Source organism: Harmonia axyridis, chromosome 7 (genome assembly GCF_914767665.1).
Source record: "Harmonia axyridis chromosome 7, icHarAxyr1.1, whole genome shotgun sequence".
Taxonomy (NCBI): domain Eukaryota; kingdom Metazoa; phylum Arthropoda; class Insecta; order Coleoptera; family Coccinellidae; genus Harmonia; species Harmonia axyridis.
Genome location: NC_059507.1, coordinates 8,512,005 through 8,584,093, shown reverse-complemented (window position 1 = coordinate 8,584,093; position 72,089 = coordinate 8,512,005). Strand labels below are relative to the sequence as shown.

Genomic DNA, 72,089 nt, shown 5'->3' with positions numbered 1-72,089 from the left:
TTGCCGGCGATGCTCAACCGTCAGAGGAACACAAGATGTGGTCGATGATGCTGCAGTCCAAAAGACCTTATCCGGCGGTAAACCGTCCGGACAGTTACAGGATGGCCTTGTTCTCCTAACCACTCATCGGCCAAAGATCGAGTTGTCGCGAATCGGTCTCTAATGGCCATAAGTCTTAGATGTCGAACTTTATTTGTGCCCCTTCGACGTCCGGTGCCTACTCTTCTTCGATTTTTTTCTCCAAATTTCAATAATTTACTCCTTACTATAATATCCTTGTTTAAAAAAAAAATAAAAAAAATAAATTTCAACAGCTCCTTCTGGGTGTTTCTTTGTCAGTTAGTATTTAAAAGGATAATAAATCAAAGGAACGTTTGAGATTGCTTCACTCATCCTTAAAAGTGGTGGGATATCAAAAACGCGATGGTAAAGGAGTAGTTAAACTTTGGCAGAACACGAGAATGCCGCATGGTATAAACCCCTCTTAAGATCTCTCCGAGCGTAGAGGATAATACATGTTCCACAATCCTCCCGACTTATTAATTCATAACAAATTAAATAAGCTTATACTTTCAGAGCTTTTTTTACAGATGAACAAACTGAATGAGTCATCAATGATCAGAAGGAAAATTTAGTTGAATTATTTGTTAAGCACGGTCTCAAAGAGGTACAAAAATATTCATTCAAGTATGAGTTTTACACAAGTTCCTCTGACGTTGTCTGCTCATTATCGAAATTTTAAAATTCCCCCACAACTTTTCGTCGAACTGTTGAAGTTCATTCGTTCCAATTAGGAACACCCTTCCATCATATTTTTTTTTATATCTAGTGCTCATTACGAACTCGCTGCTTTCTGCGGTTTTTCCAAGGAAGAAATTGAAAACGATTGTCACATTTCCTGGAATTAATTAGTTTCATCAAAGGGGGAATGCCCATTTTTTCCAGTCATTTCGTTTGAATGTTGGTTAACTATCTCAGTTAATTATTCTTTGAGTGTTGAACATATAAAATACTTCAGAGAAAAATTTCATGATGAATATTATATCAGCGTTATGTGAGTGTGGGTTATTGGGTATGAATTTTATTATGTACAGGGTGGGCAAATAAGCGAGGTAAGCGGCTATATCTCAGGATCCGCTCATCGTAGAGACTTGCGGTCAAAAATTTTACCACTAAAGTGTACAAGAGAACACACTGGAAATTGTTTTGAAGTCTATACCTCTACCGCTAGGGGGCGTAATAGCTACCGTCGAGTAGAAAAATGGATTTTACTCGAAAATGTTTCATATGAAGTTGAAGAAAAAATATCATCACTGTAATCCTTGGAAAATTCTCTATCTTTTTGTATTGTCACTTTCGATTTTACGACATCAAATAAGGGTAGGTGAAAGGGAGAAATCTGACTGATTGAAACGCCTGTAACTTCAGTTTGGCTCAACATTTTTGAGCAAATTGGATCTCGTCTGAAAGATAATATCTTGTTGATTGAGGACAAAATATACTCATGATAAATTTGTTTTTGCTGATTTCGATAGGGGGCGCTAAGTCAGAAGTTCATTGTTTTGTTCATTTCACTTCGAAATTTCAAATGTAATGATAGGATTTTCTTAACAGAAACAAATATTTCATTGAATCTGCATGAAAAAACCTGAAGGTCGCAAAGCGATAATTTCAGGCGTTCTGAAGTAAAATTCATTTTTCTTCTCGACGGTAGCTATTACGCCCCCTATCGGTAGAGGTATGAACTTCAAAACAATTTCCAGTGTGTTACACTTTAGTGGTAAAATTTTTTACCGCAAGTATCTACGATGAGTGGATCCTGAGATATAGCCGCTTACCTCGCTTATTTGCCCACCCTGTACAAGTACAAGTTTTTAATTTTATGGTAGGTAGTCAGTATGCTGTGAAGCATAAGAAAAATGACGTTTTCGAGCGCTCCTACTCTGAATTGCTCTACAAGAAGAGTCTTTGTCTTCTACATACATTTCAACTGAAGATTCCTGAGGTCAAAAGAAAAACTTTGTAACATTACTATTTTTTCCGAACTTTGCTTCTGCAATAGATGGCTGTAGCGGTAATTGGTAGTCGCAATAAATAGATAGCTTAGGTATTTGTAAGCATAACGCCATCGAAGTAGTAGTCGATTCGTATCTGCATCATAAAGTTAATCTCGATTGAACATATCAGCTTACGAGCCACATGCTCGTCATTTGCGGGAGGTTTCAATTTTCTGACTTAATATGGAAAATCTGCGGCTGAGGCTCATCGAATGCTCTCAAATGGCTATGGTGAGTCCGCTGTTAGTGTGAGAACATGCCGAGAGTGGTTTCAACGCTTAAAAAACGGGACTTTGACATCGAAGACCAGCAACTCAGCAAAAATTGGCAGGATCATTGTGAGTGAAGCAACAAGCCATTTCAAAACACCCGAAAGTCATGGAAATGATTCAGAAACAAGGAAATTGACTGCCGTACGAATTGGTGCCGAGAGATGTTGAACGGCGTTTGTTTGCTTGTGAACAGCAGTTTGCAAGGCAAAGACGGAAAGGACTTATGCATTGCATTGTGACTGGGACGAAAAATGGGTTCATAACGATAATCCCAAGCGCAGAAAATTGTGGGAGTATCTCGGCCATGCTTCCACGTCAACGGCCAAACCGAATATTCACGGTTCCAAGGTGGTGCTCAGTATTTGGTGGAACCAGCTCGGCGTAGTGTATTATAAGTTTTTAAAACCGACTGAAACAATCACAGGCGATCGTTATCCAACGCAATTAATGCGTTTGAGCCGAGCATTGAAGGACAAACGGCCAAAACAACGAGATATGATAAAGTGATTTTACAGCATGACAATGCTCGATCCCATTTTGCGAAATTGGTCAAGATATTTTCGGAAACATTGAAATGGGAAGTCCTACCCCACCCGCCGTATTCTCCAGACGCTGCCTCGGACTATCACTTGTTTCGATCAATGGCAAAACCCTGGCTGACCAGCACTTCAGGTCTTATGAAGAAGTAAAAAATTAGATCGATTTGTGGATCGCCTCAGAAGAATGAACAGTTTTTTCAACGCGGGATTCGTTCACTTCCCCAAAGATGGGAGAAAGTAGTGGCAATACTTTGAATCATAAATATGTAACCAGTTTTTTACAATGAAGCCTCGAATTTCGAAAAAAAAAGGCGGAAGCAAAGTAGTACGCCTATGTATTTCATACTAATGTCTTCTCTTATCTTGATAACACAGAATAAGAGTTTTCGGGGGCCTCTAGCGTCAAAACTAGCCTATAGAAAAAGGTGCTAATTGAACTGTTTGTTCAGAATGACTTGGACTATCACATTATTGAATAGTTGTGACAAGTGGATGGGGGATATTGACAGTGGTAAGATGATATTGGTAGTGTTTTTGGACTTTCAAAGAGCATTTGAGACAATTGATAGGAAATTACTGTTACTTAAAATAAAAAAACTAGGGTTATCTGGGAAAGTTTTTCAGTGGTTTGAGTCATATTTGACAGGAAGGACGCAAAAAGTAAAATTCGGAAATTTTGTGTCATCAATTGGGAAAAATGAATTTGGGGTACCTCAGGGTACAAATTTGGGAACAATTTTATTTCTATTGTATATAAATGATGTAGTGAAATATGTATGTAATTGTAAGATAACTTTGTTTGCGGATGATACTATGATGTATGTTTCTGGATATGATGTTGAAATTTTGTTCAAATTAGTTAACGAGGATTTAGATAGGTTGTTCATTTGGCTTTGCGACAATAACTTGAAAGTCAATATAAAAAAAATCGAAGTATATGTTAATAGGTAGTGAATATAGGACACGTAGTACCGACATAAGTAATTTCAGAATTAATATTGACAAAGATGAAATAGAGAGGGTTACTAAAATGGAATACTTAGGATTGATTTTAGACGAGAATTTAAAGTTTCAGTTTCACGCGGATTATATCGCAAATAAAATGTCCAAAAAGGTTGGTTTCATATCTAGAATAAGGGGTAAAATTGGTATGAATACGTCACTGATGTTGTTTAGATCATTGGTACTTCCTCATGTGGATTATTGCTCGTCAGTTATGTTTAATTTAAATAAAGGTAGCATAGATAGGTTACAAAAAGTGCAAAATAGAGGTATGAGAATTATTTTGAAATGTAATAAAAGAACTCCCATAAGAAATATGTTAAATTGTTTGAAATTGATGAGTGTCAATCAAAGGATTATTTATAGAACATTAGATTTAATATTCAAAGCAAGGAATAAAATATTACCTGAATATTTGAGTGAAAACCTAAAATTTCCTAATGAGATACATAATTATAATACACGACGTCAAGATGATTTTTACATAGAAAAAGTTAATACTACATTAATGAATAAATCCACATTTAGCAGGGGATTAGTTATCTTCAATAATCTACCTGAAAAGATCAAATATTGTAATAATTATAGAGAATTCAAAAAATGTTGAATGAGTTATATTTATGAAGAATTTAATTAAGTTAGTGGATTATATTTGTATTGTTTTCAATAGCCGAGTGCTATATAAAGTTCATTATTTTTATATATTATTATTATTATTATATCAAAAAATTCAGCCAATTTGACTGGGGGCCATTTTGTCTAATTAACAATTGAGTGTACGGTATCATTTATAAAAAAAAAATTGCAATCGTTCCATAACAGTAGTTCCTTCTACTTTTTCTACCCTTGAAATTATCGAGAGCATGAATACGATTTCACAAAGTAACCCCCATATATCAAACGAAGGAACAGATACTTCCACTCATCACCTTTAACAGCCGTATTCAAATCTTCAACATTCATAATGGGGCTTGTTTATGATGCAAAAAACGATCCCATTTCGGATTTTATGTTCCCGAATTCCGGTTTTCTATAACAGGGAACGCGATTTTATTCTCCTATTTTCCATTCCGATATGAGGACCACGTATCACATGGTTGGAATACTTTCCATATTTATTGCTTTTTTAAACGATTTGTGATGAGAGCGTCCCTCACATATCGAACAAAACGATACAGCAGATATCGATGCGGCCGAACTGCATACCGAATCTCCCTTAAATAAAATTCCGGCACCGTGATTCCCCAAAACTTCCCGATATATCAATCCATTGGGGATTTGTGACGTCAGTCTGCCCGGCCTTTTATCGTAGATGAATTATCGCTGGCTCTGACACCAACCGATATTATGAACAACGCTCTGTCCGGTGCCAAATTTCCAATTCGACCAGTTATAATTCAATGATATTTCGAGTTTTTGTCAATCTGGTTTCCATCGTTCAACACTTGAGGCTTATTATTTTTTTTTCTACATTCATGCAAAAAGCAAAACTTTATTGAACTATATTTAGTGGAAAAAGAAGTTCTTTATTGCACTAGTGCAATAAAGTTTTTATTGCACTCATCTGTCATTCTACTTCAACGTGCTGTTATCATGACAAACAAATATTTCAGCCTGAAGGAAATAACGATGTACAGTTACCAAGTACTAGTACGTTTACAGCAATAACAAATCAAGAAGTGGATTTAAAAAGTACTTCACTACGAAATATTCATATTGAAAATTGCACCAATTGTTCATTCACTTTCAACATTGAGGGTAAAAATAAAGTTTGAGTTAAATTGTTCGTAACGTATTAGTTCCTGTTTCAATGCAAATCGATATTAATAATAAAGTATTCAAGTTGCGCTTTTCATTTTCCTACACCTAGTGCCACACCTCAATAAATCATTTTTTGCTTTTTGCATGAACGTAGAAAAAATGTTGTATGCAACTCGTGCAAAAATTGTTTATTGCACTCGATGTGTCGTCGAGTGCAATAAACATTCACTTTTTGCACTTGTTGCATAAATAACTATTTTATTTTAGTTTTTTTACCTTAGTGAATCACTATCTAGTCATTATCCAATTTGTATAACTCTGTCAATTTGACAAACCTCCATCAGACATATACAACATCCATGATCTAACCAGGATTCGAACCCGGTACCTTCAGCACGACAAGTCGACTGTTAACCCAATGCGCTACCGAGGTAGTCAACACTTGAAGCTGAATGCACTAATTTTCATTTTTTCCGTAGTTTCTTTTATGATAATGGAGATTGTTAGCACTTGATTTGAAAATTAGTAGAAGCCAACACCAGAAAATGTACCACAAACCTTTAGATGCTCTTTTCTCTGCTTGGGTATCTCTTCTTATCTGATACCTCATCTCGTTAACATGTAGCGTTTTTAACTAGAAATCTAAATGAACACAGTCAACAGCATCATAGATTTTAAGACAGAAACATACTTAAACCAGAAATATACAAATTTACAATAAAGCCTCGAATTTCGGAAAAAAAAAACGGCGGAAGCTAAGTTGTACCCCTAAACTTAGCTTCCGCCGTTTTTTTTTCTGAAAATCGAGGCTTTATTGTAAAAAACCGGTTATACATTTATGATTCAAAGTATTGTCCATCGCGTTGAAAAAACTGGCCATCTTTTGAAGCGATCTACGAATCGATCCAAGTTTTTACTTTTTCATAAGACCGGAAGTGCTGCTCAGCAAGGCCTTGAACGAAACAAGTGATAGTCCGAGGGAGCAACGTCTGGAGAATACAGCGGGTGAGGTAGGATTTCCGATTTCAACGTTTCCAAGTATGTCTTGACCATTTTCGCAATATAGGGTCGAGCATTGTCATGCTGTAAAATCACTTCATCATATCTCTCGTTGTATTACGGCCGTTTGTCTCTTAATGCTTGGCTCAAACGCATTTATTGCGTTCCATAACGATCGCTTGTGATTGTTCCAGTCGGTTTTAACAACACATAATACACTACGCCGAGCTGATCCCACCAAATACTGAGCATGACGTTGGAACTGTGAATATTCGGTTTGTCCGTCGACGTGGAAGCATGGCCGGGATATCGCCATGATTTTCTGAGCTTGGGATTATCGTGATGAATCCATTGCTTGTCTTCAGTCCCAATGCGATGCTGAAATCGCTTCCGTCTACGCCTTGCAAGCAGCTGTTCACATGACTCATGACTTTCAGGCGTTGTTACCAGATTCAAAGAAAATTTTTATTCAGAGGTGATTACTATATTATGATTTATATGACATTTCGTTTTTGTCACATCATCAGAATCATAAAAAATTCAAGCAGAATTCATGTTTTCAACAATGTAATTCGGTATTGAAACGTTTAATAGAATAGTTAAAGTGAGCACGTGAAATCCGCCTCAAAGTAAAACATAAGTTCACAAACTGTCTGGGTTCATTTTATGGTTTTATTGGAGGAGTTTCCCAGCTAGCACACAACGTTTTTTTGACGACAATTTAAAGTCATTTCTCGTCTCAGACGTCAGATGACCTGTTTTGTACGTACTATTGACGTTATGATTTAGGACGTTGTTATGACGTGAAACTTTGATGTGATAATGACGTCTTTTTGAAGTCGTAAAAACTGCATAATATTTATAGAAATGTTATTAATATTTACAAATGTAAAAAAACCAGAAAGTTCATAGCGATGTTCTCATTCTGTAATACATATAATTCACGTTATTCGAAATATTCATTCATAAACACCCCCTTATAAATCTATTCGACTTTTTATTACACATCACGGAGGTTAGGAATGCTTTTTCTGATGGAATAATGCGATGTGTTACATGTTATTAAAAGTGCGATATGTTATTATTATATATATGGAGCTCTTGAAAAATTGCTAATATTTTATGTAAATTTAAAACTCGCGCCAACAAATTGCTTGCAGCGCAGGCGTTAACTCTCGACTAAGCCCGGGACCCGAAATCGTCACGTCCGCGTCGTACCCAGAGACTCTCTCTGTCCGTAGTGTCGTACCATTCGTAGATTCGTACGTGGTGATACGTTAAAATACGTTAAAAATGGCGTTCTGTATCGTGGAATTTCGTGATAATGAAAATGACGCCAATTCAGTGGCGGCAATACATAGTTCGTGGCTTACACCACTGAAAAGAGAAGCTTTCTGGCCGCCTTTGCTCATATAAAGACTTTGTAATTTGTACTAATTTCAATTCTGCTTCAAACTCATATTGTTTAACAAATCAAGGCAAAGTACTACAAGTGCAGAACATTATTTGTGTTGATAGTAAGACGTATCTTGTTGTCAAATACTTCCAGTCATATGATTCACTTTATAAATATCCTTTGGATTCTAAAGACTTGAAAATTTTTGTCCTAGCTAATTTGAATCCTAAACTTGAATTATGCCCTATGAATGAAGTAGCTTCCAAATGCATAGTATTGTTTTCAAAAGATCAAAATAACAAGTGTGCAATATCATTCCCAATTATACATACCTGCGAAGAAATTTGAGCTAACTGCAAAAAATTTATGTATAATACTTAGTTTTTCTTGAGTATATAAAGATTGTATTTTCAGTGTGCAGAGATTTTAATTGTTTTATATGTATTTTTAAATTACGATGTATTTGTTCTATTTTTAAAAATTACATCAAATATTTCACAAAACAAAATAAAATATATAAAAACATTAGGTTGCTTTCCGAAGAAAATAAAATTATATTTAAAAAACAAATAGCAGAACAAGATTGGTCCAACATATATAACATCGCTGCAAATGAAGTAGATGAACAATGGAATCTTTTTGTGAATACCTTCATAATGCATTTTGATGAATGCTTTCCACTCAAAAAAAAGTGTGTCACCGGAAAATCATTAAAATTTAAACCCGATCAGGAAATACTGGATTTTAAAAATAGATTGAGTATATTAGGTGTCATTATGCATTATCATCCTGAACTAAAATCACTATATAATAATACCAAGAAAAACTATCAGAAATTACTGGCAAAGAAGAGAACTGAAAAATATGAAATCAGTATATCCAATTCTGATAATAAAATGAAAACAATGTGGAATATTTTCAATGAAATTACAGGTAGAGATAAAGTAAATGACACTTTCATCAGTGGAAATCCTGAAAGAGTAGCTAACATGTTCAATGAATACCTAACAACAAATGTACCGATTTTGCCCGTAAACATATTATCATGTGATATCCCAAGAGCTTCACGATCAATATTTTTGACACCTGTTACACCTAGAGAAATAGAAGAACTGAATAAACAAATTAAAAATAAACATTCTAGTGGAGATGATGATATACCTATCAGCTTGATAAAATTTTGTATACAAAATTTAGCAGAAGTACTATGCTACATAATTAACAATTCCCTCACATATGGTATTTTCCCTAGTCAATTGAAGATATCTGTAATTACACCAATTTATAAAAAAGGTGATCGCGAGTCGCTTGGAAACTACAGACCCATCAGTGTACTACCAAGTTTCTCAAAATTTTTTGAAATGGCAATGTGTAATCGTCTAGTTAACTTTCTATTAGTGAACAATATACTGAATGATAACCAACATGCATATATAAAAGGAAGATCGATAATGACAGCTACTATTCAATTCACTGAAAATATAATAAAATCGTTCGAAAATAATGATATACTTCTAGGAATATTTTTAGATCTATCAAAAGCGTTTGACTGCCTGAATCGACCACTTTTGTTGGAAAAAATCGAAGCTTATGGAATAAGGGGAACTGCTTTGAGATGGTTTGAATCATATCTGGATAATAGAAAGCAGAGGGTTAAAGTTATGAAAAACGGAAAAACTACAAAATCTGACATAAAAACCAATTATACCGGTGTACCTCAAGGAAGCATATTAGGCCCTATTTTGTTCATTTTGTTCACAAATGATATGGAACGAGCACTGATGTCTGATTCGAGTCTTCTCACCAATTATGCAGATGATACAAATTTGTTGGTTGCTGGATCTACCTACCCAAACTTGATAAATGAGGCCAGCACTTCGTATAAGAAAATCGAAAACTGGATTGAAAGGAATGGTCTTATTTTGAGTCAGGAGAAAACTACCACTGTTCTCTTTAGAACCAAACAACAAAAGATCACAACACCATCTCAGATACAACTGTCAAATTTGAGCATCACACCTGAACATTGTACTAAATTTCTTGGAATGCAAATTGATGAACATCTAAACTGGAACAACCATATTATAAGTATAGGAAAAAAACTAAATTCAGTCAGCTATAGTATAAGAATAATTAGTAAATATTTAAATGAAAATTGCTTGAAAATTTTTTATTTCACTAATTTTGAAAGTTTAATGAGGTTCGGATTGATTTTCTACGGATCTGATTCAGGGGTGTTGGAGATTTTCCGTATACAAAAGAGAGTCATAAGAACTATATTTGGACTCAAACACAGAGAATCATGTAGAGGAATATTCAGGAAAAATCAGATTATGACAGTATTTGCATTGTATATATATGAATGTTTGGTTTATTTATTCAAGAATAGAAATAAGTTTGTATACAGTAGTTCCGTCCATGATTATAGTACTAGACATGTAAATATTCTTTATCCTGAACATAGATTGGTCAAATATGAGAAACATCCAACATATGCCGCAATAAAATTTTTCAACCAATTACCAGATGATATAAAAAAAAGTACAACACTCAATAAGTTTAAAAATGATGTGAAAATTAAACTCATTAATATGGAACCTTATTCCATTCATGAATACAACATTCAAGAAGTGAGGATTTAATAATTCTGTTAGTTGACACTATTCCATCTAATGTACTGTATTGTATGTAATGTATTATATTGGACATTCTTTCGGAATAAAGATCATTATTATTATTATTATTATTATTATTATTAAATAGTTACATTATTTTTTTTTTTTGTTATTTATCAAGAGTAATTTATTATTTTCAAAGGAATACATAACTCAATGAATATCAAAAATAAATTTTTTTTTACAAATTTTTAGTGATGTTATTTATTTTCCTACTTGCTAATTTTTTTGTGTGTGTCGTAATACAGATATTTTATTTTAATAATCAATAGATTCAATGAAAATGTCTTTGTGACGGTAAGGCAGGCCGCACAGCGGACATACAATTTCATCAAAGAAACATCTCAGTGCTTTGCTATGTATACGCACACCAAACAACATTAATGCATCTTTGGTGTACGTATAAATAGTAAAGCATTGAAATGTGTCTTTGATACAAATGTATGTGCGGTGTACGCCGTGGCTTACTATTCAATGAATCACAGTTTCTTTCATATATGTATTATAGGTAGTGTCATAACCATGTCAACTTAAGACGTCATTTCGCCTATTAGTTGTGTCGTCTTTAAAACGTCATTTTTATCGTCCAAGTAACGTCACTTTTTATATGAAACAAGACGTCATTTTGCCTGTGACAATAGGTCGTCAATTTAGGGTTAATTTGTCGTCATTCTGAGCGTCCCTGAGACGTAATTGGTCAAAAAGTTGAACGTTATAGTGACGTTAATTTCACGACAGTGTGCTACCTGGGTTTGCTCTATAAGCTGAAAAGTTTTGTTAGCATGGAACTTAATCGCTACCTGAATTGAATTATTCGAGTATAGAGTGAGGCTTCCACGATTTCTGTTTAGTTATTTACATTGACATACATTTAAAATAGCCAGAAAAGATATGAGTGAGATTTTCTCACGTAAGATGTTTATTTTATCTTACATTGTAGAAATTTGATCTCAGCAAAAATAGTTATATATGCAACAAGTGCAAAAAGTGAATGTTTATTGCACTCGACGTGAAATTGTCCGACGAGGCCGTTAGGCCGAGTTGGACAACACGTCGAGTGCAATAAACAATTTTTGCACGAGTTGCATACAACATTTTTTCTACGTTCATGCAAAAAGCAAAAAATGATTTATTGAGGTGCGGCACTAGGTGTAGGAAAATGAAAAGCGCAACTTGAATACTTTATTATTGATATCGATTTGCATTGAAAAAGGAACTAACCGAACTAATACGTTACGAACAATTTAACTCCATCTTTATTTTTACCCTCAATGTTGAAAGTGAATGAACAATTGGTGACAGCACGTTGAAGTAGAATGACAGATGAGTGCAATAAAAACTTTATTGCACTAGTGCAATAAAGAACTTCTTTTTCCACTAAATATAGTTCAATAAAGTTTTGCTTTTTGCATGAATGTAGAGAAAATAACATTTATCCATTTATTTCCATATGGGAAACTCCTCGCCACCACTGTATTTTCCGCCCCTGATCATTCTTGGAATGTTTCTTCAATACTTTCTTATTACAGAGTTCGCAAATAATTCAAAGTTCATTTTGATATTCTGTGCTTTCCGAGATATAAAAACAACAATTTTTCAGCAAACTTCAACTTTTTGTTCCTATTTGGGTAGAGAAACATTTGCGGACTTACTTTTTTCTTAAAACAGTATCAGTAATAACCCTTTGAAAATTTTCAATTCAATTCAGATACCTCAAAATCAACAAAACCATAAGTACTGTGTGTCAAAAATGGAGCAAAGCATCAGGCCCGGTCTGGCTCCACTGGGGGCCCTCGGCTAGATGCTGATTTGGGGCCCCCCTTCAGGAAATAAAACGAGAACCTATCACGGCAGCCAAAACGTGCTCCTGAATAATTTTAAATTATGGTTGTTGAGGTTTGAATGAATCTCAAAGTATTCTGCCTCCAGCAGCAAATTTAGATTAATTTATTGTTGTATCTCTAATTGAAAGAACAAGATTATGCATTCAGTACTCCTTGAAAGTGGTTATAATTGAAGTAGAATGAGAGTTCAATGAGAGACCAATGACGTAACTACGAACATAAAAATGAAAAACACAGACAAAAAAAAAGTACAATTATAAACTGAACTTTAAGGTAACAACTAGGTATATTGATACTAAAAAGTAAAATAGGGCCTGTTGTGTACGTAGTAATAAATTGCGGTGGAACTGCTTAAATTCTTTATTGAAAGAAATATGAAAATGTATATCACTGAACATATGCGTTCTATCTTCATACGAGAATTGAATTGATCAAGACGGAAATCTCCCAGACCACACATAACTTGCGCACTAACAACATATGCGCCTAAGAAAACCCCGGGAAATACAAACAATTTAAATACACGATACAACATTCCTCCCTCTGTAGGAGTTAAGTACAATTTTCAATTCCCAATCGTGAGCTCAGGGTACAAGCGTCATCTGGAATTTCTGGTTTTAGTGGTACACCATCTGGTTTAATTTCTTTATTTTGGACAACATTTCCGTCCAAAGTATTTTGCTTTTCAGCAACATAATCATTGTCATTATTTTTCGCTGAAGGCAATATCGTAGGAAGCTCAATAAATGTGTTAGATGGTGTGTTGCTAATTTTCAAAGGTGTGTCCTCACCCATGGAACGCATTTGATCGACATGGCGCTTCCAAACTCGAGAATCATCCAATTCGATTAAATAAATTAAACTTCCCAACTTCTTTCTCACAGTACCAAACTGCCATTTATCGAACCCCAGGTATTCCCTAACCATGACTCTTTCCCCCTCTCTGAAAACTCTAAAATCAGTATTTTTAGAAATATTTAGTTCGTATTTTTTTGGAGACAAAATTAAATCAAGTCTTGTTCGAATATCCCTACCAAACATAAGATAAGAAGGACTCACTCCGGTAATGGTGTGAGGCATTTTTCGGTAATTAATAAGAAATTTAGACAAATTCAATTCGATGTCTCTCTCATTTTGTCCCAGAGTTTTTAAAACACCCTTGAAAGACTGAACATATCGTTCTGCTAATCCATTTGTAGCAGGATGATATGGAGGTGAGAACTTGTGAAAAATTCCATTCTCTCTCAAAAAATTCTTGAATTCAAAGGACGTAAAAGTGGGTCCATTATCGCTAACTAAGACAGCTGGTAGACCAAAAGTACTGAAAATTTTTCGAAGTAGAGGTATTGTAGTATGAACTGTCATATTTTTGACAACATGTATTTCCGGCCAACGAGTATATGAATCAACTAAAATAAAAAAGTAACGATTCATGAAAGGTCCGGCAAAGTCAATATGTACTCTTTCGAATGGTTTACTTGTCTTTTCCCATGGATGAAATGGAAATTTAGCGGGATTATTTTTAAATTTATTACATTCAGAACAGTTTTTAATCTTATTTTCAATATCGACTGATATTCCAGGCCACCAACAGTAACCTCTAGCCAATTGTTTCGTCTTAATTATACCAGAATGTGTTGAGTGAAGCTCATTCAAAATTTTTGGACGTAAAGATTGTGGTATAACAACTGTTTGTCCACGGAACAAGCAGCCTTGCTGTAAGGAAAACTCAGATTGTTCGACATTGAAGCGATCCTTTTTGGATACTTGTTTACCTAGGCGTAAAGATTTTATTAATTTGGAAAAACTGCGCTCTTTCGAAGACTCAATTCGTAATTCTTCGAAAGTGACAGGTAAATTTTGTATTTGATATATTTCAAATGCATCAGATTCATCGTACATATTAATTCGCTTCGAGTTTGTAGGTAATCTGGACATAGCGTCCGCATTTGAATGTTCTTTTGAATTTTTGTATTTAATATCGTACTGAAATGTTTGCAAAAATAATGCATAATGTTGCATTCTTGTGGTAGACAAAGTTGGAAGATGTTTTGATGGTGAAAAAATTTGGATAAGAGGCTTATGATCTGTATACAGGGTGAAACGTCTACCATAAAGGTAATAAAAGAATTTCTTGACACCAAAAATAATGCTATATGCTTCTTTATCAATTTGTGAATATTTTTGTTGAACTGTCGATAAAACTTGTGAAGCGAATTGAATAGGTCTTTCAGTACCATCTGGATAAACATGTGAAAGTACTGCGCCAACCGCATAGGGACTGGCATCAGTAGCCAAAATTAATGTTAACTGAGGATCGAAATGAGCCAATACTCGATCGGGACTAATTTCTTTCTTGACAGTATCGAATGCTCTTTGGCATTTAATGTCCCATTTGAAATCTACACCTTCTTTTAATAAATTGTATATAGGGTATAATTTTGAACTAAGATTTTCTAAAAATCTTCCGTAATAATTGATTAAACCTGTAAAAGCCCTGACTTCAGTTTTATTAGTAGGTATTTTTGCGTTTTGGATTGCATCCATTTTCTTTTTCGCTTTATGTATGCCCGACCTATCTATAACATAGCCGCAATATTCTATTTTATCTTTCATAAATTCGCATTTTTCGTAATTAATTCTTATATTATGATCTGAAAGTCTGCATAAAACTTTTTCCAGTCTCTCTAAATGTGTATTATCATCAGGGGCTGTTATCTTGATGTCATCTAAAAATACTGAGACACCGGGTATATCTTTCAGCAAATTTTCTATCAGGCGTTGCCAAATAGCAGGCGCACTAGCAACCCCATACATTAATCGAGTACATTGAAAAAGTCCTTTAGGTGTACTTAATGTTAAAAATTTTTGATTATCCGGGTGTACTTCTAATTGTAAATAGGCCTGTTGTAAATCTAATTTCGTGAACTTATCTCCCCCAGCCATAGTGGAAAATAAATTTTCGATGGAAGGTAGAGGATACTCATCTATAATGAGGTTTGGATTTAAGGTTATTTTGAAATCACCACAAATGCGAATTTTCCCATTAGCTTTTACAACCGGTACAATGGGTGTAGCCCACTCAGAACGCATGACTTTTACTAAAATTCCTTCCTTTTCTAAATTCAACAATTCTTCTTCCACTTTGGATTGTAAAGCGAATGGAATCTTTCTAGCTCTGATGAAAACAGGTGTTGCATTATTTTTCAATTTAAGACGAGCTTGAATATTAAGAATTTTACCCATTGATTTTTCCAAAACTATTGGGTATTTTTGTAAAATATTTTCAGGTGTGTTCATAACGGAAATTTGATTAATATTTTGTAATTTAATGTTCAATTGACGTATCCACTCACGGCCTAAAATAGGTTTTCGATCGGTATTAACAATGTATAAATTCAAAATGTGAGTTTCAGTTTCATAAATGCAACCCACCCTTGAATAGCCCACAACATCTAACACTTTCTTGCAGTAAGTGACCAGTTTTAAATCAGTTTTTTTAATTTGTAAAGTAGGAAAGAAATTTTTGAACATAGAATAACTCATTATACTTACAGCAGCTCCACTGTCTACTTCAAAAATTAAAATTTTACCTTCAATTTAAATTTTGACCATAAATTTTTCCCTGTAATCGATATGTTCGGATTCAATAGAAAATAGTTCTTCAATTTGATTTGTACTTTCTGTATTTTTACTTTTGAAACAAACCTTTCCCAGATGACCCTTGACCTTGCATTTGGAGCAAATAGTGGTAATGTGCTTGCATTTATTTGCAAAATGTGTGGGAGATCCGCACCTGTAACAATAATTTTTAAAATTAACATTTTTGGAATTATTTGATGAAGACTTTGCAAAAGCCCTTTTAGATGAAAATCGGTCATTATTGCCTTTTTCACACTTAACACTGTTTACACTTGCACTTGCCACATTGCTTCTGTGTAGTTGTGCCGCATCTCTTGCTGATGTTTCCATACTGATAGCTACTTCTAGAGCCCTCTCTATAGTCAGGTCCTTCATTTCCAACAAACGACTTTGAATATTTTGTGTTCTCAGGCCAAACACGAATTGATTTCTCAATGCTTTCTTAAGATAATCACCAAATTTGCAGGTCGTAGCTAAACGTTGCAAAGTAGTTAAGTATTGTTGAACACTTTCCCCTTCATTCTGTTTCCTTTGTAAGAATCGAAAGTTTTCTGCAATTTCTAATGGTTCAGGATTGTAATGTTGTTTCATTTCCTTAATTAGGTCATTGTATTCCATATTATTTGGATTTTCAGGTGATACTTTGTCGCAGAGAACATCGTAGGCATCAGGTCCCATGTAATGTAATAAGTATGCAGCCTTTTTCTCATTAGGAACCAGGAAAACTTCGAAGGCACTTTCCAAGCGCATTAACCAACGGTCGAATTTCTTTGAAACATCGTATGTTTCGATTGAAAACACTGTATGTATTGAATGTGTAGGAGCAGACATCTTGTTTGAACGTAATTGATGATTCTTATACGTGTCGGTGGTATTCTCTGTATTGTCCGTTGTTATTTACCGTAGATTCGTAGATCCTCGTCGCCAACTGTTGTGTACGTAGTAATAAATTGCGGTGGAACTGCTTAAATTCTTTATTGAAAGAAATATGAAAATGTATATCACTGAACATATGCGTTCTATCTTCATACGAGAATTGAATTGATCAAGACGGAAATCTCCCAGACCACACATAACTTGCGCACTAACAACATATGCGCCTAAGAAAACCCCGGGAAATACAAACAATTTAAATACACGATACAACAGGGCCTAAAATAATAATGAAAAAAAAGTATAAAATAAATCATTATATGAAGTAGGTCAAAATGAATACTGTTGTTAACAATAAAAATAAAAAAAAAATTCTTAGCACAGTGCTAGTTGAGTAATTAATGATTTTACTAACTATCCTTTCAGTCTTTGGTAAGTTCTTCACAACTCCTGCCCATGACATTAATTGTGTCATCTTTGTCCAAGTCAGAAAATAAATCTCTTTCCATATTCATAAGAACTAGGATAGAAATAAGGATTTGGCTTGAACTAAACCTAAGACGATTCTTTTTTATTTTTAACACAAAAAACACTCTTTCACAGGTAACCTGTATACAAAATATCGTATTTATAAGATACAAACAAGTGAGTGAATAAGCCCGATCCAGAGAAATCAAAAAGAACTAAAAATACGCATGACGAACACTTGACAATTGCTTTACTGTCATTACGAAGACCACGAAAAGTTGCTTCTTCTGATTTAGGTTCTGAATCAATTTGACAGTAATCTAAATTTCCTTCTGCTTTGTTTAACATTTCGCCTGGGATTTGTTCATCTTGAGTATTTTCGATTTTCATGAAACTTTTGAACTGATTGCAAATTATTTATGGTAATAATCAACTTCTTCAAACTTTGCAGGTTTGAAATACAAGAGGGGACTACAGTTGGAATATCTTCAAGCTTATTTCATTGAACTTTCTTGGGTGTAACCAAGACAGGTCCTCTAAAATTTCTCTATTTGGACAAAAACTTTCTTCAATGCTGGTTCTAACACGTCGAAAAATACTGACTTGTAATTATTTTTGTTGAGATTTTAGGAGAATCATCTTTTGATTTTTCCCAGACATCCGTTTTTTCTTTGAAATTTTTCTTTCCGTGAAATGCAATTTCATTTCCACATCAATATTCCGATTCTTCCGATTTACAATTAATAGCAGACTCTTGGCGCATACTCTTTTATTTTCGTGTATACAACTTCAAAATGTTTATCATTTCTTTTTTCATTAATTAGTTTGAGCAGTGATTGAAATGAATTCCAAGCAACAGCGTAGTTCAATGTTTTAGTTTGCAAATATTTTGAACTAGGAGTTATAACAAGAACCAAATGTAAAACGAATGAAATAAATGAGTTTCTATTTTTTGATCATTGATTTGCCAAATTTCTGGCCATATGTCTGGATTTACAATCAAATTGACCATCATGTTTTTTTAAAACGGTTTACTGACGTCAATTATTTATCTTTGGCAGTTTTCTTCAACACACTTTCATCAATTATCGTAAGTAATTGTGTGCAATTACTTACGATGCATCAAAATTACCGATAATTTTGCATGACAGCGTGTTGTCATAAAAACTGCATGAGTTCATTTTTCATTTCTCCAAAAATGAAAATGACCGAATGCAGTTTTTCAAAGAAAACACGCTGGAATGCGAAATTATCCGGTCATTTTGATGCACGAGTGTAATTCGGGGGAATATTTCCCGAATAAACTGTTACATTACTTGTCAAACTGATTTAGAATGGAATTGCCATAGATTCGAACTGAGTAAGATGCATAGAAACTGAGCATCTATGAACAGAACAATTATCGCAGTGCAGTTTCGCTTCCTACAATGCAATTATCGTAGGTAATTGCTCAAGTGCATCAAAATTACCGATAATTTTGCATGACAGCGTGTTGTCATAAAAACTGCATGAGTTCATTTTCATTTTTGGAGAAAGAGCCCGACACCGAAGGTGGAGGGCTCTTTCTCCAAAAATGAAAATGACCGAATGCAGTTTTTCAAAGAAAACACGCTGGAATGCGAAATTATCCGGTCATTTTGATGCACGAGTGTAATTCGGGGGAATATTTCCCGAATAAACTGTTACATTACTTGTCAAACTGATTTAGAATGGAATTGCCATAGATTCGAACTGAGTAAGATGCATAGAAACTGAGCATCTATGAACAGAACAATTATCGCAGTGCAGTTTCGCTTCCTACAATGCAATTATCGTAGGTAATTGCACAAGTGCATCAAAATTACCGATAATTTTGCATGACAGCGTGTTGTCATAAAAACTGCATGAGTTCATTTTCATTTTTGGAGAAAGAGCCCGACACCGAAGGTGGAGGGCTCTTTCTCCAAAAATGAAAATGACCGAATGCAGTTTTTCAAAGAAAACACGCTGGAATGCGAAATTATCCGGTCATTTTGATGCATGAGTGTAATTCGGGGGAATATTTCCCGAATAAACTGTTACATCACTTGTCAAACTGATGTAGAATGGAATTGCCATAGATTCGAACTGTGTAAGATGCATAGAAACTATGCATCTATGAACAGAACAATTATCGCAGTGCAGTTTCGCTTCCTACAATGCAATTATCGCTGTAATTTTCGATAATTGTTCTCCATATACATAGAATTTTTGACAGGAGGGAAATATTCGTAAGTAATATCATAACGGCATCTAATTTTTCCGAAAAGAATCGAAAAAACACGTTGCTAAGTAATATTTTGACAAGAAGCATGAGTGCTGGTGGCAACAAAAATCCGAGTCGAAGACGAGGATTTTTGCACCTGCACGAATGCTTTTTGTCAAAAAATATTACTTTGCAATGTGTTTTTTCGAGTTTTTTCACCGAAAAAATAAAAAATTTTTGGTGACAACAACTGTCAAGTTTTGCCGCGGGTAAACGCGAATAAACTGCTGACAGGTCCTGCCAAACAGTTTTTCCACCTAGAAACCATTTGTAATTCAAAATTGCGCGTTTCTGATTGGTGCAAATTACGACGAGGGAAATAGTCGCTGTAATTTTCGATAATTGTTGTCCAGATACATAGACTTTTTGACAGGAGGGAAATATTCGAAAATAGTGCCTTAGAGACTTTTGCAGTCCATAAAGTTTGTATGTTGTTTTTTGTTTCTTTCTACCATACTGCCATTCGCTTGTAAGATGAACTCAGAAAAACTGCAGATTCTTCCACCAATCCAAACAAGTTTTCTGTCTCTAGTAACTTTACTGCTAAATCAGCTACTAGGTTCAAGACATGATAGATACGTCATATTGTCATTCAGCTTTTTAAGGTGAGCCTGTAAACCGTTATAATACTCTTTCATGTTATTTTTCCATCGAATGAACATGAAACGATATTTGATTCCAGAATTGGGTACTTGGTTAATTCTGGAGTTACACGTTTTTACAATGCAGGACCACTCGAGTCTTCAACTACAGTAATTTCTAGAAGCCTTTCATAATCTTTTCATCGAATGACATATCGTACGAAAATAGCCAATTGGTATATAAGTGCTTCATGTATCTTGGGTAGAGTCTACCATAACGTTATGAATAATGCTATCGTGGAATCCTTTCAAAATTATATTGCGTTTTATCGAAGCAATTGTTTTTATCAACTTGTTCAAATAAAAGATTTTGACAAAAATATCAATACAGAACCTTGCCCATAATGTCTATTCGTTGTTCATTTTAAAACGTTTAAATGAAATAAAATTGTCAAAAAAACAAATTTTCAAAAATTTGTTTAGTTTAGTTTGGTTCAGCTGGGGGCCCCCTTGGGCCGGGGCCCTCGGCGATCGCCGACCTGCCGACCTGGCCAGACCGGGCCTGCAAAGCATTTCCATTCAATAATCCAATAACGATTATAATTCATAGTGTGATTTCAATCAGCAAAATTCATCATATTTATTAAAATGGAACTTCTGATTGAAAATAAACAGAATAATCAAGCACAAATTGCATCAATCAGAGCTTATTAATCTATAATCAATGTCAATCAGTATTCAGTATTTAGAATGCATTTCGAATCATTTTGCGCACCTATGCTTCTCCTCTTGAAACATATTTGGCAATCAATATCCAACCGACTCCGTGGCGCAACGGTAGCGCGTCTGACTCCAGATCAGAAGGTTGCGTGTTCAAATCACGTCGGGGTCAAAGTATTTTTTTGCTGTTTTGTACTTCATCACAATTTTTTTCACTGAGTCAGTCATCGCTTTTCTGGACTCATAAATTATTACTCCTAAAAAGAATTATTCTTGATTTTTGACTTTTGACATAGCCTCTTACTCGGACCTCCTGGGTTTGTATACGACGTAAACGTTTTTTATTAATCATTTTGTTTAATTCATTTTACAATGATTTGACATAATTTATAAGAAAATAATAAACCATATCGTACATTTTGCATGAAAAACTTCAAATTCAACACTATGTGAGGCTCGTGAAAATTCCATTTTCGTTAGGGAAAACTCCCTATATATAATCCTAACCAAGATCGATACCCTTAATGGCTTCTTCATGCGTCCAAGATAGCAAATGGCTATTTCTTTTCTCTCCGAACATCCCTAAGGTATCCAAGTTCGAGTATAAAATATGGAAATATCATCTGGTTGGTTGACCACATAGATGTGCTAGAAAGTTTTTAATGAAGTGTTCTTCAGTCGCCGTTTTTGTGCTCTTATTTTGAAGGAAAAACTGGTTATCATTTGGCAATTTTAAGACGAGTAGGTACTTTTTGCATTGTAAATTTTATTGACGTCAAGTTTTTAGTTGAGTGGAAAGATCATCAACCTTGAAGGTTGATTTTTTTCAAACGTATTTTGACATCGATATATTTTGACTGACAACATCATCGAAAAGTTCTAGTCTTTTGATGTCAAGTTTCTCTTTGGTGGAAAGATCTCAGAGTAATAAACCTAGATAGAGGGAGCATATATCATTTTCAGTACCTAAGCAAATTTTGTCCCCAACATGAACTGTTAAATTTGACATGAAGCGAGCGGAATGGAAAATATATCAGTGATATTTCACTCAATTCACGAGTTTCTCCACAAAGAACGCACTTCGTATGCACCATAGTGAATCAACGGTTCATATTAACTCAAAATATATTGAAATAAATACCTAAATATCAGAAATTCTGAAAACTATTATACTTCATGACTGTCAAAATTGATTCAGCGTGCCAACCATTACTAGACAAATTTTCCATTGATGAATCAATTATAACGATCGTTAATATAGATCTTATTTAAACGTAGATCTCCAGAATTTTATGAATTTCAAAAAAAATTAAAAATATTTCGCCTTCAATTACCCGCCTCACTACGTTATGTCAATAATTCGACAACATGAAATATGCTAAAGAGATTACACCGACAATTCTTCAAGTAGATAATTTTTCATGAATGAGACCTTGTACAGGTACATACAGAAAATTTGTAACAACGTTTTTATGTTGTGCAATTAATTGAATTGGAGCCTTTATGTACCTTCTAATATCGATTTTAATCGAACTTTCAGAATACAAATCCCTATTATGGTCTGTTTATTCAGGAAGAGATACTTATCTACTATTCTTGAAAGTTCCAATTAGTAACAGGTAACAGTAGCTTGTGTTTATTCAGTAGATTGAATTTAATGTGTTATCATAACGATGTTATCCCAAAATCAACGAGTCCCAGAAATTCAGGCCACGAATGATCAATAACTCATTTATAATAAAAGTAAATAATTCGATTCGGACAAAACTCGAAAATTACTCAAAATATCAGGATGAAAATCAATACTTACACTTGAATCAGATAATCCTTTCTAATAATACATTTTCGAATAGAATGAATGTTTCCAAATATTCTGATAGTTGAATAATATTACTCATATTATACTATCCAACAGGCAAAAAAATTCAGGGCATACCATTTGAAAAAATGGACTTATTGACATTTATTAAAGTTCATTTACAAAAAATTGAAGTGTTCTCTAGACCACCTGTTGATTGATCCACAAATTTGCAGAAGACTTGAATACTTTTCGGAATACAATATTAAATGAATGGTAAAATTATCTCGAACAGTTTTCAGGCAATGTTTAAACTTAATAAACCATGAAACATTCTCTGATATGTGCTGAAGATCATTCATTCTTATAAATTTTATTAATCGGAATTAAATAACATTTCTTCTATTTCCACCTTTTTATTATATAAATAATAATTGTTTCGTCACGCAATAACTTCTTGAGAAGTTTTTAATAACTAAAAAGTGGAAAAAGAAGAAATGAATTTCCATCAAGTTATGACCGAGTCAATCCAAGACTTTCATAAAGATATTATAATTACGGTTGCTAAGAGCAGGAAATTATAATTAATGCATGAAACATTAGGTTGAAGCTGCCACCAGGGGCGCACTCAAGCTGGGAAGCCGGCTACCTAGAAAAAAATTTCATCACTTACTCGCTATATTGAAATTATAAAGGGTGTTTTTTTTTAGAGCTATAGAACTTTAAATTGCAATAAAACAACGATGGATTATTCGATTGACATGAATTTTATTTATCCGGAAGATAAACGTGTGGCATTACATTTTAAATATGATTTTTGGCATATGACCGATACGGCTGGCTCGGATGTAGTCCAATCTGGACGTCCAATTTTCGATTACTTTTTCCAACATTTGTGGCCGTAAACCGGTAATAACACGGCGAATGTTATCTTCCAAATAGTCAAGGGTTTGTGGCTTATCCGCATAGACTAATGACTTTACATAGCCCCACAGAAAGTACTCTAGCAGTGTGAAATCACAAGATCTTGGAGGACAATTCACAGGTCCAAAACGTGAAATTAGGCGGTCACTTAACGTGTCTTTCAAAAAATCGATTATGGCACGAGCTGTGTGACATGTTGCGCCGTCTTGTTGGAACCACAGCTCCTGGACATCATGGTTGTTCAATTCAGGTATGAAAAAGTTAGTAATCATGGCTCTATACCGATCACCATTGACTGTAACGTTCTGGCCATCATCGTTTTTGAAGAAGTACGGACCAATGATTCCACCAGCCCATAAAGCGCACCAAACAGTCAGTTTTGCTGGATGTAACGGTGTTTCGACATACACTTGAGGATTAGCTTCACTCCAAATGCGGCAGTTTTGTTTGTTGACGTAGCCATTCAACCAGAAGTGCGCTTCATCGCTAAACAAAATAAAATGGACGTAGTGCGCGATACGTATTCCGCACAGAACCATTATTTTCGAAATAAAATTACACTATTTGCAAGCGTTGTTCAGGCGTGAGTCTATTCATGATGAATTGCCAAACCAAACTGAGAATAAATCACTTGACAGCTGTTAAATCGCCATCTTGAACAGTAATGCCAACTTAAAGTTATATACCTCAAAAAAAAACACCCGTTATTAAACATTATATTTAGCATCATCATTATTAATGTAAGCTCATTTTTCATCAGTCTCCATACTTAACATTATTCACTTATCACTACCTAAGTATTAACATCACCGCCAATGGTTGTCACTTCATTATGCGGTTAAAGTGTCGCATTGGTTGATTTATCAAATCATTAACCTCATTTATAATTCAGCTGAATGATGTAACTAATGCATGGAAAGAGCTATATTTCGTGGAAAATAAATAGACACCAAAGCGGTTCTGAAATTGATTCCTACCTATATCAACTCACACAGAAACTTATCATCGAAAATGATCTCAATGGTTTTGATTGAAAATGTATGAATCAAACACAAAATAAGCATTACTTATTCAAATGCATTGTATTTACCCTTCCAAAATGAAACACTTATTTCAACAAATAATAATCAGAATATATTTCAAACACATTTTAGCAAATCGATTTTAGCCACGAAAATGTTTGTAACTTCTGTCTGTATTAATAATTCATTTTCATAGGCCTTCAAAGGGACTCCTCAATCTGAAGTATGATTGTTAATCATACTACATAAGATTTTTGAGACCTTTTTATAGTGCTTCTATTGGTTGATGGATATTTGATCTTATTTATTATATCCTCTCTGGATATTCCTTGTTTTTCATTAGTTTTTTTTCTTACTTTCTTAGACTTCACAAGAATCTGGCCATTTAGAAGAAAACATATCATCGTAATATGAACCTCAATAAATGCGAGTTTTCGCTGTGATATAATGAGTTATCTGAAGGAAAAAAACAAATAGAAAGTAAAACTAGTTATGAACAACTTTGTATCATACGAAAATATCACATAAAACTTGTAGGTTAGCTGAATTTTTGCTTTTTGTTCAGTTGCACTTCATGTATACTCACTTTGAAAACTTTCAACTTCCGAACTTACTCATCCGTTAATATTATTATTAAATTCCTCTAAGCGAACTTTTGAAAAGATAAAATACCTCCCTCGACAAACAAAGCAAGACAAGGTTCTGATGCTTTCACAATTACAAGAGGGTTGGTTCACTAGAGGGGTTGCTACTCATTATGAACTGGATATAAGAGACACTGTGATGGAAAGGCTTTGATCATGATGTGTCAATGACATCTTAAATTTTATCTCATAATTACCAATATCCGCTGAGCTGAATTTTTGCAAAATCGTAGTTACAGAATATGCGAACAAACTTTAGATACACACTCCAAATTTCTTCCAATTCTGACAAATAATTTTAGAACTCTCGCCACTGGATTCTACGTAAAAAAGTGCCCGTATAATGTTTTAATTTCAGAGTTTTATTACCATTATTAATGGAGACATACAAATTTTTTCATATCGCCATTTTCCAATTTTAGCTTATAACTCAAAAACAAAAGAAGGTGGTCAAAAATGAATACGCATTTATTTTCTCAGATTCGAGGCTGTCAATTCTCCTTTAGGCAAGATACGGACTTGAAACCTCAATATGTTTTAGATCTTATCTCGATCTATAAAAAACATATTTGTTTGAGGGGGCTATGACCAATATTTGTGGAGATATTACGGCTTTTGTATATAATAGTTATTTATAATACAAGTGCAGAAGGCATTGATATTCTTCCACGAGTTCAAAATTCAAAAACGAGCCACGAAGTGGCGAGTTTTGGAATGAACGAGTGGTAGAATGAGCCTTCTGTACGGGTATTATACATTATTTTCTCTAATTCATTGCATTTTTATTGAAATTAATGAAATATTTCCATAAATATAATTTAGTGATTTTTGCATTGAAAAATGTTGATTGGCAGAACTGATTTCTTTGAGGCAATTTGATGAATTGACAGATAAAGCCGTAGCGGAAAGTTCGGAGTGCCAACATAGAATAATAAAATATAACCATGAAAACTGTGTGTTTCTGATATATTCTCGCACGATTTTGTTCTACAAGATGTGGAAGAATGAACGGAATAACCACAGAATTAGAGAAATTCAATTTCTACGGTTTTTTTTCCAAATTTCGAGTTCAAAATCCTCATAAACTGTGAGCTCTACGGGGAATCGGTGAGCTGTGTTAGAATGAACGATCTCCAATTATCCGAATTTTGTAGTCAACCGAAAATTTTTTGTTCGAAAAATTTCACTAAAATTTTCAATACCTAACCCTTAAAAAAAAACCAAAAATTAAAAGTTCTTACATAGGGAGTTTATAGCAGTTAATCGATTAGTCCATTATTCCAGGATTTATAGGCTGTAAACTGAAATTTTCAAAGAAAATTTTAATAATATTCTCGAGGGCCAGAACGAGAATGAGGTATCAGATTTTGTCTATCTCCTCTGGTTTAAAAGTTGTAGTGCTCTAACATCGAAATTGGCCCTCCTTGTACAGTTATTCATAAAGCGCCCTGTATAAATTCTAATGCCATGATTTCCAAGCGTTTCCCTACGAAATGATTTCCTTCAGCCTACCCAAAGATATGGAAATTCTTTCTTCACGCATATTCAAATTGCATCAGCTTCGGCAACGAACTCACTCAGATAAAGAGGACGTTTTACTTCCTTAGTCTTATATGTTAGGCTCTTGAACAGCATAAATCTTCTCTTCCACATTTGGGACCATACAACTTCTTGACTTCTCTTATGTATGGACCCCTGTGAGAATATCTAATGCGAGACTTTCGGAATCTTTAGATTTCGTGACTTGCGTGGTTCCGACAGAATATCTTCATGTCTACTTATTTTCTGCGCGTACTGAATTGATGAGGTTAGAAATCTTTCTATTCGGCCTCAGTTGATGTTTCAACTGTTAGAAGATAGGGAGATTCTTTTGATAACGTTTATGTCAAAGAAGTCATCGATTCTTCTGTAGATGATTAGAGGATTATAATGATGCATGCACTGCTTACTTCACTAGTATACAGGGTGGCCACTTTTTCAATGGGATTGTATTGGTAACTTTTAAACCATAAGAGTAAGAAGATCGGTCAAATGGAGAAAAAGTTGCATGCATAGAAGCATTATCAAGCAGTCCAAAAAAATCGAGATTATCAGGGCCGGTTATTGAGATATCATAAGAAAAGTAAATTCTGTCATTTTGATATGTCTTTTTTTCCCACTTTTCAATTTCAAATATTATCAAAAAATGTTACAGGAATTTTTTATTCGACAGTAAATTGTTCTAAATTTGACGTAATCAGATTTCGTATCCAACGTTTCGTGCTCTCTGGGGAACCCTCAACCTCATTTTTTTCAATACGGACATTTTATGACACTTTTCGAAATAACTTTTAACGCTGAATTCAACGATATTTCATACAATGTCATTCAAAGTTGATTTTCAGGTGATTTTGACCCTTATCCAATTTTCTTTGGGTCGGATCTGTAGTGAATGCAATTTATCAAAAACTGCTGTTAATAAAATAGTCAAGAGATGCGAATACAATGATTTTAAATTTGAATACCAAGCCTTGCAAAACTTATATCGTAATATCAAAATAAAGTTCGATTCTGTAATTTGTTTCAACGGAACAAATGACAAATCCAACAATAGTGATTTCTCGCGAGAAGATTGAGAATGTATTGGAAGGTATTCAAGAAGACGAAATAAGCAAATGTATAAGAAGTATGGGTTCCAGAACCGTTAAGTGCATTTTACAAAATGGTGGACATTTCGAACACTTACTTCATTCATTTTCATTTACTTTCGAATAATCATTCGATTTTTTTTTCAATAAATGATAATTCGTTTAATTAATATGAATTGAAATATGTAAATAATTATTACTTGTTTCTTGATTTGATTCTGATATGTTCCATTTAGTTCAAGATGAGTAAGTTGATTTTCTCATCGAAATGTATTGCATGTTGTTAATTAAACTAAAGGTACCCAAATGTGATACAGATCCGACCCAAAGAAATTTGGATAAGGGACAAAATCACCTGAAAATCAATTTTGAATGACAATGTATGATATATCGTTGAATTCAGCGTTAAAATTTATTTCGAAAAGTGTCATAAAATATACAGGTCCGTATTGAAAAAAATGAGGTTGAGGGTGGCCCAGAGAGCACGAAACGTTGGATACGAAATCTGATTACGTCAAATTTAGAACAATTTACTGTCGAATAAAAAATTCCTGTAACATTTTTTGATAATATTTGAAATAAAGTGGGAAAAAAAGAAAAATCAAAATGACAGAATTTACTTTTCTTATGATATCTCAATAACCGGCCCTGATAATCTCGATTTGTTTGAACTGCTTGATAATGCTTCTATGCATGCAACTTTTTCTCCATTTGACCGACCTTCTAACTCTTATGGTTTAAAAGTTACCAATACAATCCCATTGAAAAAGTGGCCACCCTGTAGGCTACCAAAAAAAGCTGTTATCCTCCAATTTCTTTCAATGATTATTAGCTGATAAGAGACATTACTTGACTTGTTGAGACTGAAATACGAAATTTTTTCTTCCCGAAAATTATATGTTATGGGTCTAGTGCGCTGGAAGCATTCACTCTCAAGTTTTGCTCGCAAGTCAACCGATAGTAGAGTTACCTTTCTTGATTCAGGATGGAAGGCTAATTTTGACGAAATTCAGTATGAATATTCGGGTTGACACATATGTGGTTTTGAAGGAATTTTAGCTCCGTCGAATAAACGATGCATGCTGCATATTTGCAAGTTTATAAATTAAATTAGACCTTTATGCAGATGATAGTGTTAAAAGACTGGAAATAGCGTACTAGAGAGGGTTGATTTTAGGAGCGAGGGACGAGAAATCATGGCGCCACACCCTATGGAGGTATATTTACTGCTTTTTTAGACGTTATATCACTTTTCAGGTGTAAATTCCTATATTCATTTGAATAATCCAGAAAAATATAGAAAATTGAGTGTAACTTTCAATGATCGCCTTTGAATCATAATTAAACTCCTTAATATTTTGGAAGCTTGAATCTTCTTCGAATTTCTAGATCTACTCGGAAAATTTAAGTATGAAATTAAAGATTTTTTGTTCTCTACCCTACTCATTCATGGAAACCCAATGAGGTCGTCAATGACGTTGATAATAGATAAAACTGACAACCTCTTTATGGGGCCTTGGCTGTTACCTCTCGCGTATCCAGGACCGGCTTCCCCATATGAGTGGTTCTTAGGCCAGTCAGCTCTGGACACTTGCATACCATGTATTCAGCTATTTCTGCTTGTGTTCCACAGAGCCTGTAAATCTCATCTGCTGATTTTGCCTCTTCAGTAGTCCACCATCACCCGAAGCTCAGCTCATGTCGGCTTCAAGAGCTTTCTGTCATAGGTAGGTGACATCATCACGAATTACTTGGCCTAAGTGAGTCCAGGAGTGTTGGTCCAGTGAGTTATCCTGTTATTCAACTCCCATTGCTGGACCGCTGCCTTATTTTGGTCTTTTTCTAACCCACATGAAGGCTCAGGTTTAACAGGGGTTAATATTGATGCACTTTTTGCATGTTCATCAGTTTTTTCGTTTCCTCCAACACCACAGTGTCCTGGTACCTATAGTAGAGTCACTTTATTGCTTCTGGCCAGTTGCTTTATGGTTCTACCCGAACTTATTTTCAATGGAATCTTACCTCCCAGATATTAGAACTGACAGATTGAAGTCTCGTGTACCTTTATGGATTAAAATACTTTTCTCCAATTCTGTGGTTATTCCGTTCATTCTTCCACATCTTGTAGAACAAAATCGTGCGAGAATATATCAGAAACGCACAGTTTTCATGGTTATATTTTATTATTCTATGTTGGTACTCCGAACTTTCCGCCACGGCTTTATCTGTCAATTCATCAATTTGCCTTAAAGAAATCAGTTCTGCCAACCAACATTTTTCAATGCAAAAATCACTAAATTATATTTATGGAAATATTTCATTAATTTCAATGAAAATGCAATGAATTAGAGAAAATAATGTATAATACTCGTACAGAAGGCTCATTCTACCACTCGTTCATTCCAAAACTCGCCACTTCGTGGCTCGTTTTTGAATTTTGAACTCGTGGAAGAATACCAATGCCTTCTGCACTTGTATTATAAATAACTATTCTTTAGTCTAATGAAAGTGACAAGGGAAATTGACGGTTGTTGATCCTTCAGAGAAACTTCCAGGTTTCAACCTCAGGACTAGTCATAGTCTTTTTAACAATATGCTCTTCAAATGCCATTCTATTGAAGGTCCACTATGTGAGAATGGAGTAGAAGAAACCATTGACCACTTGGTGAATAGTTGTCTAATTTATAAATTTCATGGTGGTTTCCAAGCTAACCAGTCAGTTTCAGATTCTTTTTCAGCATAGGTCCCTAACTTTGAATCAATATAATGGAAACCATAACATTTATTACTCTTTTCTGGTTTTCGTTTTTGTTTTCATAATTTCATTTTTTTTTGTATTGGTCTGTCTCTATCTCATTCGAGTACCTTTTTTGGCTAGAAAATTCATGCATTTTAATCACGAATTCAATGATATTTGTCGAAAAGCGCTAATAATTTCCGAGAAAATCTCTGGACACCTGACGAATTTTTTTATTCGAATTTTGGATTCTATCAATTCCAAAACTGAAAATTTCAGAGTAAGGTTGAAAATTGTTTTTTGGTCGCACGATACCATTGTAAATTCCAGAAGAGGTTCCACAGAATCCATTTACTCATCGGGTTATTTCGAACAATGAAACAAATCATGATTAGGGCCCGAAACGAGATTTGGGTCAGAAATATAATAAAGATAAATGCACTCCGAAACGATTTATAGCATTAATACAGTCCGAGATAGGTAGATAGGTTCACATGATTATAAACGATGGCCAAAATTCTAACCTAATGGGGTTGCGGGTCTGACTTGAGTCAGGGGAGGTCACTTTCTAACATCTCGAGCACGGTTATCGGCTGCATTCAACCCTATCGTTGCCCCGTTTTGGAGGACATTGTTGGCTGAATTCTCTGATGAGATTTGCTCTCATTACTATATATTTAATTTTATCGCAGTCAGATTCGGTTGAATCCCTTGGGTGGAATATCTAATGTTCGATGTTATACGGACAGTTTAGTTCGACTATCGTTTTTCGGAGAAGTTGGAATTTTTCTCGTTTTAAAATACGAATATTGCAATTTTTATACAATAGTTTATCATTTACTTTAACGTACGAAATTAGAGACTTTATTGTGAAAAATTGTTTATACATTTATGATTCGAAGTATTGTCCATCACTGGCCACTACTTTCTCCCATCTTTCGAGCAGAGTACGAATGCCGCGTTTAAAAAACGTCATCTTTTGAAGCGATCCACGAATCAAATCCAATTTTTCACTTCTTCATAAGACCGATTGTGCTGGTCAGCCGAAGAATACGGCGTGTGGGGTAGGACTTCCCATTTCAACGTTTCCAAGTATGTGTTGACTACTTTCGCAACGTTGAGTCGAGCATTGAAATGCAATGCAGTAAAATCACTTTATCATGTCTCTCGTTGTATTGCGGCGGTTTGTCTCTTAATGTTCTGCTCAAACGCATTATTTGCGTTCGATAACGATCGCTTGTGATTGTTTCAGTCGGTTTTAACAACTCATTATACACTACGCCGAGCTGATGCAACCAAATACGGAGCATAACCTTGGAACAGTGAATATTCGGTTTGGCCGTCGACGTGGAAGCATGGATGGGATATCCACATGATTTTCTGCGTTTGGGATTATCGTAATTAACCCATTTTTCGTCTCCAGTAACAATGCGATGCAGAAATCCCTTCCGTTTTTCCCTTGCAAGCAGCTGTTCACAAGCAAACAAACGCCTTTCAACATCTCTCCGCTTCAACTCATACGGCACCCAATTTCTTTGTTTCTGAATCATTTCCATGACTTTCAGGCGTTTTGAAATGGCTTGTTGCGTCACTCCCAACGATCCTGCCAATTCTTGTTGCGTTTGACACGAGTCTTGATCGAATAGTACCTCCAATTCGGCATCATCGAAAACCTTTTCTCTTCCAATGGTCTCCGACGTCAAAATCACCGTTCTTGAAGCGTTAACACCACTCTCGGCAAGTTATTTCACTGATAGTGGCCTCATCTTAGGTATTTGAAAGCATTCGATGAGCCTTAGGCGCAGATTTTTTCATATTGAAGCAGAAAATTAAAACCTTCCACATATTACGAGAATTCGGCTCGTAAGCTGAGTTGTTTAATCGAGAATATCTTTATCTTATGATATGATATGATCGAATAATATTTCTCGTTCAAGACTACATACTGCATACCCTATATTCTTAAATTCTGTACAATGAATCAGTATAATGCGAAATATTTAGGTCCTGGGAGTTTCATGAACATTCGAAATAGCTTAAATTTCCATGGAATCCTCTACTGAACATTCATAAATATTCATCAGAAACCGACGAGCAAAACGTGAGATATGAAACACCAGGAATTTCACGTAGCTAACTCCGAAAAAACTTAAATTTGTATGGAATCATTTCAGACCCAATCCACACAGTAACAACAAATTTCATCGAACAAGAAGAAAAGGGATATATCGGGTGCCCCAAACTCGATTGCCTATTAGACGTTTCTGGAAAACTAATCATAATTTTGAGCTGAAAATTTGCATATTGGGGTTTGAGACAATGATCTTTCTCCCTAAAATCATTAGATAGCTTTTTATGGCAATTTCGGCAATATGCCATACCTTGGGTAAAAATTCAACGGTTCATGAGTTATTGGGATTCTTATGAAAAAAAAGGTGGCGATGAGGACTCACATCTTTTTGAATATTTCAGCAGAAAAAGCCTTTTTCGGAAAAAAATTTGTTATGTTTCGTTTACGCAAATACGTAGTATTATAAGACTGTTTTCGGCTTGGATCAAAAATGTACAGGGTGTTTATAAGAGGATCATGAACTTGGACAACTCAAATTCATCAAAACTCAAGATTTTCAAATTAGAACCTATATTTTTTATTATTTCAGTCGATTCTACGTACAAAAATAGTGGGGGTTACTTCAGCAACCCCTATACCTAAAATGAATACTTCAAGAGTTATCGGGGAAGAACTTCAAATGAGGAAAAACCGCTATTTATAACTGTGGGAATAACTGTCTGTTACTTCCGTAAAACATAGAAAGAAAATAAAATTCGATGTTTCCAGAACTAAATCTGACATATCAAGAATTGTAATGAATTATTCGTAATTGAAAATTGTATTGGTTTATGGATTTCTCAACAATACCAACGAAAAATTAATTAAAATTCATGAAATGTAAAATTTAGTTATCCAAATATCGAATTTAATTTCTTTCTGTGTTTTACGGAAGTAACAGACAGTTATTCCCACAGTTATAAATAGCGGTTTTTCCTCATTTGAAGTTCTTCCCCGATAACTCTTGAAGTATTCATTTTAGGTATAGGGTTTGCTGAAGTAACCCCCACTATTTTTGTACTTAGAATCGACTGAAATAATAAAAAATATAGGTTCTAATTTGAAAATCTTGAGTTTTGATGAATTTGAGTTGTCCAAGTTCATGATCCTCTTATAAACACCTGTACATTTTTGGTCCAAGCCGAAAACAGTCTTATAATACTACGTATTTGCGTAAACGAAACATAACAAATTTTTTCCGAAAAAGGCTTTTTCTGCTGAAATATTCAAAAAGATGTGAGTCCTCATCGCCACCTTTTTTTTCATAAGAATCCCAATAACTCATGAACCGTTGAATTTTTACCCAAGGTATGGCATATTGCCGAAATTGCCATAAAAAAAGCTATCTATGATGCAATAATATACTGGGTGTGCCATTTGAAATAAGGTAGTAGTAGTCTGTTTCCGGTATAACCGGAAGTTGTAGAGATCTGAAAATATTTTAGGGAGAAAAATCATTGTCTCAAACCCCAATATGCAAATTTTCAGCTCAAAATTATGATTGGTTTTCCAGAAACGTCTAATAGGTCATCGAGTTTGGGACACCCGATATAGAAATAGCGGGAATTTCACATTTCACGTGCTCAATGCGTTAACCATTTGCGGAAAAGCTGGAATTCCCATGGAATCATTGTAACGACGATCACTCTATTCATTTGTTTGTTCATGCCGACGATACGCCTCTGAATACTCAGTTTAATTCCGTTTGCATCGATATGGGTTGATATAGAGATGAAATTCACAGAAAAGCAGAAAACTCATTTGATATTTATTTCTTGGAATCGGATACCTATCTACTTCGAATCGGATATTTTGACGTTGTTACTCGGTGATGAAGAAGAGTGTAATTTTTCTGTTGGATGATCAGTAAATATACTAACTGACAAAGAAACTGCAGCACCAAGAAGGAGCTGTGAAAATTTAATTTTTTTTTTTGTAGAACATTGATACTATAGCAAGGAGTAAATGATTGAATTTGAAGAAAAAATCGATTTTAAATAATTTTTGTTCGTTGGAATTTTCCTAGTCCGCATCTGATTTACTCGATTTCAGAAATGTTGCTGAAAGGCGATAGTAAAGGGCGACAAAACTTGAAAAATTGAAATTATTCGGTGGATTTGTTGAAGAGTTATTGAACTAAAAAAATTTCACTCATAAGGGAATGTTTATTGATCACCCTGTATGACCGTGCCAAGCAGAGATTTAGAATTTTTATAATGAATTGATTCTTTGTGGTTCCGAAAATGGAAAAAAATCATAATGTTCACGTACAGGGTGATCTAATATTCACGAAAATAGGAAAAGTCTGAAATTTTCTTAGTCCGGATCTGATTTACTCGAATTCAGAAATATTGAAGGAAGGCGATAGGAAAGGGTGACAAAACTTCAAAATTTGAAATTATTCAGTCGATTAGTTAAAGAGTTATCGAACTTTAAAATTTCACTCATACATCACCCTGTATATCCCCAACGGAGGCACTCAGGCGATTGAAACATCTTGATACGGTTCCTCCATGATGACCTCAATTTATGGTATTCGTTTATCGCATTCTTCCCGGGACACCCTGTATAACGAATTTTTTTTATTTATTTCTCGAATTTCGTTTCTCTTACTTGAAAATTATAAAAAAAACGGGAGATACGAAATACTAGCAGTTGCTTGGACATTGTTTCTTGATTTCTTTATACAACGTACCTAATAACAATAGTCATTAATGACTTAATTCGTCGAATGTAGTTCATCAATTTTCCATTAACAGAATTGTATTTTAATCTATTTTCGATTCAGAACAATTTGAATAAATTAATGGATTTCAATTACTTCATGTGTGGTGGACATTTTCATATTCAGAACTTGGACAATTATATCTATATTTATGTAATATCACGTGAAATGATTATATTAGTCATTCTCAGAACTAGCTGAGTTTTGATTGAAGAGAGACGAAAAACTTTGCTGTTTCCATTTAATGAAGGAATAGTAATTAACGTAACAAGTCCGGAAAATAGGGTTTTTTTGGACGAATAGACGAAATTCCAGGACGTGAGTCCAAAAAAACCATTTTCCGGCGTGTTGCGTACAATATTTTTTCGGCAACTGTGTAGAATAACACTATCGCTGCTGCTTTCCATATTATATTGCGATTGCGATCAAAAAACATACAAATTTTTGACAACTAATTTCATATGAACTGTCAGCCGTTATCTCGATTGCTATGGATTCTATGATTCTTTTCCGGACTAGTCCGGGAAGTACGTACTTTCCGGACTAGGCCGGGAAATGCTACTTTCTCAGAGAAAAAGTGTCCGGGAAGTGAGCACTTCCCGGACGGTTGCCGAAAAAAAAAATATTTTTCTTTCACATTCAAATTTTTATAAAAGTAGAGGGAATAAAGGTTGAGTTTACTAAGTACTATACTAAGATCTTGAAATCTTAGCTTGACAAGACAAATGTATTATTCACTCAACCAAATTTCTATTACCGTAATATAACTGCAGGGTCGTCGCGAGCAATTTTGGTGCCTGAAGCAAAGAATTTTTTGGTGCCTGCTCTCCTTTCTAAAGTCGTTTCCACTGAGTTTTTTTTTTTCGGACATTTTTACCTACAATAAATTCTTGGATCATGAACAATGCGTAAGCAATATATCTGATTCTCACATTCACAATCGATCACATACGATCGATGAAAGATGACCTATCACACCACAAGATACAAAGGGGCGGTAAGGCATGCAAAGTTTCGAAAACTAAATGGGATTAAAAACATATGTTCCGCTGAAAACATTTAGGCCCAGTTTCACCAAACAGCACTTGATCCCAGGTTGATTAAGCTCCGCTTGTTACTAAAGCAGGCTTAACAGTGTTTTCTGTGTCACCATGCATCAACCCGTCCGAAGATGATCGCGATTAACCAAATCGCGATTAAATAGTCAAACCATTTGGCAACGTTGTGAACAGAAAGTTATATAGTGTTCTGTATCGTATTAGAAGTGATGACCACCATTGGCGCTAGGTGTCAGGTGTCATTTATTCATAACTCATAACATTTCAAATCATTTGTCATCTTGTAAACAAAAAACAAAGTTAATTTTTGCCGAAAATGTCGAGTGATGTGCTTCGAAATGTCGGAAACTTGCAGAAGTTAAAAAGAAATTATCCCATTTCACAAAACCACACATTCTGGAAAAAAACTATATAAGTAATTTTATTAACTTATTTTATTTATTAATAATATCAAATAATATTTCAATCAAACATATTAATAAATTATTCTTTGCAATAAATTTCATAAAACACAAAAACAAAGTTTACGTGTATTTTAAATGGGAAATATTGAGCCTATACATATAGTCATATTTTGATAAAATTGACCCAAAAATTAGAAATTTCCGGAAAAATAATTACATAGACAAGAGTTCCATACTGATAAATAATTATTAATCTCAACTTGAGAGGTTATAATCCTCCAAAAATGGCCGATTAGTGCTAAACCGCGATTGGTCGATTAAATGGCGCTTTGGAGTGTGGTGAAACGCTACATTACATTAATCGTGATCTAAGGCCTCACTTAAGAGCCAAGTCAAGATTAAAGCATTTGGTGAAACTGGGCCTTAGCATTTATCAGTAACTAGTTCCGAATTCAGAATCGTAGGAATTTTCCACATGTTGAATGTGTAAACAACTCCCACGTAATTCGAAGTGTTATGTTTCGTCTTTGTGAAATACATTCCATCCTTCATTAAATTAGGGTAATAGGCAATGCTGCTTATATTGGTTGGGTTGCCATGTGTTCTTTATTGAACAGGCGGCTTAGTGAAGACGGTTTGGAGATTTTTATTGCAGGGAATGTTGATAAACGCAGCAAAGTGGACCAACCTCATGTTCTTTTTAAGAATCAGGGCTATATTCTTTCAGAAATATGAAAGGGCGGCCACAAACTGGGCTAAATTGCCGCCCATCGAAAAGAGGCGCCTGAAACAGTCCCTTCACCCCAAACGCCGGCCCTGTATAACTGCCCAACCTAACCAAATCTAATCTGATGATCGTGAAACTTGAATCGAAATCCTGGAATATTAATTTGGAGAGGGAGTAATGTCACCCCCAATTCCTTTAATATTTCAGTGTACTCCTCTGAACTGGGAACAAATCTTAATTATACAATTTTTATGGAATACTTGGCGGGATGAACAGGTCATAAAATTAGAATAATTTTCACTTATCTCCGGAATGGCTGAGATTTTCGAGTTCAACTCCTGGAAAATTATACGTCCCTACATCAATTTTCACTTTGAGGGAGGCTAGACGTTCCATTTTGGAGTTGCTGAATCAGTGGAGTAGCATGATTAGGGTGAATATTATTATATTGCTGGCAGTTCCCCGCTATCTGCAGATTTTGCTGGCTCCAAGAAATGAGAAGCAATTTGAAAATCTTTCAGCTGAATTTCTCACTGCAATACTTCCAACCAATCTGAAAGAAAGTATATCACCAGTAATTTAGATTTCTCTGTGGAATTTATACTTATCCTTGAATAGATATTTTTCAAGCTTCCTGATATTTTTTGATGAGAAATATTATTTGATTTCTTTAACTGACCATCCAATGAATTCTAGGGGAGATAAATGTTCTTTCTGTTCAATTGAATGCCACATGAAAGCATTATAAAAACTACGCCAATTTTTGAGCTTCCATTCATCACTAATGGGTAAATTTGAAAATGTATTTTTGGAGATTTTTGTGGATAGTGTTCATTGCTTTGTACTCAATCTTCTCGAAAACGATACATTCTAAGAAAAAAATTCAATCCTGTATATCTTTATAATATAACCTGAAATAATTTTTAATGGTAAGAGTGAGAATATTTGGAAAAGATTACGATTTCAAATTCATTAGACAAAAGAACAATATATTTATCCATTTTTACAGTTTTCACTTTACACGATCTTGTTATAAACTGAATAGACGATAGATTAGTTGTACTAAATTCAACTCGAATTAAAAAATTATTTTATATAAAATTCTTTGGTGCACACGTTCTTCACAGACATAAGCTATTCTTATTAGAATTTATAAGATTGTGAAACCAATGATTTATGTCGATCTTCTTGCCAAAAGGTTAGGTTAATTTTCTTCCCTTCATTCCAACATTAATTGCTCCAAAAACATTCTGGAGGGGTTAGAACAATAAACTGAATATAAAGCCCATTGAAACAATACTGTATTCATCCGAATTCAAACATTAAACATAATTTACAATTAGCGAAAATTTTATACATCAAAAATACATTCATTCTCCCCCTCAATAAGAAAAGAATGAAATATTATTTCGGTCAATATGATTTGTATTCGAGGTAAACACGGCCGATGTATTCAGTATCCTCCCTTATAACATATCATGAATGCGGACGCAACAGAATTGATGTGAAAGTCAAATCATAACCGAAGCAACATGTGGGAAATTTAATAAAGATGAAAATGTATTACATTATATTTCAGCATCTGGAACCCGGGCGCCGCAAGGATTTGCGTTTGTAAGTGTTCAAAATCGGCTGCGTATATATCCAAACTCATTTCGGCTCCTCGGAACTGGAGCTTCGTCTTTCATTTCAAAAGTAATATCCTGTAACAACAAATTTGGATCCTTACGAGACGTTAACGAGAAAATAAAAAATGCTTGGTTGGCGAAGTAATGATTCCGTCGAAAATTTATTGACTTTATCATTATACTGTTGCGGCACTACATTGGGGATTATACAGGGTGACCCAAAGGAAATCTCACCCCGCCAGCACTCAGAAACGAAGAATTTTTGTTGAATTGTTTGTTTTAAAAAAACAGGTCATCTTCTGTTTCGAGAGCCCCTATCAAAGCTGTTTCCAGAGTTCTAATGAAATCCAGCATATGGGATGGCTTCTAGAAGTGTCTTGTACAACGCATTTTTTGCATTGGCTAGCGATGGAGAGGCATTCCGTCACCAGGTGATCTGGAGTTCCTTCCTCCTGCTCGCAGAATCTACGTTTTCTACTATACTCATTCCCATGAGTTTCTTTTGGGAGGTGGCAATGCCTGTAAGGAATCCAGTGAGCATATTCTAGCTAAGATCCACAAACTTCGTAGATCTAGCTTTATAAAAGTTTTGAAGAATCCTTTTGGAATGGTTCAACCCAGAAAGATACCGCCAGAGAGTTTCTGGATTTTCCTCCTGAAACTCTTTTATGTAGCTTTATATTTTTCTATAGCGCAGAAAGGTTCTGGGCCAATGAAAGGAATTTGTGCTCCTTTTCTGGCAAAAGTGTTGACCTCTTCATGCCCTTTAATTCCCTAGTGACCAAGAATACAGATTAAGCAGACCTTGTTATACTTGCCTGTTTCATTGAATTTCCTTTGGCACTCCAATACCATCTTAGATTCGATGATATGTGAGCTCAATGATTTGATTGCAGCTTGACCCTCAGAATGTATCACTATATCACATTCCTAATATTTTTACACTAGGTAACTCTACCGAAAGACACTTGGAGAGTCTAATGATAGTATTTGGTGCCAGTTCCTGTCGTGGTTTTGGAATCATTTGTGTACCCTTTGGTGGTTTTTTTTTTTTTAGCTGGAATTGTGGACTCCCTTTTTCAATCTTATTTTCCACTTAGTGAAGGTTTGCTCGTTAGTTAGAAGGCACGCCGATAGTATGTATTCGGCTCTGTGATTCCTAATTTCCTCCTTGCCGATACCTTCCCTGAATGATCTTAGTGAACTCATGGGCTAATCTATCTATCACAAGATGAAAAGGTGAGATGTCTGTAATTATCTCCAATACTCTAGTAGGGCACGTTCTTCTAGCTCCAGTAATAAAAACACAGGTAAACATTTCGAGGGCTCCACTAATGCTGTTCTGACTTGCTTTGGTATCGCAGACTATTGTCCCATGACATCTTATCGTTCTCACAATCATGACCCACATCCATGGCGGTATTTTTGGATTACATCTCCAATTCTTACCAGCCAGAATTCTTCATGCCATCATGTTGCTTTGTTAGCAGTTACCTCAATATGTTAGTGTCACAAAAGCTCACTATCTAGAAACTAGAAACTTCAGATTTCAGAAAGACCAAATTTAAGGCACCCATCGGGCAGACCACCAAGGAGATGGTATGAGAGTTGGACCTCTATATCTAAGGATGCTGGATGAATGAAAAATAACAAGACATTAGTCTTAAGAGGAGGAAGAAGAAGTACAACATTTCCTTACTATGATGTCTCCATTTAGACAGAGAGATTTCACAGATGACAGTTTATTTTTCCGAGTAAATGAGATTATTGTGGTCTTGGCTGAGTCGAGTTTGATAGCAAACTTGATTGCGATACAGATTTTATCCGAAATACGAAAAAAGACCAGGATAACTGACATCATGAGTAGAATAGCGAAGCTTAGGTGGCAGTGGGTGACACATGTTACAAGGCAGAGTGTGGAGAGATGGTCACACAAAGTGACGTTTTGGAGACCTCGAGGGACAAAAAAAGGGGAGAAGGAAGATGGATAGATGACATAGTCGCTGTAGCCGGTAAGCAATGGATGAGAACAGCAAAAGACAGAGAAGCATGGAAAAAACTGGAAGAGGCCTATATCCGACACTGGATGAAAGAGGGCTGAAGAAGGAGAAGAAGATATTCGAAGGAGTGAAGGAGAAGATTCCTAGATGAAGAATTTAACTAGGTTTTCCAAGTATTCTCAGAAATAATATCTGAAGTGTTGAAATCAAGGTTATTGTAACAAAATTTGATTATAATCTAAACCAACAAACATTCTATCCGTACAACAGCAGCCACCACATTCAGCAACAACAAATTGTGTTCGCTGAAATGATTGTACAACATACAATGATGAAAATTCAATTTGAATGTCTCGTATCCATTGTCGATGCGGGGAGCAGGCCTGGTTATGGCTAACGGAGGCATTAAAGGAAACTGTAGAAGCAACCGTTACCGCAGTCATAAAATGCCCAATATAACAATGGAAAGATTATATAGGCTCGCCTATGTATATTTATGGATCCCGAAATATGGAATTCCTGAATGCGGATAACACTTGGAATAGCTCTCCCCTGATTTACGGGATTAGGAGGCTTAGTTGGAAAAGCCGAATATTTTCATTCTCTCCTGCCTCTCACATAATGAGACTACCTGAAGCGTTTGGTTTCGGCTGGCCGTTTCCCAATATTATTGTGCTAAATGTAGACTTTTTTGAACAGAGGCGGCGCAAGGCGTTGATTTCGCTCCCTGAAGAGTATATCGGAGTTATAACATGAAAAATGAATCCTATGAAAACTTCTTCTTCTTCAGGTGCCGTCTTCGTTCCGAAGTTTGGCTATCATCAAAGCTATAACTATTCTCGATACTGCAGATCTGAACTATTGGCAGTTGTTTCAATTGTACAATTCTCTCAAGTTCTTCAACCTTGTTTCTTCTTCTTCCTATTGATCTTTGGCCCATTATATTTCACTGGACAATAAGCTGCAGCAACTGGTAGATACCAGTTGCTGCAGCTTATTGTCCAGGGGAGATAGATATCTCCCCTCATAATATGCCCCAGGTATCAAGCACCCAATCGGCTTATTCTACGCAATCCATGATCAGTTTGCTTTAGTTTTTGTGTCAACCGAACCTTATTAAATAAAATAATAAATAAAATTTCAAAGTTCGTGCTGTCAATTCTTTCCGCAGTGCGTATTTATTTAATTCGGAATAAAAATTACAGGTTCTATTTGTTTTCGATTTAATTTTCATCAGCTATACTTATAGTTTCAAACAAAAAGAATCTGATTGAATCATAATAAAGCTTCCAGTATACAATGAAATATGTTCGGAATAAAATCTCTAAATTTGTTTTGTAAGCTGCAAAAGGATTGTATTCACAGTCTGGTATCTAACGGGGGTTTTTTTTCGAGGTATATAACTTTAAGTTGGCTTTACTGTTCAAGATGGAGACCGATTTAACAGCTGTCAAGTGATTTATTCTCAGTTTGGTTTGGCAATTCATCATGAATAGACTCACGTCTGAACAACGTTTGCAAATAGTGCAATTTTATTTCGAAAATAATGGTTCTGTGCGGAATACGTATCGCGCACTACGTCCATTTTATTTTATTTAGCGATGAAGCGCACTTCTGATTGAATGGCTACGTCAACAAACAAAACTGCCGGATTTGGAGTGAAGCTAATCCTCAAGTGTATGTCGAAACACCGTTACATCCAGAAAAAAAGACTGTTTGGTGCGCTTTATGGGCTGGTGGAATCATTGGTCCATACTTCTTCAAAAACGATGATGGTCAGAACGTTACAGTCAATGGTGATCGGTATAGAGCCATGGTTACAATCTTCTTCATTCCTGAATTGAACAACCATGATGTCCAGGAGCTGTGGTTCCAACAAGACGGCGTAACATGTCACACAGCTCGTGCCACAATCGAATTATTGAAAGACACGTTTGGTGACCGCCTAATTTCATGTTTTGGACCTGTGAATTGGCCTCCAAAATCTTGTGATTTAACACCACTAGACTACTTTCTGTGGGGCTATGTAAAGTCATTGGTCTATGCGGATAAGCCACAAACCCTTGACCATTTGGAGGACAACATTCGCCGTGTTATTGCCGATATACGGCCACAAATGTTGGAAAAAGTCATCGAAAATTGGACTTCCAGATTGGACTACATCCGAGCCAGCCGTGGCGGTCATAAGCCAGAAATCATATTTAAAATGTAATGCCACAAGATTATCTTGCGGATAAATGAAATTCATGTCAATCGAATAATCTATCGTTGTTTTATTGCAATTTAAAGTTCTATAGCTCTAAAAAAAACACCCTTTATTTATAGTCTCGCAACTTCATCTTCCTCTGATTGCTGACGCCATGCAATTGCTAAAATAAAAGTTTCCTGAGATTCTATACTCGAATATTTCGAATACACCTCAAATATGTTTGGCATTCAAAACAAATTTCCCTGTGATTTCAGTCAACCTAGTTGCTAGGGGAATCTCGCAGTTTCAACGTTGAATTCAAATTGCTGGAACAAAATCTCGACCGAGATCCTCTCATTCGAACACTTCTGTACCTGTATGCGATTTGAGGAAATGACACTGCATTTTACCATTGCTGTTGCGCTGAGAAAACGTATTTTACTCCGTATTCGAGATGGGCATTGTAATGCTAGATCTCTGAGACGCTGAATAGCTATTGAGAGTGGCAATCCGTTCTTTGTCGAGTGATTCCTTCCTTATATACTCATTCTGGATTTCTAGTTGCTAGGAATTTTAAATGGAGGAATCGTTGTTCAGAACATTTTCCTTTTGAATGAAATTTACAAGCTTATGGACAAATATACTAACTGACAAAGAAACTGCAACACCTGGAAGCAGCTGTTTAAATACCAATTTTTTTTTTTTTGGTGAAACATAGATAGTATAGCGGGGGGTAAATGATTGAAAGTTGAAGAAAAAACGGAGAGTTTAGAATTTTTTTTAATGAATTTGTTGATAATGTGTTTGTCCACCGCGATTATCTATACACTCCTCAACACGTCACGGCATTGATGCAATAAGATGGTCTATTTCTTCTTGAGGGATACTATCCCAAGCTACCTGTATTTATGTCTCACAGCCGCCAAAGTCCGAGGGGGCTGGAGTAAATTTCCAAGCCTTCTATTCATGATGTCCCAAACATGCTCTATGTGCGAAAGTACGGGGGATCTGGACGGCATGGCAAAATATTCCAATGGGTCGCTTCAAAAAAGTTTAAACTAATTCTGGCAAATTGAGATCGGACATTAAGCTGAAATATTGAATTCTCGAGCCGGTTGAGGTAAGGAAGAACATATGGCTCCACTATTTCTTGAAGGTAACGCAGTGCTCTCATGTTACCTCGAATAAAGACTAAAGGTGACCTACTTGCATGTGAAATAGACCCCATATCATAACACCTACTGTCCGGTGTACATGACACTCAACATCAAACTGAGGTTCGCGTCTTTCTCGCCGACCTCGTCTAACCCTTCTTCATCCAAGGAGAATCGAGATTCATCAGAAAAGACGACCTGATGCCATTCCACATTCCAATGTTGACGTTTTCCGCACCACTGTAATCGTTGCCGGCGATGCTCAACTGTCAGAGGTAATACACGATGAAGTCTATAATGCTGCAGTCCAAAAGACCTTATCCGACGGTAAACCATTTGGACAATTAGAACATGACCTTGTTCTCCTAACCACTCATCTGCCAAATATCGAGTTGTCGCATCCATTCGGTCTTTAATGGCCATAAGTCTTAGACGTCGATCTTGACCTTCATTTGTGCCTCTTCGATATCCGGTGCCTGCTCTTCTTCGATTTTGGGCATTATCAAACCACACTTGACAACATCCTATAACAGTTAAAACTCAGATAAAATTTAAACAGCTCCTTCTAGCTGTAGCAGTTTCTTTGTCAGTTAGTGTATATTGTAATCCTATAAAATGCGGAAGCCGGAAACGTCGTAAACATAATATTTCGCATGTTCATAAAAATCAGATGAAAAACCGAGTGAAAAAATATTAGGAAAGCATTGTAACAAAGTCAAAAGCGCTTGTAATTCATTCGCCAATTAAGCCCTTGTAGATCTCAGAATATATACACTCGATACACCCATGTGCTCAATTGGCGCTTGTAAAAACGTGTGCTGAAAAACTCCTGACTTGATTGCTTTCCTCGTTTTTTAGATATTCTGCTTGAATTTTCGATGATTTTGTCAAAAAAATGTTGAACCAAGCTTGAAATTTTCGTTCTATTTCACTATACTGTTCACACGTAAAATCTCAATTCTAATGAATCAAATAAAACTAAGTATTCTGCACTAATCTTTCAATATTTACCACAATTATTTCTCCAACTCTGTGGCTTCTTCAGGTTACCTACATTTCGTTTTTCAGATCACTCTGTGTATCTAATGTAAATTCTTGAAAAGATTATCTTGGAGGAGGTAGGTATATTTCCTGAAGCTGACGTAGTCATAGTTGAGAAGGGTTCATGGGAGCGATGAGTCTCTTCAGAGCAATTTGAATTTTGTAATTACTTTCCGACCTAGATGCCTCAAAGCTGACATTTCGTATATGTAAACTCCTTGATGGAAAGACAGCGCATAAGTTTGTTGATCTCCGCTAATGTAGCATCCGAGTTTTCAAAATGTATGCATTTTAATGAATTGTAAGTGGTTAAAAATAAATACTTCTTTGGTAAAAAATTTGGAGATGCTCTGATGTGAAGGCAGGGCCAGGATCACAGATAGATTTTGTTCTCAGTTATAATATCACAAGAGCATAGACAATATTCGATTATACACTGATTCAAGAGACGTAGTTCGCGAAACATCTCGAGAGCGCAGCTCGAGTGTTGATTCGCGAACTATGTCAAGTGAAGAGGTTCGTATGATCGAAATATATTGTCTATGCTCGAGTTGGTATTCGTTACGATTATATAATGAATAATTTCAATAACTATAACCAAAGCACTGCATTTTGTTCATTCAATGACAACGTCCAAGAATGTTACCATGAATATTTCCCTCCTGTCAAAAATTCTATGTATCTGGAGAACAATTATCGAAAATTACAGCGATAATTGCATTGTAGGAAGCGAAACTGCACTGCGATAATTGATCTGTTCATAGATGCATAGTTTCTATGCATCTTACACAGTTCGAATCTATGGCAATTCCATTCTACATCAGTTTGACAAGTGATGTAACAGTTTATTCGGGAAATATTCCCCCGAATTACACTCGTGCATCAAAATGACCGGATAATTTCGCATTCCAGCGTGTTTTCCTTGAAAAACTGCATTCGGTCATTTTCATTTTTGGAGAAAGAGCCCTCCACCTTCGGTGTCGGGCTCTTTCTCCAAAAATGAAAATGAACTCATGCAGTTTTTATGACAACACGCTGTCATGCAAAATTATCGGTAATTTTGATGCACTTGTGCAATTACTTACGAAAATGATCACAATATGGCAGGAGGTGAAATATCAAAACAATTATACCACGTCGTCAAGGGTATATCTACTTATCAATACGCCGTAACTATGGGAAATTTACGGATTCTATTGGTTCATCTAAACATGAGTTGATAATCTATGTTATCGAAATAATTTCTCAATATTCATTACATGTGATGGAATGAAATTGAGTCAAAATGCTCACGAAACTACATTTTGCACAATTATTTCCACATATCCAGGGATGGAATTATAACATACTGTGATCAAATTCGAAATGAGAAGAGCTGTATTGTATACCAGTCGTGGAGAAAAATAATACTCTCCTCTTATCCCCCATGCATTAAATATTAATTTGAAGTAATCCTGAGAACATACTAACGGATAACATGCTTCCCTCATCGACAGATTAAGGATCTTGATAAAAGCAATATTTAATTCATTTTCCATTGACTTTAAGAAACAGATTTTCTGAATGTTTACTTCCATTCACTCCTATTTAAGTGCTCAGTCGTTGAAAGGTAGGATGTTTTTCAGGGCAGAATTTAGACGTCTAATCTTTCTACAGACTGAATGGTATTCTGAGAATTAATTGAATCGTTACTTTTCTGAGAACTGTACTCATGTTCTATTAGGAACATCAATAAAGAAGTACATGGTTAGTTCGATATTCTATTAAATTAGATAAGACTCATTGAAGTGAGCAGAGATAGCATCTTTTCAGCTGAATGAGTATTCCCTTATTGATCGAAGCTGATCGAAGAGTATCCGATTAAACTATTAGGTTAATTGATGCAAAATATATAATGTTCGATGTTCGACCAGTCGTTTCCTGAACAGATCGCTCAATCATTTCTTCAAGATGGCAGTAACGATGAAAGACCTAAAAAATAAAATTTTGGATTTTTTTTAATTTTCTCGGGTTTTGAATACTCGATCGGAATTAAATTTTGCATGAAGCTTGGGATTGTTAATTTAGCTGAGTCTATGAGTTCTTCACATACGCATCTGAATGTAGAGCGAATGGATGAAGGACTCAACAAAACATATCGTCCTATTTTCGAAGATACCTATATGAGGATCAGAACTGATATCGGAACTTTCTATGAAGAATCAGATATAATCGGAAAACTATGAGAGGAAGGTTTGGGTGGGTGGTAGGGATATTTGCTTAGGATAGATATCGATTCGAAGACTATAGGAAGGCCATGGGGCCATGGACAAGATGAAAAGACAAAGTAAACAATATGACGCATGAAATCACTGATGAAGATCCAGCGAAGAGAATTATATAGAAACAGGCTCTTGAAGAGGTGAATAACAGGCCAATTGAAAACTCCCCGGTCTACCATAGTAGGTAAAACACATTTGATTTTATTATTCAACATATAGTTGCCTTCGAGGGCGATACAGCGATTATTGCGATCTTCCAACTTTTCTATACCATTTTTGTAGTACGATTTGTCTTTCGCTTCAAATTAGGCCTCAGTTTCGGTGATTACTTCTTCATTGGAGCTAAATTTCTTTCCAGCAATCATTTTTTTGAGGTCTGAGAACAGGAAAAAGTCGCTGGGGGCCAGATCTGGTGTATACGGTGGATACAGAAGCAATTCGAAGCCCAATTCAGGTAATTTTGTCATTGTTTTCATTTATTTGTGACACGGCGTATTGTCTTGATGAAACAGCACCTTTTTTTTCTTCAAATGGGGCCGTTTTTTTATGATTTCATCCTTTAAACGATCCAATAACGCTATATAATAATTGTTGTTGATTGTCTGGCCCTTTTGGAGGTAATCAATGAATATTATACCTTGCGCATCCCAGAATACTCATGCTTTTACCTTGCCAGCTGATTGTTGTGTTTTTCCTCGCTTTGGATTTGGTTCATCGTGTGTAGTCCACTCAGCTGACTGTCGATTGGACTCCGGAGTGAAATGATCGAGCCATGTTTCATCTATTGTCACATATTGACGCAAAAATTCAGGTTTATTGCACTTGAACAGTTTCAAACACTGCTCATAATCATTAACACGTTCTTACTTTTGATCGATTGTGAGCTCACGCAGCACTTAATTTTCACACAGCTTTCTCATGTACAGATATTCGTGAATGATATGATGTACACGTTCAGATTATATCTTCACAATGTCTGCTTTCTCGATCCACTTCACTTTACGGTCATTCAAAGTTATTTTGTGAACTTTTTTGTCCCTGAGATATTTTCCTTGAGAAATCGATTTTATTCATCAACATCACTGTCAAAGAGTGATACATTTTTCATACTCCAACGCTTCTCTATCTTTTCAATACCTTTTCTGAAGGAAAATTCGCCTCTGCTCTCGGAATAGGCTACAATCTAGGCAGTTACTTCTTCATTAGAGCTAATTTTTTTACCTTGAGGTTCGAAAAATTCCAAAAATTATTGATTGCCATTTTTGAGAATTAGCTGAGTGATCAAGCAGTTGAAAGTGCAATTCATAATATTTGTGATGTACTGAGTCTTTTATCCAAGAAAATATTTATGTCTCATTTTCAGTTGGAAGGAACCTTCCTGGAATAATAATAAATTTTATTAGATCATGATCTTGTTCAGATTGATCTCATTACATTTTGATCTAATCAAATAATTACGACTGTTTCTGCTTATCGTATCTACAAAAGTTATTTAATATGATTTGGTTCCATATTCTCGAACGAAGTTTATTTTCTTTTGTCAAATCCAGAATTCAATTAAAATCATTTTATCCGAATGAAACCTTCGTCTTAGATGCTTTGTATAAGAAAATTTGATTGAAATTCAGAACAGTCATCTCTTCCTACGAATATTGAGGTAGAGTATCTCAAACAGAACAAGGTTGGAATTCATTCTTTCTGAGTAAATAAATCCAATCGATTCATCTTAAAGTTTGTAGCGATGGAAATTCAAATGTTTCGCTCGGTTTCCGCTGTGTTTAAGAGATCGACCCTTTTGGAATATTAATTTCTTCTTTCAAGCTTGACTGTTAAAAGTTGAAAATTCCCACTGTCGTCACAAACGCATGTTGATCCAGAAGTCTTGTCACGATTTCTCGAAAACGGTTCGCCAATTGGTTCATTATTTTCGATGATAATCCATTGGAATTATCGGGAAGAAATAATGCAGTTTTGTGGTTAGAATTAAATTATATATTTCGCAGAAACTGCTGGGGCATGACGATAGGAAACCGAAAACATTCCATGGTTTTTATAAATCCAAAATAATTAGGATTCATAACCCGTCAAAATTGCTACTTTTTTATTGATAACACTTCACTGTTTAAGTCTCACTAAGTTTAAGCACAGCTAGGGGGGGTCTTTGGGCTGCAGTCCCCCTCCTCCCAAAATACCAAGAATTCTGTGAGAGTTTCTCAATGGAAAGAACATTATTTCTCTATTAGATTATTATTTATAATCAAGCTTCGATCAGCAATTTTAATATAGAAAGAATTTCTTGGGGGTTGCTCCTCAAAGATACCATAAAATTCGAATTTCATTGCCTCCAGGTAGTAGATGAGTAATTTAACACCATGATACAAAGAAATATTAACAATCTCCCCTTCTATACAGGGTGTGAGGCGGTGGTTGAAACTTAGTACTACTAGATGCGTCTTTTACAAGTAGGTAAACAACTTTTGTCTCTGCAATCTGCAGTCTTCTAGTAAAAACAAAATTCCAAGTTATATGAATCACCCGGTATATGGTCAAGACCAGGAGTAATTCTGACTTTCCCTGGTTCCCTTTCACTGGTCTACACCATGTATTACATGCATCTAGATTGGGAGTGAGCTATCTAATACAAGTATTGTATTTATGCATATCGTATTGAAAACAATCTTGATCACTTTGCAGATCATGTGCATCGTATCTAAGCTATTAGGTGTACAACTTTGCTTCCGCTGTTTTGCAAAAAAAAGGCTCTAGCGGTAGTCGAAATAAATAGATCCTACAATAAGCTAAGGTAATGTAAACATAACGCCATCGAAAGTCGATTTGTGTCTGCATCATAAAGTTATTCTAGATTTAACATGTCAGCTTACAAGCCAAATTCTCATAATTTGCAGGAGGTTTTAATTTTCTGCTTTAATATGGAGAAATCAGCAGCTGAGGCTCATCGAATGTTCTATAATACCTATGGTAAGGCCGCTATTAGTGAAAGAACGTGCTGAGAGTGGTTTCAAAGCTTCAAGAACGAAGATTTTGACGTTGTAGACCAGCTTGGCGGTGGAAGAGAGAAGTTTTTCGAAGATGCAGAAGTGGATGCATTACTTGATTAAGACTCGTACCAATGCAACAAGAAGTAGCAGGATCATTGAGAGTAACGCAACAAGCCATTTCAAAACGCCCTGAAAGTAATGGTAATGATTCAGAAACAAGGAAATTGGGTACCGTAAGAGTTGAAGCCGAGAGATGTTGAACGGCATTTGCTTGCTTGTGAACAGCCGCTTGCAAGGCGAAGACGAAATGGATTTCTGCATCGCATTGTAACTGGATACGAAAAATGGGTAAATTATGATAATCCCAAGCGCAGAAAATCATCAGGATATTCAAGCCATGCTTCCACGTCGACGGCCAAACCGTCACATCCACGATTCCAAGGTCATGCTCAGTGGTGTGACTAGCTCGACATAGTGTATTATGCGTGGTTAAAACCGAGTGAAACAATCACAGGCGATCGTTATCAAACGCATTTAATGCATTTGAGCATTGGAAGATAAACAGCCGCAATACAACGAGAGACATAATAAAGTGATTTAACGGCAAATTTAATGCTCGACCCCATATTGCGAAAGTGATCAAGATATACTTGATAAGTGGATCACTTTAAAAGATGATCTTTTTATTCAACACGGGATTCGTACGCTGCTCGAAAGATGGGAGTTAGTACTGTCCAGCGATGGACAATACTTTGAATCATATATCTATAACTTGATTTTCAAAATAAAGCCGCGAATTTCGGAAAAAACGGCGTAAGCAAAAGTTGTACGCCAAAATATTACTGACGAACTGACTGAAATAAATTCAACACAGAATAGAATAGGCAAACAGATTCCGAACTTATCCCTCGAAAGAAAGCACTGCCTATCACGCGCCACATCGCGCATGAAACATGAACCTGTACGACTTCAGGAATATGATATCGTCGGTGAGAAGACGCGGCGAAGACCAAATAGAGCAAAATTGGCTGAAGCGTTCATCCCAGCGCATTTATAACACTCCACGTAAGGCATTGTCATCCAAGCCCCATAAAACGAACAGATGAAAAGGTGTTGGCGAATGAGAGAGCACAGTGGACGCCTCCTCTCTCATCTACTGTTGATATCAATTACCATCAAGTTGAGACACAGAGTTGACGCAACATCTCTTATGGCGTAAGGTGAATAACGAGCCAAAATAGAACCTTATCTCGTAACGCATGAACGGAGCTGGGACAAGACGGATCTGGATAGACAAGGACCCGAAATCAGATAGCACAAGTGGGGACGTCACGCAACGCCCTCTCTACGTAATTACTGAGTATTCGTGTCATCCACATGCTGCTCCTGGCGGCTGGGATGATGAACAGTTTATTAATTGTCGTCTTGCAAGCGGGTTCCACCCGCCTATTAAAATTATGAAAAATATATCAAGTCAGTCTTGACGCCAATTTGGCTTGATGAATACTTTGGGCCATTGGTGTAGCCAGCATTTTCTGTTGGCAGAGAGGGTTTGACAAGGAAGTCTGGAGAAAGAAAAGAAAAAAATTTAATAGATATTCCGTTATCGCATAACAAGCATAAATATTATGTTTCTTTTATTACATGTTCATAATAAATTAATTGATAAAATAAAAAAGGGACTTCAACAATATAAGGTGTCTCAAATTGAGAATGGAAGAAAACGGGTAAATTGGTATGTTCGTGAAGTTCCCGACCTCTCCAGTCGGAAGCATGCAAGTGCTTCAAATTTGTTGCCTAAACTACAGAACTTTCCTGGCTGTAACCTAAAAACATGGTTCCAGCAGGATGGATCAAGTACTCATATGACTCAACCACCTTATTAGGTTAAGCCAATGTTAATGTTAATGTTAAGCCAATTATATATTATTACACCTTATTAGGGTTGAGTTAAATCTTTATAAATTTATTCTGCACAATTTGTAGATGTCCCTGAACATATTATTCATCAGGAGCCAATTATTGAGCTTTTTGGAGACAGTCCACTGATTCTAATAGTTTACCTTTCTCTACATTTACTGAACACAGGTTGTGAAGAATATTTTCAGGGTTGATTTCTAGCTAAGCAATAAAGGTAAACTTGTTTGTGGATTTATTCATAATCGCCTGGAGACCTGAGGTCTTGATTTTCACCTGACGTCAAGCTGGCCACATCGTAAAATTGTTCAAGAACTGGAAGATTATTCAAATATTAATAGTATTTAATTGCCTATTGCTGATGGTTGAGGAATATAAAATATAATGTAATATAAAATATAAAAATATAGAAGAGAAACCATTTTAACAAAAATAACTGAATTCATAGAATTACAATGTCAAGGATAGTACCTAAAAACAGAATATTCTTAATAAATCTGATCTAGCAAGTACAACAACTAACTATTTGACAATTCACTGAACACAATACTCGGAAAACTATTTCGTTCGAATGTGTATGTACAAATTGGAACTCAATTAATGCACAGACAGATAATTAAATTCGAAGGCAAATGACATTTGATCGAACAAAATTAGTTTCAGTTAATTCAAATTATGTTTTCATTACAATGTAGTTGAAACGAAATATATAGAGATATATTGAGCTAATGGAACTGATGAAATCAAAATTGTGTCAAAGATGCCTGCATGATACGATGTATGATAAGATATATCAATTTTGATTGTTTTATTTATCATTATTTATCTGGGGCAATAGATTCAACATCTGGTATTTCACAAGTTCTTGAATTCAGGGATTTGTTTTGTTTTCAACAGGCCAATTGAAAAGTCCCCGGACTACCATAGTAGAACACATATTTTTTTGGCAAAATTCGATTTTATTTTTCAACATAGTTGCCTTCGAGGGCTATACAGCATTTATAGCGATCTTTCAACTTTTCGTTACCATTTTTGTAGTATAATTTGTCTTTCGCTTCAAACAAGGCCTCAGTTACGGCGATAACTTCTTCATTGGCACAAAATTTCTTTCCAGTGAGGTCTGAGAACAGGAAAAAGTCGCTGGGGGCCAGATCTGGCGAATACGGTGGATGCAGAAGCAATACGAAGCCAATTCATGAAATTTTGCTATTGTTTTCATTGATTTGTGACACAGCGCATTGTCTTGATGAAACAGCACCTTTTTTTCTTCAAATGGTTGATTTTCCTGGTGCAGACAACTCCGGAAACTCTTCATCAATCCAAGATTTTGCTTCAACTGTATTTTTTCCCTTCAAAAAGGAATATTTTATCAGTACACGAAATTCAATTGGCCTAATATACTTGATATTAAGTAACTTCTTCTGAAAAAATCATACAGTCTTAATGAGAAGGAGAGAAATATTTCAAGAGTTATCAGATCATTTCCTTCAGTTTGAGCTTGTTCGGATGAAAATTGATCTCGTTTATTCAAATTTAATTGCAAATCTTCGAATCTGATATAAGGGAGACTTACTGAGCTTTCTGAGGGGGATTGTCTACGCCAATGCCGAAGGCAAATGCGAATTCTACGTGGTTTCTTGATGAAATGAGGGAGGTTTTACTGTAGTAATTATTAGAGCAGAAGTTTAGCGGAGATGCCACTTGACATCAAGTGAGGATGGTCGTAAATTTCGCCAGGGAAAAACTAGACAACGTAGGAGGCAAAGACCTGAATTTGAACTTTATTAATTGAGATTTTGGGAGTCAGTGTATCTGCAGTAAATGGCAACATACGAAAAGCAATCTCGTAAGAACTCTCCAAGATCAATCTGTCAGAAACTGTTGCACTGATACATGAAAGTTCCAGTGGATTTTTTGAGGGGTTGTTCACTCAACCGATCACTTTATCATTTTGTGGCAGAGCCTGTAATTTTCGAATTTTGATCTTGAGAAAAAATATCTAAAAAACACCAGAACTTATGGCTTTTTGTTAGAGTGTAGTGTTTTTTCGAACAAATTTCATGGCCCCATATTATTTTTTTACCAAATTAAGCAATTATTCACAAAATGAAAATTATTACATAGCCATGGGACCGAGAATATTCGATTTGGCCGCCGACGTGGAAGCAGGGCTGGGATGTCCCCATGATTTTCTGCGCTTGGAATTATCGTAATGAACTAATTTTTCGTCTCCAGTCACAATGCGATGCAGAAATCCCTTCCGTCTTTACCTTACAAGCACCTGTTCACAAGCAAACAAACGTCATTCAACATATCTCGGCTTCAACTCCTACAACACCCAATTTCCTTGATTCTGAATCATTCCCATGACTTTCAGGCATTTTGAAATGGCTTGTTGCATCACTCCCAATGATCCTGCCAATTGTTTTTGCGTTTTACACGAGTCTTGATCAAGTAATGCCTCCAATTCTGCCTCTTCGAAAACCTTCTCTCTTCCACCGCCATGCTGGTCTTTGATGTCAAAATAACCGTTCTTGAAGCGTTAAAACCACTCTCGGCACGTTCTTTCACTAATAGCAGCCTCACCATAGGTATTTGAGAGCATTCGATGAGCCTCATCCGCAGATTTCTTCATATCAAAGATTCAAAGCAGAAAATTAAAATCTCCCGAAAATGACAAGAATTTGGCTTGTCAGCTGACATGTTTAATCGAGAATAACTTTATGATGCAGACACAAATCGACTAATATTTCGACGGCGTTATGTTTACCAATAGCTAAGCTTATTTTATGACATCTACGATCCATTTATTTTGACTGCCACTTAGCGCTACAGCCATCTATTGCAAAACAGTGGAAGCAAAGTTGTACATCTAATATTATAACTGATATTTTTCAGAAGGATGAAGTATTCTTGAAAAGTTGATGTCGAGGTCTTACTATAGAAAGAAGAAAAATATGTAGGGCCTTGCCATCTTCAAATATGATGTCCACTTCATTCTTCTTATCATGAATATTGCAGTTGACAATTCTTCACACAATTTGTTCAAGTGTAATCTCCAACTGAGAGATTAGCAAGGTCAATGAAAAACTATCACGAGCATTGTTATATTTTGTAGTTTTTCTTCATTCCTTAGTAGACGGTTTACTTGGAAATAATTCTTGGCAGACATTATCACCTTCCTTGTTTTGGTTTTGAGGTCTTCCCTTGACTTTGACTTTCCATTATTGCAGTTTCGTCCACATAGCTACACATTTTTTTGGTTTCATGTATCGTTTAATTCAAGAACACTCAAAGCATTGTATCCTCAATGTTAACATCATATCTGGCGAATTGCACTGTTAAGTAGAATTACCAGGAATTTCGATAATGAACAACGTTGTGTGATTTTCAGAAATTTCCCACAGATTGCAACAATCCTACGCGTTCATTTGTTCGCTTCATATTCCGGGAACCAATGTAAGCGATGTAGATATTATTTGCGGATATTTGATAACTGGAAGTTCAATAGGGCATTGCTAATTGATTAAGTCGACTAATGAATGTGAATAATGAAGGTCATATTACTCAACCACATACATGCATGATTCAAATCTCAAGTATGTAGGTTCTGTGATGGAGGAGTTATTGGTGATTTTTGTTAAAGAAAAAGATTTACTTCGTTCTATGAATGACAGTTCATTTCTGGTTAAGATATTCTATGCGTAGAATAAGATGCATTGCATTGAAGTATTATTATGACATTCAAGTTTTCAAGTGTACTCTCCATTTTGTTCATACAAAGTCCAATATACAATTTATATTAGAGTCTCTTCTAGTTATTCAACATTTTTCACATCACCTTATCAATTTTTTTAATATTACTTGCTCATTGATTATGATGTATCCACACGAAAATTTACACGGAGCTTAAAATGATTACTCTTTCTATCCACAATTCTATAAAAAATGAAATCTTTTTTTTCCGTTTTCAAAAAATAATAAAATGATATATGAATTTCTCATCAAACTATAAGAATTATCAAAAACTTCAGTAGTTTCACACAGCAAATCAACCAAATACTTACTTATGTAATCTGTGAGCTTCAGATGATCAAAATAAATATTCCGTGGCCACCAAAGTCAATGGATTTAACAATGCCAGAATTTTTCAACATTTTCAAATTGATAAATATTTTATTTTTATCTAAAGTTCACGGGTTATCATGGATAGGCACTTGGTTGATTTACCGTGTGAAAATGAAACTTTTGATGAATTTACCAATGGATTCTACTGTGAAAAGTGTAGATTGTTTTGTTTGATGTTTATAGCACCAATATTAAAGGAGTTATGAAAACATTCCATTTCACGCTATTTTCCAATTCTTTCTTATAACTTGAAAACAGAAAACAGAAGCCATTTTACATTTTTCTCTTGTAGCTTGTAGTCAGAATAAGATGTGATGACTAGGGTTTCATCAAGCCAAATAGCTTGACATTTCAACCAACTACTTGACTTGAAAATCAAGCTCGTCAAAAATTGCATACTTGAGCTTGACTTGACTTGATTTTCAATATTTATTTCTTGACTTGATATCAAGCTACTTGATATTACTTGAGCTTGATATGAACGCGTCGCACGGCATATATTTCTGCAATCTCATGCGCTCTTAGACTAAATAAAAGGATTCCTCGAGCGCCGAGAGTCTGAAGCATTCGCCAGTGTGACTTTATTAGTAGTTTTCTCACATTTCTATGAAATCTATTGGTAGATTTTGATAGTTTCAGAAATATTTGGCCAAGGATTTTTATCAACGCCAGCATCTTCAGCTCCTGTTAAAAGACAATTTTCCAGAGCTGCTTATAGTTACAAAAACACGCAATAGGTTAGGTGACAAATCTATAAGATGCCTCATATGTCTTAGATCCTAGATGAAAAATTATGAAATCAAACGAAGCCTGGAAGTTTCTCAATATTAAAAAACTTTATTTTTTCATTATTTTGTTATGATTTATAGTTATTGGATTTATGTTTCTATTTCAAAAAAGTTGATATTGTCGGTTCTTTTACACAATAAGTTTATTAATAAAAGTATTTTTTGCAAGGTTCCTTCTCATTTCTTCATTTTTTTATTGATGTAACACTACACAATAAAGCTTCTAAACATCAAGTAGCTTGATATGATTCAAGTACTAGATGAATGAATTCTTGACTTGACTTGATATTGATATTAAAAAACTTACACTTGAAATCAAGTCAAGCTCAAGCCTGGAATCCCTAGTGATGATGTTCTTGTGCAGTGTTGATCTCTCATCATACTATCCCTAGTTTGTTGAATGCGACATACGAAAACGAGCACTCAACATCAAGTGATTGTAAGTATGCCAAACTGTTTGAATATATTCTTACAGCTTCTTCTTACTCTTTTTTACTAACTACCCTTCACGAAAATGTTACTCTAGAATTCCCCCTTGAAAATAGAGAAACACACCTCCGACGAACAATCAGAAAAAGACGATCAAACCAAAAAAGGAATCCAACCCCATACATCAGCCATTGTTGAATATAATTTCACAGTTAGCCCTTAAGTACGTCTATAAATTTCTTCGAGAACCTTTTCCGAAAGTTCGGCATAGCGGCACGGTAGCAAGGAGAGGCCGGGGATTAAAACAAAATGAAGTATAGAAGCAAACAAATAAAGATGAATACGCCGCAGCCACAGAATAAATTCACAGACAGACCGCACAAGCGTTAACGGGACCTTCAGACTCCGGTGGTGAAAATTAAAGTTTCGGGTCAGTGCGCTCCCAGCCCTCTATAGTCGGAATTGCCGCGCTGAAAAACTTCACGGGCTAATTCTATGAGAGAAAAACCACCCTCGGACGTGTCGATCAACAAAACAATCGCACCAGTCTACGGTCCAATCGCTGGGGGAAGAATTGGACCGTCTGCGGAAAAGGTTTCGAGGGTAATCCATGCAGAGCTTATTTACTACCCGGAAAGGGGTTTCCGGTGTATCAGTTTGGACCACTGGCGCAGCTAGAAAGGGGTTTTGGGGCTGCACCTACCCACCCCAAAAAAATACCAACAATTCAGAAAAAGTTTGAACACCATGATACAGCTAGGAAGAGGTTTTAGGGCTACAACACTCCCCCCTCCCCAAATAAAGTGTGTTTTTTAAGAGCTATAGAACTTTAAATTGCAATAAAACAACGATGGATTATTCGATTGACATGAATTTTATTTATCCGCAAGATAATCTTGTGGCATTACATTTTAAATATGAGTTCTGGCATATGACCGCCACGGCTGGCTCGGATGTAGTCCAATCTGGACGTCCAATTTTCGATGACTTTTTCCAACATTTGTGGCCGTATATCGGCAATAATACGGCGAATGTTGTCTTCCAAATGGTCAAGGGTTTGTGGCTTATCCGCATAGACCAATGACTTTACATAGCCCCACAGAAAGTAGTCTAGCGGTGTTGAATCACAAGATCTTGGAAGCCAATTCACAGGTCCAAAACGTGAAATTAGGCGGTCATTTAACGTGTCTTTCAATAAATCGATTGTGGCACGAGCTGTGTGACATGTTGCGCCGTCTTGTTGGAACCATAGCTTTTGGACATCATGGTTGTTCAATTCAGGAATGAAAAAGTTAGTAATCATGGCTCTATACCGATCACCATTGACTGTAACGTTCTGGTCATCATCGTTTTTGAAGAAGTACGGACCAATGATTCCACCAGCCCATTAAGCGCACCAAACAGTCAGTTTTTCTGGATGTAACGGTGTTTCGACATACACTTGAGAATTGGCTACACTCCAAATGCGGCTGTTCTGTTTATTGACGTAGCCATTCAACCAGAGGTGCGCTTCATCGCTAAACGAAATTCGCTTATGAAAATCGGGAACAACGGCAATCTCATTTTGGGCCCATTCGACGAATCTACGCCCTACTTGATGATCGTTTGGCTATTCATGATGAATTGCCAAACCAAACTGAGAATAAATCACTTGACATCTGTTAAATCGGTCGCCATCTTGAACAGTAACGCCAACTTAAAGTTATATACCTCGAAAAAAAACACCCGTTAAATACCAACAATTCAAGAAAAGTTTGAACACCACGATACAAAGATATATTATTATTTGTATCAAGTATCTTAGTTGGACACGTCCTAGAAGAATACTTCTCCAATATGACGAAGTTGCCGAAAAAAACATGGATTGCCAATTAAAAAGTCCCCAGTTTACCATAGTAAAATACATTTTTTGGCAAAATTCGATTTTGTTATTCAACATAGTTGCCTTCGAGGGCGATACAGCGTTTATAGCGATCGAAATAGACCTCAGTTTCGGCGATTACTTCTTCATTGGCGCCAAATTTCTTTCCAGCGAGCATTCTTTCGAGGTCTGAGAATAGGAAAAAGACGCTGGAGGCCAGATCTAGCGAATACGGTGGATGCAGAAGCAATTCGAAGCCCGATTCATGCAATTTTGCCATTGTCATTGATTCGTGACACGGCGCATTATCTTGATGAAACGGCACCCTTTTTTCTTCAAATAGGTCTGTTTTTTAACGATTTCATCCTTTAAGCGATCCAATAACGCTATATAATAATCTCTGTTGACGATCTGGCCCTTTTGGAGGCAATCAATAAATATTATACCTTGGGCATACCAGAATAGTGATGCCATAATCTTGCCAACTGACTGTTGTGTTTTATCTCGCTTTGGATTCGGTTCATAGTGTACAGTCCACTCAGTTGACTGTCGATTGGGCTCCGGAGTGAAATGATGAAGCCATGTTTCATCCATTGTCACATATCGACTCAAAAATGCAGGTTTATTGCTCTCAAACAGCTTCAAACACTGCTGAGAATCATTAACAAGTTGTTGCTTTTGATCGAATGTGAGCTCGCGCTGCACCCATTTGCACCCAGTGATAGACTGGGCTCACTTTGTTGAATATTTATTATGTGATTTTGAATTCGACATTGAGAATGTATTGAATACCTATTCCTAGGAGCATCTGGAAGAAAACTGAATATGTAAAATTATTAATTTCGATTTTTTTTTATTCATGTACCGAGTAGTGTACTAATTGATATTGTTGCAGATTATTACAATTTAAGTTCTAATTGATAAATAATACAAACTATTCGATCTATAAATACCTTTGACAACTTAATAAAGTCGATTTTCACCTTAATCTAATGCTGAAACCAAATTCAAATCAAAATTATTCAAATAATCTGAATATTTCGAAATCTGCCGATCACATTCAAGTTGGAGTGCCAGCACTGGTTCAGAACCCCTCCAAAATGATATCATGACTGCGCCATTGGTTCAGATCGGCGTTAAACCCAGTTGGAATACGAAACTACGCCAAGGGTCAGAACTCAGAACTGACATCATTAGGCAGAAGTGGTCCGTTTGTTATGAGGTATTCCGGACACAATAGCTTCGTGGGTTATATGCAGTGAGAATATATTTCAATTCAATAACAGAAATATTGAATCCTGTTAAACTCTATCATGTTGGTCCATAAAGAAAATTATTGTATCAATAAGAACAAAAAATAAATGTATCTATAAATAAAAGTTCAAGAAAACATCTAATAAATCGAATGAATGAATTAACATAAGACCTGTTCATTCTATCAGTTCAAATTTTCACTACTTTTTCTAATAAATCTGACTGTATGGTATCAATGGTGGCTTGACTATTGACTTCCAATTCTTCATTAGTTGTGGTTTGTCTCCATGCACCAATGATATAACATAGTCCCATAAAAAGTAATCGAGAGGTGTTAAGTAGCACAAACGAGGGGGCCAGTTAAAAGGACCACTTCTGGAAATAAAATTGTCACCAAATAAATTGATTTTTATCTGATTAATTTTTGTTCCCAAAAAATCAATCAGCATGATTCGACAGCGCTAGCCATTCCTTCCTTCCTCATTTCCAAAGAGATAGGGACCGATGATGCCTTCAGCCTGTAAACTGGACCAGTAAAGTAAATTTTAATGGATGTAATGGTAATTCGTTAATGGCATTAGGATTATATTTGCTCCATATACGGCAAATTTGCTTATTCACGAAGCCATTTGAACGGAAACGAGCTTCATCACTCAACTTAATTCTTCGGTAAGAATGCTCATCTTCCAGTTTCAAATTAGCCCAATCAGCACAAATTCGACGTAAACGATGGTCGTTCTGCTTTGGCCTTGGCTTCGGCTGAAATGTCAACTCAGTTTGATATTCTCAACTGTCTAACCATAGACAACAACTATAGGTACTTCTCATACAGCTATAAACACACCCGTTATTAACTGCAATTTACAATTTCATATATATACTCTGTTATTCGATGGTGAGGAATATCAGTCACAAGGAACAGTTGTATACAATTTATTCAATGGCAACGTTTCTGAGCATTTAGCTCCTTCATCAGGCTAAAAACAAAAACCAATTCATAAACAACGGCATGGATCATACAATTGGTGTAGCAATAAAGATAAAAAATACATAAAATGATGTCGCTATACAATAATAAATATGAAATATAAACTAGATGACAAATAACAATGAATACAAATATAAAGCAAAACAACATGAAACAATTAACGCCAGGTCGGCCAAGGAAACAATAAGTTTACAATAAAAAGCGATCTCACCCTATGAATAACGGTTATAAATCATTCGAATACATCGAAATCATCAAATAAATGTCCATAAAATAAAATGGCATTATCAGGATATCATAAAAAACCACATCAAATAAGACGTATAAGTATAAACTAATGTATCAGGCAAGACAGACTGCATTAAAATGTGTGAGACATACTAACACCCGATTCAAAAGGAAACACGAACTACCGCGCAATAAAACTATCTACATTTACCTTATTAATTAAGTTAAAATACACCGAACTCAAACTACCAATATCGGTGCGTGTATTCACAGAATCTTTTATTCTCTTGATAAAAACCATTTCTTTGAATGTTCGTTTAAACCAATTCTTTTCTTTATTTAAAATTTTTACATTATTAAAATCAAAGGAGTGGTCATTAATTTTTGCATGCTGTGATAATGCTGTTGCTTCACTACGATTTTTGCAATCTCTCTCATGTTGTTTCAACCTCGACCCTATATACTGTTTTGTTTGGCCTATGTAACTGCCAGCACAATCTGAACAATCTATTTTGTACACTAAATTAGAATGTCTCATCAAAGGATTGCCATCCTTTAGTCGACTGAACAATTTGCCCACAGTTTTATTATAATAAAAAACTACTTTGTTTGAGAGATTGCAATCTCTCAAACAAAGTAGTATATAGGGTCGAGGTTGAAACAACATGAGAGAGATTGCAAAAATCGTAGTGAAGCAACAGCATTATCACAGCATGCAAAAATTAATGACCACTCCTTTGATTTTAATAATGTAAAAATTTTAAATAAAGAAAAGAATTGGTTTAAACGAACATTCAAAGAAATGGTTTTTATCAAGAGAATAAAAGATTCTGTGAATACACGCACCGATATTGGTAGTTTGAGTTCGGTGTATTTTAACTTAATTAATAAGGTAAATGTAGATAGTTTTATTGCGCGGTAGTTCGTGTTTCCTTTTGAATCGGGTGTTAGTATGTCTCACACATTTTAATGCAGTCTGTCTTGCCTGATACATTAGTTTATACTTATACGTCTTATTTGATGTGGTTTTTTATGATATCCTGATAATGCCATTTTATTTTATGGACATTTATTTGATGATTTCGATGTATTCGAATGATTTATAACCGTTATTCATAGGGTGAGATCGCTTTTTATTGTAAACTTATTGTTTCCTTGGCCGACCTGGCGTTAATTGTTTCATGTTGTTTTGCTTTATATTTGTATTCATTGTTATTTGTCATCTAGTTTATATTTCATATTTATTATTGTATAGCGACATCATTTTATGTATTTTTTATCTTTATTGCTACACCAATTGTATGATCCATGCCGTTGTTTATGAATTGGTTTTTGTTTTTAGCCTGATGAAGGAGCTAAATGCTCAGAAACGTTGCCATTGAATAAATTGTATACAACTGTTCCTTGTGACTGATATTCCTCACCATCGAATTAATTATTCGGAATGATAATTTTATCTGAAATATACTCTGTTACATCAAAAATACAACACCAAGGAAGCTTTTGTTATTTTCGGAGAGCTTCAAGTTTTTGTGGATGATTCGTTAATTGCTTGGTTCTTCTTCCCATATATGTTCGATAAGAGATCTGGGTGGCCAAGACAAGATATTGACGTCAGCCTCTTTGCAGCGCTCCAAAGAATGCCATACAATGTGAGGACGTGTATTAAACTCTTGAAAAGTTGACCCTCGTTCCCCATAAGTGGAAACTAAATGGAAGAAGTTCTGGCATAAGTGGATTTCCTTTCCAAACCCATCGACCTATTATTGGAAATATTTTTTCATAAGATATTTTCTTTTCGAGATTTTTGACTGATTCAACTTGAAAAACTCACATCGCATATCAAAAAGAAATAATTTTATGATTCATTTCAATTTTTATCGAAATAACCATGAATACTTCCATTTATTTAAGCTCTGGCATTCAGCATGGAAATGTATTCTTTACGAGCTCTTACATGATGTATTACAAATAGGGTGTTGCCAATGAGAGTTGTTTTGGGGTGGCTAGAGCGCAGAGGGTTTGTCGGGATAAGAAAGATGCAATTATTGTTACCCTTCTTCTTATAAGTTTGATGATCTCAAATGTTAAAATTTCTCGATCATTAGTTGTTTTCATTAATGAACTTAAATTACAATTAGGGTTACCGAAATGACGGGCGAATGCCCTTAGGGGGCACCCTAGACACCACAATTTTTTTTGATATAGTAAAATGCATTCCATAATCACTACAGTACCTATTATAACTAGAGGCTGTTTTTTTTAGAGCTATAGAACTTTAAATTGCAATAAAACAACGATGGATTATTCGATTGACATGAATTTTATTTATCCGCAAGATAATCTTGTGGCATTACATTTTGAATATGATTTCTGGCATATGACCGCCACGGCTTGCTCGGATGTAGACCAATCTGGACGTCCAATTTCGACTTCGATGACTTTTTCCAACATTTGTGGCCGTATATCGGCAATAACACGGCGAATGTTGTCTTCCAAATGGTCAAGGGTTTGTGGTTTATCCGCATAGACCAATGACTTTACATAGCCCCACAGAAAGTAGTCTAGCGGTGTTAAATCACAAGATCTTAGAGGCCAATTCACACCAAAACGTGAAATTAGGCGGTCACCAAACGTGTCTTTAAATAAATCGATTGTGGCACGTGCTGTGTGACATGTTGCGCCGTCTTGTTGGAACCACAGCTCGTGGACATCATGGTTGTTCAATTCAGGAATGAAAAAGTTAGTAATCATGGCTCTATACCGATCACCATTGACTGTAACGTTCTGACCATCATCGTTTTTGAAGAAGTACGGACCAATGATTCCACCAGCCCATAAAGCGCACCAAACAGTCAGTTTTTCTGGATGTAACGGTGTTTCGACATACACTTGAGGATTAGCTTCACTCCAAATGCGGCATTTTTTTTTTGTTGACGTAGTCATTCAACCAGAAGTGCGCTTCATCGCTAAACAAAATTCGCTTATGAAAATCGGGAACAACGGCACATTATTTTCGAAATAAAATTGCACTATTTGTAAGCGCTCTTCAAGCGTGAGTCTATTCATGATGAATTGCCAAACCAAACTGAGAATAAATCACTTGACAGCTGTTGAATCGGTCGCCATCTTGAACAGTAATGCCCACTTAAAGTTATATACCTCGAAAAAAAACACCCTATACTATATACAAAGTTTTAATACCCTTTCCGGTTGTAACTAGCCTGAATTCCCTGCATATTGTTCAATTCATTGCTCAGACTTCTTGACAAGTCTCACCCTTCTCTACATCTACATCACCTTAAATGTCAGGTACAGGTGTGGGTGAATCTTCTGATAATCACCTGACGAGATTGAAACTCAGGAAGATGTTGTTCCGGGTAACTAGAGAATCGTCTCAATCTTCGGATGATGTACCTAAATATATTTCCAGGTTGCGTAAAGTCCATGTTTGGGTATTAGTTATCTCTTGAGTAGATGACACCTTCAAGGTATCCTGGAGTTCTGATGAACTTTATCGACCGTGTTGAGGCTAAGACGATAACAAATTATGTTGTGAGAACTTGAGAAGGCTAATTAATCATAGCAGTAATATGGACTTAATCATCCACATTCAGAAACACCGATTTGAATCAATATTGGTGAAATGTAATAGGTATTTAAAATATAAGTATCACTAGATACATATTATAGTCTGAAATGGATCATTAATATGAATCTACAACTGTCACGTATCACATAATGATGAGGATTTGATACCATAGAGTAATAAACATAGATAGAGGGAGTATAAGCAATTTTTACTTGTCCCCAACATGGTTAGAATACGTTGTCGGATTGTAATATATTTTCAAATCCACAATTTTACTATATCGTTATGAAAGTATATTATATTGAAGGAAATATATTTATTTGAGTGATTCCCGATTAAATATGCAAATTTGAATATTTGGAATCCGATATTTTTCCTAATTGTCGAATTTATAATAACCAGAATATTCATTATTATCTGTATCTACCTGCTGAAATCTAAGGTTTGGCAACTTCTGCTCTCCTAGTGTCATCGGTTGTTTCACGTCGTTTGGCGCGATTGAAATTTGTTTTCTGCATTTCTGATATATTTAGGTATTTCTTTCAAAATATTTTGAGTTGATATGAAACGTTGATTCACTATGGTATATAAAAAGAAGTGCGTTCTTTGTGGAGAAACTCGCGAATTGAGTGAAATATGGTATCACTGATATGTTTTCTTTTCTGCGCGCTTCATGTCAAATTTGATAGTTCATGTTGAGGAAAAAATTTGCTAACTGAAAATGACATATGCTCTCTCTATCTATGTTTATTACTCTTAAATGGCGTTAGATGAATCAATGACAGATGCTGACATACCTAATACTTTACTAGATATGCTGTGAGTATAAACGTTCTTTGTGGATGCTGTTGGATTGGTATCTTCAGTTTTTGAGCCTTGAAAAGTCATAGCCGGTTTTTTTTTTGTTTTCATTGAAATTTTCACGGTTAAAAGTATACAGAATCAGCCAAAACAGGAATTGAAGAACGCCGTAGATTTTTTCCGAGAGTTATCGAATTTACGACCGGACGGATGAACAGAAGCAAATTTGTCGTTTGTGGCTATTCCTGGATTGAAATTCGAAAATAATAGACATTTTGTCAAAATCACCGATCTGTTTCGTGATCGAGAGCTCAAAAACTATTTAAATATGAGATAAGATATATTGGTGTACTAATATTTCTTATCTGGGCTAATCGAGAGTTCCAACTCAATTTGAATGTTGCAAGACATCGAGAGATTTGGACAGCCCTTGTAACCATACTAGATATATACTCGTAACGTTCAATTTGAATAGTCACGTACTGACAGAAATTAGTGTACACGATAACATTAATTTATTTCCGAGGTCAACTCAATATGGGGAAGCAACTACTCTCTCATACAAGGCAAATCAATTGGATTAACATAGAGCCGAATTGAACCTGTCATTTCCTAAAGCGTCGTATACGATATCATAATCAATTCGAAACTATGCATTTGAAAGCTTATTAGGGCGATCGTTTTCATTCTGTAATAGCCTTTCTCTAATTCTGTGGCTAATCCGTCCATTCTGCCACATCAGCAAAATCCTGCGAGAATATCGCACAGATTTCTTGGTTATATTTTATGTTGGTACTAGGAACTCTCCTGTCACGGAGTTATATATTGTCTGTCGAATTTGTGATACAGAAAAGTGTTCTAAGTATTTCATCAATGTCAATAAATATTCAGTGAATTACAGAAAATAATACTCGTAGAGTACCACTCGTTCATTCAAAAACTCGCCACTTCGTGGCTTGTTTTTGAATTTTGAACTCATGGAAGTACCTTCTGCAATTGTATTATAAATAATTATTCTTTGGGGTATTGCGTTTTCGTGGGGATTATTAAGGGAATGATGGACGACAGACGAGAACTTTATTGTGGTACAGCACTTAGAAACATCCTTGAACACTCTACTAACTCAACTAGTCATCACCTCGTGACTTACTCCACTGAACTCTCCTTTTCCCAGTTCTATATCTAAGTTATAAACATAAAATCATATTGTACACCGTGAATTTCTTCTTCCTTTTCTTATTCTCTAAGTGGTATGTCTGCGCAATGGTATCATGGTGCCAGCACACTAATCAAGATAGGGGAGGGATATTCTCTATTGTATCTGTCTGAGAACCCTATGAATGAGAAAGTTTTATGCACAAGTACCACGAAAGACCACTGTCACACTAATGCAGGCCCACTCATCTGCGGTATCGGTAGGCACCCAATGGGTTTTCGGACAACAACCAACGTCACCACGTAGGCAGCTGTAGCTACCTACGTGACATCAGAGTTCAGAAACAACATGATGCAAGGATATCGAGGGGTCTATTCACCGTACTGATGATGACCAAAAGCCCGAAACACGTGTCTACGGCTTCTCCTATATCCTGTAAATTTATTTTTTTATTAGTCCTTTCGATATCCTTTCACAAAACCTCTGAATTTGAGAGAAAGCACAGTGTCACTGCCATTGGTAGGGTAGAGTTTCACTTCTATTTGAATAAGCTTCTCTATGGCCAGTTGTTGATACATACGATGTAAACAATGGAATATGCGCTTTAGATTCACCCGCAGTTCTAGACTCAGCTTTATGCAGGTCCACTTTCAGTGTTTCTATTAAGTGATTGAATGTGCTGAACTACGTAAACTTCATATGGATTTCAATAGCAGTGAAACGCGATGTACAGAAACATGCAAATGGAATTGTGTCATAGACTACACGTACTGTTACAGTTAACATTGCGGAACCTGGTAGGGAAGGAAATGAAAATGGTGTTCAAGAACCGAGGAGAATATTATAGGTAAATCCCCTGTCTGAATAGCACTCGGTTACAGGCTTCAATTCACTTGTTTATGAGCCCATTTCGACTTTTATGATTTTGTCTCTGTGCTGGCATAGATGAAACCTGAATCTTCCGGAAAATTGAACTTGTATGAAACTAGAAGAGAATGCTTTTTAATTCACGTAATGATGCACCGTATAAAACAAATATAACGTGGAGGTTTCCTAATTTCCTTCTAGGTCAACCCATATTTCTGAAGTAGGTACAATGCAATTAGCTGTGTTGAGTGCATAGTTGACGAAAATAAAATAGCTATGTAAACTGTTCAATTTATGACAAAGCAACTGTAAATATAAGAGTAAACAAGCAACCACTGAACAACTACTGAATCCAGTGAATAATAATCTAATAAGATTACAATTTTCATATTCAGTAGATCAAGATTCCCAGAGAATCTTCAATCTTATGGATTGGTACCATATTATTTATTTACTAGTTTACATTGATCCCAAGATTTTTCTCTTAGTGAATATGTAGTTATTTCCAATGTTAGACTAAAATCCACAGAATTCATCAGATTTCTTTTTTAGAGTTATTTTGACTTGAAATGACATCTTTTACGTTTTGAATATGAATTAACTCCTGAATTGACAGTAGTGTCCAAAGAATTCATATGGAAAATAAATAGTTAGTTCAACTTGAAATGAGACATTATTGAACGAAGATAATGAAGTGAAGATGACTGTCAACCTTAAGCCTGTCAGTGTTTCCTGGGAACTCATTCACAAAAACTAAAGGCTTCGGTTTTCCAAATATTGCCATGAAAAAATTCACAAGCAGAAAATATCGGAATAACGGTTGCTCGTTTCATTACACAAATTGTGTAACTTTTTTAATGAAAATTGTACTGATGCGCTGAACCAGACACAAAATGAAATCAGGGTTAAAAATGGAGGAGCTTTTTGACTGTGTTTTGTTGAAAGTAGGTTTCTAATCCGATCAAGCTGATCCCAGGAGGCCTCCACTCTGCACGATTAATGTATAATGCCGGTGGAATTCAGCAAGGAATGCTATTGGATTAAAAGTCACGAAAAACAGGTAGCATAATAACGGTATTTGCTTTTTTGATGATGAACTTTTCATGGGGCATTTTGGTGGTTTTTCCTGGAATAGGCATACTATATTCAATCATATAAACATACCATATTCACTAGTTCATACAAGTCGATTCGCACTGACATTCATGTGAAAAATCAGTTTCTTCGAACACTAATGCTAAAAAATAGAAAATACTGTGCTCCCTCTGGAAAATCCCTGGAAAATCTTAATTTTTAGGCAATATTAATGAACTAAGAGAACCCTAGAGTAATAAACATAGATAGGATGAGCATATGTCATTTTCAGTAAGCAAATTTGTCCCCAACATGAACTATCAAATTTGGCATGAAGCGCGGAAATGAAAACATATCAGTGATACGATATTTCACTCAATTCGCGAGATTCTCCACAAAGAACACACTTCCTATGTCCCATAGTGAATCAACGTTTCATATTAACTCGAAATATATTGAAATAAATACCTAAATATATCAGAAATTCAGAAAACAAACTTCAATCGCGCCAAACGACGTAAAACACCCGATGATACTAGGAGAGCAAAAGTTGCCAAACCTTGGATTTGAGCAGGTAGATACAGAAAATAATAAATATTCTGCTTATTATAACATCGAAAATTTGGAAAAATATCGGATTCCAAATATTCAAATTTGCATATTTAATCGCGAATCACTCAAATAAATATATTTCATTCAATATAATATACATTCAAAACGATATAGTAAAATTGTGGATTTGAAAATATATTACAATCCGACAACGTAATCTAACCATGTTGGAGACATGTAACAATTGCGTGTACTCACTTTATCTATGTTTATTACTCTATCAAATGAATTAAATGCAACCAGTATCGATTCTGAATGTTTCAAAAAAATATGCTTTCTATCTATTTTCCCGACTTTTTCCTATTTTTTTTTTCACAATGAGAATAGAAACTTCAATAGTTTTTTAATATAAATTTGGGGGTTCCTATTAATTCAACAACATGTATATGTCGATCTACACACCGTGATCTTCTACAGTAGAAATGCCAAAAAAAAATTCATGCAAATTTTTCATTAAAAAAAATCGATATTACGAATGACACATAGATGACACCTTTCTTGATGAAAACAGAAACAGAATCGAAAGAATAAATCTCCGAAAGATACGAACGTACACATGACAACACATTGAAAAACAGTTCTATTATTTTTATATTATTATATTGTTATTTTATTTTTATTATTTTTGAATTATCGGTCTCAATAAAATGAGAAAAAATCGAATAAATACATCTTGTAGAACGCTACACTTTGTGAAATCTCAAAATAGAAACTACACCCGGAGTTTCATATATCGATTGCTCGAAAATTGCTGCCTGCAGTTTGTTAATAACGAATATAGGTACCGAAAAACAACGGAAAATTGAGGATAACCTCGTAATCGTTTATCCATTTCCCACCAATTCCCCTTCTGGGGACAGTGGAGTCCCATACTCACGCCAAATTTAAGCTCGATATCTTTAAAATTACGACCTGTAATGCAATCATTAGCAAGCGTTGCACAAACTCCAACATTTAATTTTGAGGCAGGTGTAAAATAAGCTTCTATAAGCTCTATTTAGATGTTTGTTTGAAGGGCCAATTTTTTTTTTTATCATAGGAAAAAGTCAATCCGATTCAAATTGGCGAATGCGTCGGTACATTATCAAATGAGATAAGATAAAGAAAGCAAACGACAACAATTTGAATATTTTTCGCATAAGCTTCAGAGATCAACGTATTTGAATCGGTTACCAAGGGTAACACAGGGGACCCTGAATTAAAATAGATTAAAAAGGTTTTGTCGTTTGACCAT

At 35.4% G+C, this 72,089-nt stretch overlaps 1 protein-coding gene and 1 non-coding gene across 2 annotated transcripts; one reads left to right on the top strand and one right to left on the bottom strand.

Moving 5' to 3' along the window:
• Nucleotides 1-16,130: 16,130 nt before the first annotated feature.
• On the bottom strand, nt 16,131-17,328 carry LOC123684561. The gene is made up of 2 exons (XM_045623854.1): nt 16,333-17,328; nt 16,131-16,264 (listed from the first exon to the last, which is right to left on the bottom strand). Exons 1-2 carry the CDS (start codon nt 17,016-17,018, stop codon nt 16,237-16,239), a joined length of 714 nt encoding a protein of 237 aa, XP_045479810.1. The 5' UTR covers nt 17,019-17,328; the 3' UTR covers nt 16,131-16,236.
• A 3,885-nt stretch (nt 17,329-21,213) lies between these two features.
• On the top strand, nt 21,214-21,285 carry Trnaw-cca. The gene has a single exon. It is a non-coding gene; the product is annotated as a tRNA-Trp (tRNA).
• The last annotated feature ends 50,804 nt before the right edge of the window (nt 21,286-72,089 follow it).

What these genes read in the sequence shown, in the direction of transcription:
- LOC123684561 (XM_045623854.1), bottom strand. Translation starts at nt 17,018, where the DNA reads ATGTCTGCTCCTACACATTCAATACATACAGTGTTTTCAATCGAAACA. An exon ending in TATTGTTACAGGTGCGGATC is followed by an intron (nt 16,265 to 16,332) that starts TCCCACACATTT and finishes AGGTCAAGGGTC; the next exon opens with ATCTGGGAAAGGTTTGTTTC.